The 72,089-nt window shown below is 32.7% G+C and overlaps 7 protein-coding genes across 7 annotated transcripts; 3 read left to right on the top strand and 4 right to left on the bottom strand.

The window, feature by feature from the left end:
- Positions 1-12,799: 12,799 nt before the first annotated feature.
- On the bottom strand, positions 12,800-34,486 carry LOC121115262 (cardioacceleratory peptide receptor). Its single transcript, XM_071887456.1, has 12 exons — positions 34,348-34,486; positions 25,841-26,045; positions 23,305-23,440; positions 22,993-23,096; positions 22,271-22,460; positions 20,157-20,348; positions 18,806-18,919; positions 18,506-18,686; positions 16,499-16,640; positions 13,872-14,198; positions 13,523-13,703; positions 12,800-13,458 (listed from the first exon to the last, which is right to left on the bottom strand). Exons 2-10 carry the CDS (start codon positions 25,928-25,930, stop codon positions 14,172-14,174), a joined length of 1,176 nt encoding a protein of 391 aa, XP_071743557.1. The 5' UTR covers positions 25,931-26,045; positions 34,348-34,486; the 3' UTR covers positions 12,800-13,458; positions 13,523-13,703; positions 13,872-14,171.
- Rox8 (TIA1 cytotoxic granule associated RNA binding protein Rox8) lies at positions 34,154-38,633 on the bottom strand. The gene is made up of 2 exons (XM_040709467.2): positions 36,558-38,633; positions 34,154-36,091 (listed from the first exon to the last, which is right to left on the bottom strand). Exons 1-2 carry the CDS (start codon positions 36,781-36,783, stop codon positions 35,259-35,261), a joined length of 1,059 nt encoding a protein of 352 aa, XP_040565401.1. The 5' UTR covers positions 36,784-38,633; the 3' UTR covers positions 34,154-35,258.
- A 463-nt stretch (positions 38,634-39,096) lies between these two features.
- LOC121115261 (glucose dehydrogenase [FAD, quinone]-like) lies at positions 39,097-43,892 on the top strand. Its single transcript, XM_040709464.2, is given in 9 exon segments — positions 39,097-39,367; positions 39,427-39,635; positions 39,691-39,880; positions 39,942-40,207; positions 40,209-40,361; positions 41,562-41,721; positions 41,774-41,931; positions 42,814-42,991; positions 43,436-43,892. Coding segments are annotated over 9 exon segments (1,827 nt in total). The 5' UTR covers positions 39,097-39,219; the 3' UTR covers positions 43,801-43,892.
- A 3,653-nt stretch (positions 43,893-47,545) lies between these two features.
- fus (epithelial splicing regulatory protein fusilli) lies at positions 47,546-54,496 on the bottom strand. The gene is made up of 9 exons (XM_040709463.2): positions 54,028-54,496; positions 53,595-53,949; positions 53,442-53,531; positions 50,932-51,097; positions 50,440-50,615; positions 49,709-49,803; positions 49,435-49,650; positions 49,095-49,373; positions 47,546-49,034 (listed from the first exon to the last, which is right to left on the bottom strand). Exons 1-9 carry the CDS (start codon positions 54,157-54,159, stop codon positions 48,198-48,200), a joined length of 2,346 nt encoding a protein of 781 aa, XP_040565397.1. The 5' UTR covers positions 54,160-54,496; the 3' UTR covers positions 47,546-48,197.
- Positions 54,497-54,526: 30 nt separating this feature from the next.
- Positions 54,527-57,146, bottom strand: EMC1 (ER membrane protein complex subunit 1). The gene is made up of 3 exons (XM_040709607.2): positions 56,735-57,146; positions 56,428-56,688; positions 54,527-56,348 (listed from the first exon to the last, which is right to left on the bottom strand). The coding sequence occupies exons 1-3, from the start codon at positions 57,144-57,146 to the stop codon at positions 54,640-54,642; spliced, it is 2,382 nt and encodes a 793-aa protein (XP_040565541.1). The 3' UTR covers positions 54,527-54,639.
- A 730-nt stretch (positions 57,147-57,876) lies between these two features.
- On the top strand, positions 57,877-60,555 carry LOC121115258 (ADP-ribosylation factor GTPase-activating protein 1). Its single transcript, XM_040709460.2, has 6 exons — positions 57,877-58,172; positions 58,264-58,545; positions 58,621-58,727; positions 58,871-58,973; positions 59,934-60,139; positions 60,196-60,555. Exons 1-6 carry the CDS (start codon positions 58,113-58,115, stop codon positions 60,428-60,430), a joined length of 993 nt encoding a protein of 330 aa, XP_040565394.1. The 5' UTR covers positions 57,877-58,112; the 3' UTR covers positions 60,431-60,555.
- Positions 60,556-61,521: 966 nt separating this feature from the next.
- Positions 61,522-66,513, top strand: Ubc2 (ubiquitin conjugating enzyme 2). The gene is made up of 3 exons (XM_040709461.2): positions 61,522-61,852; positions 63,004-63,284; positions 65,482-66,513. Exons 1-3 carry the CDS (start codon positions 61,674-61,676, stop codon positions 65,577-65,579), a joined length of 558 nt encoding a protein of 185 aa, XP_040565395.1. The 5' UTR covers positions 61,522-61,673; the 3' UTR covers positions 65,580-66,513.
- Positions 66,514-72,089: the final 5,576 nt, after the last annotated feature.

Below are 72,089 nucleotides of genomic sequence, written 5' to 3'. Positions count from 1 at the left end.
AAATTAATTCATATTTCGATATATTAAAGTATTCAAAATGTATTCAAAAACAAAACTGAGCTCTTAAGCTTACGCAAAAGTCAAGAAAATGGGACTTGAATGTGATCTATAAATTTCCATTCACACAATCCAAGCCGTTGGGCGTCTCTAAGATCACTGTCTACGCCCTCAGCAAGTGCTAAACGTCGGAAAAGAAAAAGTGTTTTGTCAAAAAGGCAAAACTGGACCCAGATGATTTAAAGAACACAGTCCAAGCCAATCCCCAAAGATACATGAGGGCCCATGCAAGAGATCTCGTGGCTATCTAAAAAGTGGGTCAAAAGAGCCTTGTGATGATAGAGAGGTTACTTTTGACACTAGTAATGAAAGAAACCCATCTCCTCCATTCCAAGACCCTTTTTGAACTCTTTTTTGACACTTTTGGCACCCCTACAACCCTGATACTCATCCCCTTGACTACACCCTTTTTGTGGATGCCGAGGGGAAGGCTTGTAGTGTCTATCATCCAAACACCGGCCCATCAAAGCCACTGTCAGCCATCACTGGGACGCCATGACTGAGAACTAAATCTTTAAGGGGTGCATTGCCGCTGGTGTCGCCGGCTGGAAGCTATCATTGCCGTTAAGAGCGGCTACATTAATGGTTAAGAGAGCTATGACACACATCTATTTATAGTGTTCATTTGCTTGAAATTCTATTGTTGATTAATAAATTAAATCTTGTTATGTTTAAAAATCAAAGTGTTCAGATTTTAATGGACCACTCGCTACTTCGGAAAGAATATGATTTTTTTCGAATTATCATACTTTTGTCTTGCCTAATCTGTCATGAAAAACATTAAATTGCTTTGATTATTTTAAAAAATCACTGTTTATCACTGGTATTTAATTCAGCTATCATTTTTTTTAATTCAGCTAATTTTCAGTTAATACCAGCCTTTAAAAGACAGCTGTCAAAATTTCATACCAATCTGTTCATTAGTTTTTGAGTTATTGTCTTAAGTGGCACTTTTGTTATTTGCAAAAATTTAGTTCAAAAACAATATCGTGTTTTTCTTTACACTGATTCTTGATGGGACAAAATGCCGTTCAAGCTAAGTTATGAGGACTAAATAAAAACGTTTTTTCATTGTAAAGGTCGGGCCTTTCACCTCATGTGTTAAATATTCAATATTTAACTTCTTTTTTATTCGTCAAGCCATTTGATGGAGTTTAATCAGGATTTAATGGAAATTTGTTCATTTTATGTAGTAAAAATATAAACAATTAGCCTCCAATATGGGGTCGCCTTCAATTAAGATGCAATTTATGACGTCAATGTAAAGGCTCTGTATATTTTCGATCAATCTGCTACTACGTAATAGAGTTTAAAATACTCTATGATTGATTCAACTATTGTCACAATGATTCACGATATTTACGTCAAGACTTAATAATATTTGTTTTGACTCTATATAGTTTGTCATGCTGAATTACCTTGAAATGATTGTATTTAACTGGAACACAAAAAAAGAGTATTATTAACAATAACACAAATGTACAAGGATTCAAGTTTGATTATTTCATTTTTTTGACAAGTAGAACTGCAAAACTTCAATCATTATCTATAGAGCGTTTTTACTCATCTCATAAATTATATCATAATTGAAGGTAACGACATCTGGAGATCTCATTGTTGATATTATTAGGACACAAACTTTTAATACATCTTGATGAAACTTCATCAATTGGCTTTCAGAATAAAATAAGAGTTAAGACATGTACTAAATATGTACTAATTTATGGCTTATGGACTTCAAAGACAATTCCTAGTTTAGATGGAGTAATTTTAATGCCATAATGTTTACTTATACTTAATCCCTTCATTAGTGCACTCCATCTGCCCAACTAAAGGAACATTATTACTAAATTATAAAAAAATGTGATTTTTATGGAATCAATATAATACAATTCAAAGCTAATTTGTGATATATTTAAGTACAATAATTTATATTCAATATGTTCGCCTTCAAAAGCAATAACAGGATTCACACGCTGTCTAACAGTTTGTCAGTTCTTGACGGCGAAGGCTGTGTCCCTAGCGTGCCATGCTGTCATGATGACAGTTCGGTGCGAATCCAAATTTGGATAATGGTGCGGCATGGTCCAAGACCCCCCCCCCCAAACTGTATAATCCAGGAGGTTGAGGTCAGGACTGGAGACGGGCTACATAGAAGCAGGCCAGATGAGAGTCAGATAAAAGGTGAAAATTAAAGATTGTCGGGTTCCAATTTCCTACTCTTTTTCATTTACTGCTTGATATGTTCTTGTTGATCCAATATGATTGATGCAGTATTGTTTACATTACATTTTTGTCAAAAAATCATTTCAAAAAACTGTGTCAATCGTTACTTACTGCTGAAAAAAGTGAAAATTTCCTGCCATATTTATCTGTGGGGCATCATGAAGGATAAGTGTAACTGTCTCCCCCTTGCACATCAAAGGAGAAGTTAATCGAACAGGTAAAATCTGTATGTGAAACTTTGAATCCTATAGTCCTGGGGAATCTTACTACCAACAAGTTCATGAGGATGAAGGAAGTTATCATGAAGAAAAGAGGATTCATTGGTAGATGTACCGTCTCTCCATACTTTGTTTTCAATGAAACACACTGTTTTTCCAACCTGATAATCTTTAATTGGCATCTTCTACATTGTTGCTAAGGTGAGATAATTATATTCAAAATATTTCTTGGCAATGACACCAGCATATGATATTGCTTTTTTTTGTCGTTCCTCCGACATTTTTACACTTATCTCGTCGTTATGAAGTGCCGGAATTCATTGTAACACCCCGTAGAACCTGAGGTTGTCTCAGGAAACTCTAACCAAATGTATGTTTTGTATTAGATGTAATCCGAAAATGACCGATAATCCGAAGTAATATTGATATTACAAAAAATTAATTCTAATACCCATTAGATTAATGAAACTTTTTTGTATTTATCTCTGAAATAAATATTTACGTTAAAACACTTGATATATTTTGACATATCGTACAACAAATATATGTCTCATATTTTATTCAAAATGAAACCCTTTGGTTCCAATAGCACACTTCAACAGGCCTAAAAGTGACAAGCAGAACTTCATACTTGAGGAATTGAGGTCGGCAATATTGCTGTAGCAAACTCGGGAGACTTTGGTCTCCATTTCCCTTCAGATGCTGTAGTCCAGTGGGTTGAGGTAAAGGCTCAAGGGTGGCAGAAATTAATTATAAAGCCATTAAAAAGACTCCTACAACGCTTGAATTGTTGATGAATTTGAGTCAAGAATGGATTATCTTCAACCCTCTCTGACTCCGCCCTCTTCCAGCAGCCTTGACCACCTTTGACACTGTAGATTTGTTTAGGGGCTTCTTTTTGCTAAATTCAGCCATAGCCATGTTCGGATAGGCTCAAAACAATGTTTGGCGCACCTTTGGGGATTAGCTTGACTGGCCTACCGCTTCAAAGATGATCCTTTAGGCTGGACTTGCCTTACAGAAGCTTGCGAACGCGGTAGATAGTGTGGTGGTTGACTAGGAAATGCTCCACAATGTACGAGGTTTCATGGTCGGCGTAGATCAAAGTTGCAATCTACAACCCTTTTGTTTCTTTCTTTATACAGAAGTGAGATATATTTGTTTGTGACGTAATATTTATTCACAGCCCGGTAATATACATGGTTCAAGTTTTGTAAATTCTTGAGTTATTTGCTCCAATAAGACACTCAAATTTAGTGAATGTTTAGCACAGGGCCTGGCTTCAATATATTTGAAAACATTTTTTTTTTTAAACGTAGAAAATAACAACTGAATCATTATTATCAACAAAACTTTTGGAATACAATTTATGACGCCCTTTTTAAAATATCATTTAGAAAAGTGTGCTATAAATGTATACCGGATATATGTATACGAAATGGGCCCGACGTCAGAGTCATTTTCTAAGGGTGCACTTTATGGAGTGAACTTTGATTCCAATCCACGACATCATCAAAATTGAAAAGGGACATTCATTTTCAGAGTTAGAGAAAATCCCTTACACAAAAATATCTCAATAGAGTCTCTAGTCTTAACTCAAAAGTTCAAGGCTTAAAATATTTTCATCTACCTAGTTCAGTTTGTGTTCAAATCCATAATAATAATATAGGGTCCTGTTCAAGGACAATTTTTCGAAGGACTATTTTATTTTTCTATTTTCTTTTGAAGAAAATGTTTATTATCTTAATTATATTCATTAATGATCATTCTATAATCACAAAACCGTAGTATGTGGTTCGAATCCTTAACATTGTAGTACTTTAAATAAATTTAATAATAAACACACACGACAGCAACTCTAACCAAAGAAATGCTAATCATTTCTCCAATTAATTATTATTCGACATGATGTATAGTTCATATTGAAAAATACTAATGGATTGACGAACAAGGATAGTGTCAGTTCCGCTTAGAAAATTGTCCATCAGCGAAATGTCATTAGACAAAAATATTTCCAACTAATAGTCTGCTCATGAGAGGGTCAATAGTGTTAAGGATTTTTGTAAGTTCGGTATTTACTAGCTTACGAGTTCAAGTCGAGTTACGAGTCTTAGCTATCGAGTCCAAGTCAAGTCGCGAGTCTTTGATTGTCAGATAAAGTCAAATCGTTAGTTTTCAAAATATGGTCTCAAGTCCAAGTCGTTTTCTAAAGTTTTTGAAATATTTTCATTAAGTCTCCATCTCTGCTCATCGTCCAAAAACACTTCAAGATACTATTGCACAAATATGCAAGTTGTTTTTTTGCAAAAATAAACAGGAAGGCTACTCGATAGCGTCCATTGACTGTCTATGTAAATACTTCCTTCATTTCTTCCTCCACAATTAAGCAAATCCATAGATTAAGCCAATTTATTGTTTGTTTGTAAGACAATCTTATGATATGATTGTTGTATGTTTTTTCAAAACAAAGACAAAGTAGATAATGTATAAATAATTAACTAAAGCCATTTGGTAAATAATTATCTCTTTCTGCAAAAGAAAAAAACAAACACTCAAAATGTTAATCAATGAATGCAAGATGTGATTGAGATTATTGTTATTATTATAAATATCATGTGAACAGATCCAAAAACCTTACACAAAGTTATCATTAAATATATAAGTATGTAGATGGTCTTTTAAATTGTTTTTTTTTCATTTCCAGGTCAATATATGCTCAAAGAAAAGTCATGCATTAAATCACACATCATTAGTGGGATTTGAATATTACTCGAACTCAGGGAAAAACTCGAGCTTTTGTAAAATTTGATTTCAATTTTTTTTTAAAATGATCCTTTAATTGGTCAGATGGAGTTGCACTAAAAACCATAAGTAAACATTATAGTACCACAATTACTTCATAGGACCTAGTAACGGTCTTTAAAAATCAGTATACATAATCAAAAATGAAAAAAATAGGATAATGGAAGTCTTTTTGGGTATTCTGAATAAGTTTCCCCACATGTACTACTTTCCCTTTCGATCTCAAAATTGGAGACAGCGACAGAGGCTAGTTGAAATTTAAATCACGCAACCTTTTAATAATAAGGAAATAACTTGTGTACGTGAAGCGAAACGAGGAAAATATTGACTGAGGAGAATACTCTCGATTTTTTCGAGTTTTTAGAGTAATTAACACTTGGATGCGTTACGAAAGTAGATATAATGTCTCACTGTGTGGAAGAAGTTATGAATTTGGTTCATATGGATCATTCGGTGAAGTCCATCCGTTGACTGAGGGATGAGGGTGGAGATGATTTCTAATTATGTAAGGCATTACGACTTTTTCTTATATCTACCATGAATCATGAGAGTAGAATTACTTTCTGGAATACCTTGCTCGGGAGTCATAGTGTGCAAATTCGTACTGGTATTTTTCTTCTTGGTCATCGATGAACTCGGATAAGAGTGAATTCAAAGCCTTATTGGAGTATTTTTACACTTAGTTGAGAGTCCATAATCAGGTTCCTTAATCAAACTTAATTATTTGTTACCAAATAATAAGACTTAATAGTATATTACATTAATTATCAATTAATTTTGTGAGAATTTTATCGATCATAATTGTTGGAATAAGTTTACAGGTAGGTAGGATACTACAATCATAGAAGCATTTACCGTATATTTCTATAGCTAACAGCAATACATTAATAGTATTAATAACTAAATAATAAATAAGTACATTATTAATAATGTAATTTAAATTAAATTTCTTAACTAAGTATATGAACAAATAAAAATTTTATCATATTGACGCTTAGTTTACACTCTATAATTATGTCCCCTGTTCAAACTTAATTATTTGTTTTTTTACCTATATGAAGTCTATATATATATAGACTAATTAAGTATCACTGAATTCTGTTATAATTTTATCGATCACAATTGTTCAAATAAGTATTTACGTTTTACCGGGAACAATTGTCTTTTCTGACGATTGGACAGCCTATGGCAGCCTTCGGAATGAGTTAGATATGACACACTTTACAGTTGTGATTAAGTATAACTTTGTGTATCCATTTATTGGAGATCATAGTCTGACGATTGAGTCTTTGTGGAATCAATTCAAGGGTATGCTCAGAGAACTTTTTCAGACGTATCTCAACGCGTATAAAAGGAGGAAGTGTCTCAAGGATATTTGTCCTTTTTTATAGAAATCTGGATGACATTATGAGCCAATATGGTTCTTTCATATTTTTCATTTATTTTTTTAAAGTTCATTTATACTTTTTTCTGTTTCCTGACTTCATAGATTTGATATGTTCTTTACAATGATACCCATTACTTTCATCTAAGAATAAGAAGAAGTATATCCGAAATATTCTTCCCAAATTGGACTTGGTCTAATGCTTTGCATCAAACATTTTCTTTTGGAAGGATTGCAAATTAAACGAATTAGAAATTTGGAACTACTTAAAGTTTATGTTTTTAATTTATTCTGTTTTTAAGTATGCCCCCTTCCACACAATGAGACCTTCCATCTACTTTTGTATGTTAATTACTCGAATAACTCGAAAAAGTCGAAATCTTTTTCTTTTTCTCCGTCAATATTTTCTTCGTTTCGCTTCGCGTCCCTACGCTTGGCGTGCCACAGATATTTCCTTATTATTAAAAGGTTGCGCAAAGTACTCATACTCTATTTATACTCAACTGCAGAAAAGCTTTAATGCAATGGATCCTATTTTATAGTTATGGTCTTGAAATGAACTCAAAAGAAGTTGGAAGAACATCATCTGGACTCCATAAAATTATTAAAGGACTTGAACTGGACTCGATGAAAATATTTAAGGACTTGGGCGTGATAGCAATGCAGAGGCGTCTGCAAGGGGTGGAACTCAAGCCCCCCTCCCCAAATGAAGGAATTTTTCATTTTTACGAGAAAATTTAATATATTTTTTTTAATTTTTCAATTTTTTGTTAAAAAAATTAGTTTTCTGTGAACAATTATGGATTTGAAAATTTAATTCTAAAAATGCTTTTCCATAAAGATATATATAATCATGCAGACGACCCTGCAATGACTTAAGACTCGAGTTGGACTTGCAGTATGTTGACTTATACAAGAAGGCTCACTTATCACTCAAAAGATGCAGGCAGATGTATAATAAAAAACATTTGATAGAATTATTTAACTTTTTATTTTAATGACTCAACCCTATTATGATATACAACATAAATAAATATGAGAATACTTATAAAAATGACTTATTTGACATTTCAAACTCTTTCTGCAATAGAATAATTTCATGCATAGATCTAAAAGGTTATCGCAAGACCTTACATCTCTAAAAAGTGTATTTTTATTAAACATTTAACTTCATTTTATGCCGTGATGACTCGAACAATTATCGACACGTCTAGACTACAATTGAGTCTATGATTTTTCTACGAGACTCAAATAGTTATTCAATTTTCAAATTTGAAAAAAAAACAAAAAAAAACAAATCGACTACATACATATTTATCTCTGCCAACGAAGTTGAATGTTTGTTTGTAATCATTATTATGGATAGAGTTAGGAATTGATTGTGCGGAAACTTTTAGGAACGTTATATATTGTTACAGTAAGAGGTCATTAAATTTTGAGAGGTTAAGGTCACATAGAATCTTATTATTTTTTCTAAAAGGCAGGATTACGGATAAATTTATTAACCGATTTTGTTGAAACTTATGATATACAACATATATACAATACATATGAGAATACTTATCAAAATGACTTATTTGACATTTCAAACTCTTTCTGCAATGTAGAATAATTTCATGCATAGATCTAAAAGGTCATCGCAAGACCTTACAGCTCTAAAAAGTGTATTTTTATTTTTTTAAATGCAAATCAAACGCAAATCAAACATAATAACCATTGTAACCATAATAAGTATTGTATTACAATTACTCTGTCTGACCTATGAATTTTCTATTAAGTCCATATATCGGGTGGCCCATTGAAATATGAATACTTACTCATTCAAGAATTAATGAAGGTTGAGATATTGAAATTAATTAATATTTCGATATATAAAAGCATTCCCAATTAGTTACAAACAAACCTGAGCTACCTAGCTGACGTGCAAGTCGAAAAAAATGCCACTTGAGAGAGATCAACGAATTTCAATTCGCGCACTCCAAGCAGTTGGGCGTCTCCAGGACCTCCATCTACGCCGTCAACAAGTCCGAAACGTTCGAGAGAGAAAAGGGATCTGTCAAATGGCCAAACTAGACCCGGAAGTGTTAAAGAAAACATACCAGGATAATCCCCTCAAGGCCACCTGGAAGCCATCTTTGTCTCTAAGGACGGCTACATTAATGACTAAGAGAGCTCAAACACACATATATTTATAGTATTAATTTTGTTGAATTTTTATTTTTAATTAGTAAATTATATCTTGTTGAAGTTTAAAATTCAAAGTTTTCAGATTTTAAAGGATCACTCGGTACATAAAGTATATTTCCTTCTCCAGAACAACCAAGACGCAAACTTACGCACATTGAGTACAAGAGAATAATTTATCTCTCCCATTTGATAACTTTTGAACAAATTGTGATACATAACTGAAATTAAATTTTGACAGGTCATGGTCAAAGGTCAAGGTCACAAAAAATTAGATACATCAGTCAAATTAGTGTCATTTGTTGTTAATTTTTAGGGGAAATGATTTGAGGGGAGAATTAAAGTATATAAACTCCATCTGATCTAGGAATTGTCTTTAAAGTTCATAAATATAAAGAATATTTCTGTAACTATTCGACTGAAGTTGATACAAGGCTAATATCTTTATAAAAGAATGATAATACCACTCGTTAAATTAGATTTAGGAAAATTATTACAACACATATCCATACAATTTTTTTAATATAGAATCTAATGTCTAAATACAACTGTTGAACTAAATACATCATTAATATCATTTGATTGATGTTACCTTTGTCTCAAATACATATGCAATTATTCAAATTAGATTCCTTGCTACTTGTTGTTTTTTTTTTGTCATATTTTTACCTAATCAAGTAAAATAAAAGATTGAAGAGGATATTACAAAATTGAATATTCCTTAGATGGGGGATACATTATTAATGGTCTATTTTTTGACTATTTTAATGACTAAAGTATAATTATTATTTGGCACATTATAAAATCTAATTTACTACAGATATATTACACCAATATCTCATTGATAAAACGACGTGTGTCTGTCTGTATGACTGAATGTAAGAAAACCCATAAATATATTTTGATCTAAGAAATGACCATGTAGTTATATTAATGAAATATTGCAAGTGTTTGCATGTTTCTGTTTATTTTTGTTATTGCTCTCTGACGTTGATCATAATCATTTAGATTTAGACAAAAGTACTCATCAGTAAAGAAGGAACCCGTGTAAAGAAAAAAACTAAGTTAAATGATTAGAAAAAGAAACACGGTTGATGCGTGTGCTCTATCTTCTTTTTTGTTCATTATTTAATCAGTCGTGGGCGTGTTAACATCTCCCCTTAAAGAAGAATTCTCACCTATCTTTGTTGTAAATTATTTACAAAAATCATAGTAAAAATAAAAACATATCCACTTAAGTATAATTACAATATTTTCCCTGTACTAATGCAATTTTAAATGTTGAAGGTTTATAAAAGGCAGCTATATATTTACGCAAGTGTTAATTCAGTAATACCATATATCTCACACCTTCCTTCTTTTTGGCCTCCTACACAAATCCCGTCTCTAGTAATCAGGCCCCCTAACTTTTAATATTATTATTTCATTCTTGAGGATCGAACACGTCATATGAATTGAGAAGTTACGTACGTGTGAGTGTGAGAATAACACAGATGATTTCATGGGGAGTTATCTTCTATACTATTAAAACAAAATTTGTATTTTAGCCTAGACCTAATTACTCAGGTAATGCCTTTAGTACATAATGAATGCGTAAATGTAATAGATTAAAATGAAATGATGTCATGAACTAATAGATGTTAATTAGAAAGATTGATGATTTAATTTAATATGTCTAAACGTAATGAGACGTACCGAGTGGTCCATTAAAATCTGAAATCTTTGAATTTTAAACTTTAACAAGATTTAATTTGTTAATTAACTATAAAATTTCAACAAAATTAATACTATAAAAAGATGAGAGTCTGTTCTCTCTTATGTAATCTAATGTAGCCGCTCTTAGTAGAAATTATGGGTTCCAGGTGGCAGCGGAACAACTGGCATCCGCTACAGATGTAGTTATCTGTTATGGCTGGTGGACATGCAACCAAAAGTTGTAGTCGAAGGGGTTGGCATCAGGGCTGTAGGGTGCCAAATTTTTCAAAATAGAGTTCAAAAGAGTTTTGCCACGGAAGAGATGGATTTCTTTCATTTCTGGTTCCAAAAGTGGCTTCTTCTTCCTCATAAGACTCTTTGAACCATTTTTTTTATGGCTACGTGGACAGCCTGGTGTGAACCCCCGAGATCTCTTGTATGGGCTCTCAGGGACTTCAGGGGATTAGCCTGGGCGGGTTTCCTTAACTCCTCCAGGTCCAGTTTGGTCTTCCTGACAGAGTTATCTAACATTTTGGACTTTCTGACCGCGTAGACGGTGGTTCTGGATACATCCAACTGCTTGAAGTGTGGGAATGAGAGTTCGTCGATTACGTGCAAGTGTCATTTTTTTCCATTTGTAAGTAAGATTTTTTTTTTTTGGTGTGTAACTAATTGTTTGTGCTTTAATATATCGAAATATGAATTAATTTCAAACACTCAACCTTCATTTATTATTGAGCAAGTAAGTGTTCAAACTTCAATGGACCACATGTTACAAATTGTAACTTGTACAATCTACTCATACAAGTTGAAATTTGTACGAAAATCACAACTAAGCGTAGAAACTTGAATTTTGATAGATATTTGATTAGCGCTATATATCGAAACCAAAGCAGTGATAGGCAAGTATAATGCATCATTAAAAAGATATTAGTTAAATAAACAAAACTTAAATAAACTTTATTTTTGATTTTTGTTATGAAAAAAAAAAAAACCGTCGTTTATATTATTTAAAAAAAAAAAAAAAGATTTAATCAAATATACCCTTTTATAGGAAAATATTAAATATACAAAAATTCAAGCATATAAATGTAGTTATGATTTTTATCAATCACACAATCAATCCTAATTTCATAGCTTTTCCCACGCTACAATTTAAAAAAAATTAATCTTTACATGGTTAAAAAAAAAAAATATAAGCCCATAAACCTTGAAAAATTTAGGATCAAAAACAAAAGTCAGGGTTTATTTTCATTGTTCATAATAAAAATCAAAATAAGTTCAAACATACATTTTGTTTAACCCTCTATTAGTAAACACATTATTTTTTTAAACACAGGTAGGGAACTGGGGTAAAATATTACCCCAAAAATAAAGCAACTTTTTTAACACAGTCGACTTAGATGTTACACCATACAAGTTTGTAGTTTTTTTTTAAATTATGTCATTAATTTCGTAGTCGTAAAACAAATGAAAATACTACAAATACTATGGACCTTTCCAAATTGCCTATATCGTTTGTCGTTGAGTCTTTAGTTCGATCTTTGTTGGATTATTTGTCAAAGAGTCAAAATAGAACCATAAAAGCATAATCCACAAAAAACAATACGGTGAATAGGGAAGGTTCCTTTGGGCAATGAGACATATAACTACTTTGTCCGTTGCACCACCAAAAATTGACCAAAAGTGTTTTTTTTTTGACAATGTCTGGAGATCATACAAGTGATCCACTAAAAATCGACCTTTTGTTTAAAAAAATAATCTTAATTGTATTAGTTTGGTGTCAAAAAAAGATATTATTTTATTCTTTCAAAGTTAAAATATTATAATTTCATTTTAAATAATAATTTCTATAAAGTACAATGGACTAACGGGAGCATAAGATTGTTAAATGTATTTCTCGTGGTAATCGTGCTCATGCTAAGGATAATTCGTATGAAACTATCACAAAGTGGGTGGATTTTGATCCAATAGGTTTCCTTACGGACAATGGGCGAATAACTTGCAGTCCATGAGGAGACAATCCGCCTTCATGTTACTAATTCTGATTGAAAAAATTCAAAAAGCAGTAGGTGCTTGAGATATATGGCTACCTATACAATTACATACAGTTCTAATTTTCTCACACAGAACCTCTCAAATCAATATAATATAAGTGTGTAAGTTTCAAGTTTTTACCTGGTATATTATCGTAGCTGACGAAATTATCGCTAAGGTTAAAACCTTTGGGCAATTGGACGTGGGATCAATCTTTATTTTATGACTTTTTATATGCATCAGTAATACAAATGATTTTAAACGATTGACATTACTATTAAGAAAACCTTCTATTGCAAAAAAAAACTCTTTTGATCTTTTTTAAAAATAAATGAATTTATGCAACTTTATAAAAAATAATAAAAGTACAAAGGTTTTTAACTACCTATACCAAATAGTCATACCCTCCATATTTTTGAAGGCCCTTTTTTACAAGCAAATGATGTAAGCACACATTATTTAAGAGTGTACATTGTACAATCCATTAAAGGTATTCAATAAATTGGCCAATTGAATTACAGATAACTATATCTAGTCCAAATATTTTATTGAGAGTAAATAAAAATAATTTCAAATCTAATGGACTGGTTTTGCTATTATAAATCAAAACCCAATGAAAAGGTGTGGAAAGGACCTTCAAGTATAAAAGTACCTGCAAAAATGAAGCCAATAAAAGCAAAATTATTTATGAGACTGTTGATGGCATCCGTGTTCTTGATTTGATTTTAGCTGACCAAATAAAAAACTTGTTTGACTATTCATAGACTAGATTGTAGTGTTGTGATCAATATCAACTTATCCGAGAACAAGACTTGTAGAAATTAAGATGATTGATATTGAAGGAACAAATTAATCCTGTTTTTATTGTAAAGAAAACTAAAATTTGAATAGAGTTGCTTTAATAAAGGGTATTAATTACTCAGTCATGACAAATAGACCAAAACATTCAATACCCAAGACGCAGAGCTGTTTATAAGTCATTTTTTGTGGGTTCGGGTCAAGTTTCGAATCTTTGAACTGGAATTCAAGTCAAACAGATAGTTTTCTTAATTCGTGTCAAGTCTGAATTTACAGATGAAGAGTTCAATTCACGATCGCTCCTAGAAAAAGAAATGGGGATTATGTACATGGATTTTATTCCTCGGGAATAAAATCCTTTTCTACTTCATATTTCAAGCTATCATTGATATAGCCGAAACCGGATTGAACATTTGTGGAAGCTCATATAAAACAGAGAGTAACCCTGAAGGTTTATTGTGGAGTTATACCTCATTGTAAGTACTTGTTGAACTCGGCGTAGAATTGAGGATCGACATTGAAGTCATTGTCCCTCTCCCATGTCAAGATGCTTGTAGCTGATTTAATAAACGTCATGAAAGCTAATTTACTCTCATCCAAATCATTCTTCAAATTGTCAGTGTTATCATGTTGATTTTCAGTTTCTTTTAGTTTCACATGCCCAAAATGCTCCGATTACCATCACTGCTTTAAACTCATGTTCAAGTTAATTTCAATGTAATTACGGTTACGTGTTTGTCCCTAGCTCATTCAAGTCATGCACACTTCCTTTACTCTATTTTATATTGCAATCTATCCTTCAGAAAGAAAAAGAAAGAAAAAAGGCACATTATCAGTTGGTAATTTGTAGCAAAGTCAAGAGCGGACAATGATATTCATGGTTAACTTTTATGTTTGTGAGGTAAAACATTGTTAAGTTCAACTCGAGTATGAGTAATTACCAGCTCTCCTCTGCTATGTTCATGTGTCCTAATCCAGTCTCGAGTTTTTGGGCTCAAGTATTAAGTTTGGGTCAAAAGTCGCAGTTTTATTAAACTTAAATGGAACACATTAGTACCTCTTTAAACTCTTTAAGTGCTTCTTCTCATTATCTCATTTTGTGAGCGCATTTTTTCTCATTTTTAAAATCAATGAGAGCGTTACAATCTTGTGGCTCAATTCCAAGTTAAGTCTAAATTTCGAGTCAAAAGTCGCGTTTAATTATAATTAAAATCAACACATAAGTACCAATCAAAAGTTCCACAGTTCCTGCCCATTACCCTTTTTTTGTGAGCGCAATTTCGCTCATTTTTGGAATCAATCAGAGCACTCCCATTCATCCGTTCAATTTGCTGTTCTTTTTATTATGTTCATTTTTTTAACTTTTGTTTTTTGGGAATAAATTTTCCTTCAAATTGCAACAGAGCGATTTTTTATGTGATCTCCCCCCTCCTGTTCATGAATCTGGATCGCTCCTAACTAATACTTTGCTTAAATGCGACTCCCATACAAGATTGTGACAAGACTAAAACTGATCCCGAGAACCACATCACTACTAATTACTTAGCCTATATTTAGCTCTAATGACTTGGCTCACATCCTCGTCATTAACTTACCATGGATAATAAATTTAATATTCAGAATAAGAATCTTTTTTTTATTTTATGATGGGGCCATTGGATTGTAATGGCCATAGATATAATATATTTATTTAATTTATATTTGGTGAGATGAAAATTGTAGTGAGATTCACTAAATGACCATTTACATAACTTCATATGTAAATACAAAATAATATTTATTGTACATTAAAGTGACCACTGTTTTTGTTAGTGAAATAGTATGAAGATCCCCATTGAAACTATAAATTTGGTATGTACCAGAATTACAAAAATAGTTTTTCCTTCACTCTAAGCATTTTATTTTGAATAATTTTAATCAAAAGTTTCGGAGAACTTATTGATTTTAAATACAGCCTAAACAATATTTCATGACATGCTGATTTGAAAAGACAATTCAAATAATCAGAAGTATCTATAAGGTTTGATCACTAATCTGATTTCAATTAGATTTTAACCTTAGCGTAAGAAAAGTATAGAGATGACAAAGTAGTAGGGAAAAATAAAAATACTCTGATCTTGAGAAGTTTAAAACAGCTGTTGTGTGTTTGATATACTATTAGATATGACGTTAAAATCCGGAAGGAAAAATACGCCTATTAAATATATGGCCAAGGGCGAACGCAGGGCTGTATCCCCCCTTCCACCCCAAAAAAGATATTTTTCGTATATGGCAAATTATTTTCCAAGAAATTAAAAAAAAAAAAAAAATCAAAAAAGTTATATTTGAAATATAATTTTTGAATTTTTTTTTTTTTACAAAGCTGAGCCTTAAGAAAATTAACTATTTTTATATTAACTCTCCTGTAGTAGTATTTCAAATACAGAAGATCTTCATTCAGAGAAGCAAAAACACGTCATATTCTATCCTGTAAAAATCATAACTTTATAGGCAGCTTTATATCTCACTCCCACCCTCTCCTCGCGCTCACGCATTTGCCCAGACCTGGTCATCTGTTTATTTTTCTTCATCTATCATTTGATCTGTGAAATGTTTCTTTCTTGAGACATTTTCAAAGTTAATTATTGTTTATTTGTAATTCTTCTGCAAAGATAATTTGTTTGAACATATTTAAAATTAATATATTCACTCAACCTGATGCTAAATTTAGCATACATCTTTAAAATGTATCTGACAAGTTTTGAAAAAACTTGAAGAGTGAAGGTAAGACCATTTCTGTAATCCTGGGACATGCCCCATTTGTACTATTTCATCACAAAAATAGTGAGCAATGTATTAAACATAGTGTATATAAATGGCTTAAGTACGAAATATTGCAAATTTACGAATAATGATAATTTTATACATACTACATACATATACAATACGAATGAAATCCGTACTACTATAATTAATATGATTTAAAAAGTAAAATAAAATAAACGTCTATATCTAAATTTTGAAAATAAATAAAGGGAATTTAATTATAATTAATTTATAATTGGTTAAGTTGTAAGTGGTCAAATAGATAGAAGTATAAGTATTTCTTTCATGATACCTCTGTCGTCGTTGTTGTGGTCAGACCCGTCCATGATGAAAGTGAATTGTTTTTCCCGGCCGCAGGCCGCTTCCCTTCCTTTAGCATGGAAGTTGTATTATAACTCCTGGAATGGGACTGATCCTTTCGTCCCATTAAAGTCCTGCAAAAAAAAATAAGTAGAAAAGGATTGAATCAATCCGTTCAAATAGAGTAAACTCAAAATCCAGGACTTGTAAATAAGATTAACCAATATCCCGGATTTAAAAATCTAAAAAGGAATTAGTATTGTTTTCCTTGCTCATGGTTTTGGGGGACTCTCCGTTCTGTTTTACGTGGATCAAAGCTATAAAAACCAAGTGGCGAAAGAATTATCATTTGATCCTTTTGGTTAAAGTATGTGACCCACGAAAATAATTTTTTGTCCACAAGAGGTTCTAATGAATGTCACTACAACTACCTGCAAAACTTCTATGAATTCACCATTTAATTGCATTAATGAGGTGAATTCTACGAAGAGGTCGAAAAATTGACTACCGTGCAGAAAAAATCATAAAGTGGCGTCGTTTATGATATCTTAAGAGTGACATCTCGAGGGGGAAATGTTTTTTTCATCAAGAAGAGAGTCTCTTTAAGTTAACAGGTGGCGCTTTGACATTCAAAAAATGTTCAGTTTTTATATTAGATCCAAAATTAAAATTTGTCAATAATAAAATCCTATCTCTTCCCACATTCTTGTTGGCGATAACAGAATGGGTTTTTTTTAGATATAAGTATCAAAATATTATCAGCCCAAAGATATAACCCAAGGAGAAAAAAATAAAGATCACGTAATCCATCACAAGTTTCTAAAGCCCTCCAAAAATGTATCATATATATTTAATAAATAAACCTATATAATTAATTATATAAATAGATCTAATAGTTTGTGAAACCTCACCAAAACTTTTATGAATTCACCTTTTTAATTGAATTCTACGAAGACGATATACGATATATTAAAAAAATAAACCTATCTATATAATTAATTTTATAAATAGATCATATACCAAACCTTTTAGCATATACGAGTCTATATCTTATATATTAAAAAAAAAAAAGTTTCAATTGTATGAAAAACAGTCACCGGGTGCGCTGATGTATATAAAGAACAAAAAATGGGTATAATATGCAAGGAGCACTCTATGAAATAAATAATATGTTGCAGGTGTTTAGTTTAACTCATATTGAAGAAGAAAGAAGGGAAGTAATTTATATAAAATTTTAGAAAAATGAAGGTGACTTAAAGCTAAAGTACTCACTGCCACATCAAGTCATATTAATTTTTTTCTCAAGCTGTTATGATTATTTTTTAATTCTTGAGAAGAGAATGTCTAAACATGGAGGAATAGGTACATGTGAGTGGCCCAATTGCTAGGTATGGACTTGGCAACCATGTGGCTTCAACAAAGCGGTGCCACTTGTCACACAGCAAACGTTATAATCGATTTATTGCGAAGCAAATTTGGTACATGCGTTATTTTGAGAAATGGACTCGTAGATCGGCAATTTTGATCCTGCGTCCTTAAATTATTTTCTTATATATCAAGTGAAGTCATTGATCTACAGCAATACGCTGGCGACGTTAGAAAAGCTTAAAACAAAATTCGAACGCAAAATTTTAGCAGTATCGTTCAATTTATTGGAAAAAGTAGTGGAAAATTGGGTTCAGCAGCTATACTTCTGTAAACGTACTCGTGGTGGTTCCACTAGAGAAATCCATTTTCATACATAAATGGGTTTATCATTTTACATAAAAAATAAATTAGGCAAAATCTTTATGCAATATTTATAGAGAAAGTTAGAGTACTTTTAAAGAAAAACCCCTTTATATTACGGGGTGTAAGTTTTTGAGGCTAATTGATAAAATGATTCATAGGTATCAAAAGTGGCATCTTATGGCAGCTGTGCTAACAAGCATGATCTGTCAGTTTGTTTTATAGCTTTGAGTCACCCTAATGTGTGTATAGTACGATCTAAGTAACTTACTGAATACAACTTCCCATATTCGCTGAAAAAAGACAATAAATGATGGGATTTGCAGCAGAGTTGAGTGGAGCCAGACTTTGAATAAAAGTAGCAATAGCTCTATTGGTTGGGCTGTCTGGAATGCATCCATAGACTTGAAGCATATCAAACACAATATACGGGCTCCAACAAAGAATAAAAACTGAAATGATAAAAAAAAAACCTACATATACATATTTATAAGATGGACAATCAAATATCATTTATCAAAAGACATAAATTTTAATTCTAGGTTAGTAGTAAAAATAGGGCTTCAATTACCAAAAATGATAACGAATGTCATTTTTATGGTTTTAACCTTAGCCTTGGGAATGAGTCCACGAGAACTTGCTCTTCTGGTTTCACTTTCAACTCCTCCATCACTCTTGTGACGATCTAAAACATTTAATAGGTACATAAATCAATATAAGATAAACTTGGTTCCTGTATATAGATACATATTTTATATTCTAGGGTGTTTCAATAGAGAGGGACGCTATTAATATCAAAGAATCAAGGTAGACTACCACATCTATCACGCGTGTAGTCGTTCTTACTTATACCCGTATAATTTTGGAACGGTAATGGATAATTAAAAGGGTTGATTTTATCTAGTGGTCCACTTTTTATCATTTTCAATTTTTTTAGCAGTAATTCATTTTTTCCCTCCCCCCCTAAAAAAATCAAATAAAAGGCAGCTGATATTAACAAGGGTTATAATTCAGTAATACCATATGTATCCCTCCTGCCTTCTCCTCGCCCTCATACAAAAATCCAATCTCTATGTATTAGGTCAAGTAAAAAGTTATGAGCGTTATTCTCTGGATATCTTTAGTGAGCTATATCTCACGATTAATACATTGCATCAAAAAAAACTTAAGGTATGCTGAATGGTTAAGCAAGTACTTAAAAAAGCTCATTAACAGTTTTGTCTTTGGTGAAGCCAGTTGTGGGTTACAGGGTTCCAAAATGGAAGTAAAAAAAGAGAAAATTTGATTTTGCTGTTTATGCACCCAATACAGTATCGAATACAGCCGGACATTGGTGGTTTCAACGATTCCGTTCTGGTAATATGGACGTCAACGATTAGACACGTTTTGATAGGCCAATCATCGAACATGTGGATAAAATAATGGAAAGTGTCGAGTTGGACAGGTATGTTAATTTTATTTATTTATTTTATTGTCAAAATAAAGCCAAAGGAACGTGGTCCAGTCCGATCCCATCCAGTTCAGTCCTACTTGTCAGTACTTTAAGAAGGTACAATCGATCAATGTGACTGGGAATTAGAATATCTTCGTATAATAGTGCTCTTAATAGATATCTCATACGGATTAATAAACCATCGACATTTCTAGGAAAAATTCCCAGAACTGACATTTAAGGACCAATAAGACCGGTCCTTAGGCTCAACTGTACCGAATGATTAAGGACCGACACAACACGACTCTGTAAGTCTTGGGTGACAAATTATTTCCCTAAGGAAAGGGTCATTGAGTATCGGTTCCTGTAATGGGGTTTACCAGCAAGATAATTAGCCATATCATAGGTCCTTGGTAATCAAGGAGTGGCTCAAACTTATGAAATTCTCAAGGGATCAGAATATGTAGTGAAATAGAAGTACATTACTCGCCTTGTCTTTTGTAGAGGGATGATGCCGAGGTGATGACTTCTTTGCTTTTCTTCCAAATGGTTCTGACAATGATAAAATAACAACCCGCAATAATAAAAGCTGGAATTACAAATAAGCTCACAGACACTAGCGTCATGTACAATTTCCAATGCCACTTTTGATCAAAATCTATCCAACATTGTGTTCCGTAATCTGAAAAGAAAAAGTGGGAATCATTGTCCAATCATAATAGGTCATGAGCAAACTAAAAAAAAACACATCAAAATCCGCGAGATGGTTTATTGTTTAAGTTTGCTCGCATCTCTTCCTATCTCAAAATTGGAGACACGGACAGAAGATGGTTAAAATTCAATTATAGCAACCTTTAAATAACATGTGAACAATTTCGCAAAGCGAAAAATATATTATCGGTGTAAGAGGGGAGAGATTTCGACTCTATCGATCCCAATTGTTTGAAAAAGTTTCCACATATCATTGGAGTTTTTACGGTATTTATGTATCTTTATAGTAATTTTCTGTGTCAGGAGTTAATGGATATGATGACGTAGAACAAAGAAAAAGGAGAGGTGTTTTATTTAATGAAATGTGATCTCCTCCCTCAGTCCCCGGATCCACTCCGAGTCCCATCCCCTCCCCGGACTACTTCATAAGAGACAAACTCACAATCCCCTCCACATAATGAGACCTTTCATTTATTTTCATGATCCTTCAATGTGCTAATTGTCCAAATATCTCAAAAAAGTTGAGATCCCTATCCTCCTAATCCAATAATATATTCTTCGCTTTGCGAAGTTATTTCCTTATTATTAAAAGGTTGCGAGGATTGAATTTCAACTATCTGTTGTCGTTGTCTCCGATTTTTAGACAGAAAGGGAAAATACATATGACAAACTTATACAATGCACCCCAAATATATAAATATATACTAATAGACAATAATACCCACAAGGCGGCGCCACTTTCCTTGAGTGTGCACGAACACTTTGCCGAACAAAATAATAGATATACTTGATAATGGTTCATGTTACTCTACTATGTAATTATGATTCTCATTTTGTTACACTAATTTTAAAAGGTAATGATTGCAATTCGAGGCAAATAATTAAGGAATTTAAGTGTTCCTTCATTAATAATTGATTCATTTTGAACGCCTTCTCTTCTTTAAATATTATTTCCATTTCTAATTTATATATTTATTAATGTTATATCGGTTCTAATAGCGGTTCAAGCCAACTGTTGAAGTATTCTCATAGTGGAATGAATCAATTATTTATTTATGAACATATAATACTCATTGCAAATCGTGGCAAATAGTTGAACATTTAATCTTTTAAACTTGGAGTAACATGAATTCTGCAATGAGACTTTTTGGCAAAAAGGTGTTTGGTAAAGTGTCCTAGAACCATACAAACTACAAATAAATCATTATAAACGCAAGGTGGCACCACAATACTCGGATATGTGAACAAACTAATAATAAATAAAAGACGCTCATACCCCATCTGGGGGTTCCGCAGGATCATATTTTGAGGGGGGCTTAGTTTTTGGAATTTTTCTGAAAATAAATCCAAAAATGATTTTTTCTAAAAATTTCAAATAAGAAATTTAGTGTATTAATTTTTTTGGAAAAAATAATCAAAAATCAACAGCTACTCGCACATATTCAATTTTTTGGAAAAAAAATACAAAAATCCATAGTTATTTACACAAATTCCATTTTTGAAAAAAATTTCAATAATAAAATTTCGAAAATTCGTAGCTATTCACAAAATATTAAATTTTTTGGAAAAAAACTTAAAATATTAAATATTTTCGAAAAAAAAATTCATAAATTCATAGCTATTCACAAAGATTAAGTTTTTTGTGTAAAATTTACATTACTAAAATTTTTTTTTAAATTTCAAAAATCCCCAGCTATTTAATCAAATTCAAATTTCAATAGCTATTAACAATAAAAATTCAATTTTTTGCTCTGCTGCATAATTTGTCCGAATGACGAAAAAAAAATCGTGTAAAAAGCAAAAATTACTTCATTTGGGGAGGGCTACATCCCTCCCAGCCCACCCCCTGCGGACGCCCCTGCCCATTGAACCATCTCTGAGCAACACACTAACCTTGAGTTTCCTTTGTCGTATAGAAATGAAGGATTGGAGCGGAAAAAATGATACTTAATGCCCAAGCCAGAATGATCAACACCTTTGCTCTCCTCCAACTACCCGAAAAATTCATAGGATGAGTAATGGCATCATAGCGATCTATGCTCAGAGCCACCAACACATATGTTGAAGCATAGGTTACAACGGCCTGTAATCATATTAATATATTTGTTAGAGAATACTTTTATTTTTAATCTTAAAGACGAGGGTCTCAACAGTTTGTAGTTTGGGTTGAATTATATTCATTGTGCAAATGATCCAGTGGGCTAATTAATTATTTTTGGGCCTTTTTTCTATTTCTTTTAGGAGGAAAAGTTGCGATATCCAATATAGGTAATGACGTATCTAGATCTCATACGTCATTTAACTCCAGAGATTTCCTCATACTTTTTTGTATTTTGGGAGCAGTTGTCATTTTTTTCTACATTCAAAAAACCAATGATGTGATCAAGGACATTGACTAAGAAGAATATTGTGTCAAGTCTACATAAAATACGCTACAGTGTTTAAAGAAATAATAAATTATTCATCCTTTGAACTATATAGACTAGACCTAGATATTTTATTCATTTTTTGCCATTTTTTTTGTTCATTTTAATATATATTTTTTATCAAATTAATCCATGGACCGCCTGTTGAGAACCCCTGCCTTAAAGACTAAGGCTTGAAATATGTATTACTTGAGAAAAACGAATGAGTTTACAAGCCAACAATCCTGCTTCCCATGAGATGGTAATCTTCCAGACTATGTCTGTCATTACACTAATCAAACCAACACATAGATCTAAAAAGTATGAATAAATTAAGAGTTCCAATCCTTAACAAGATATGTAATTATTAGTGTTGAGACTCGGCCTGGACCCATTTCTTTTTATTCGGTCTTAAGTAATTTTTTTACTACGAGATCAGTTCAGAACAAAGTTAGACCGAATTAGTTAAAATTACAATTGTCCGAAACTCAACACTACAAGTAAGTATTTTAAATATATAACCTGTAATTGCCAAATGCCGTATAAAAAAATTCATCCGGGACTTTCGACCCTTGGAGACTGCAAGAGCCAACAAAACTGTTGCATTTCCTATCACAATGAGTATTAAAAGAATCCATAGAAATGTAAGTTGTTCGACCTAAAAAAATTAAAACATATGTATATCAAAGACTTTTTCCTTTGAACTGTAAAATAATAGAAGGGATCTCAAGTGTCAGGCAATTAGCGTGAGACTCACCCATTTCCATCCAATGACATTCTCTCGTACCAGACGTAGTATTTCTCACACGTTTGTACTCTTTTATAGTCAACCATGATAATATGTAAAAATGCCTGATTTAGAATCATAATATTTCAAACTGGAGTCACCCAATCCAGCCTGAAACTTAGATATTTAAAAACCTAAGGGCCCGATCGAATCACGTCATACTAATGATGACCTCACGTCGTAAAAATACCACGCTAAACTTCAAGTACAAAACTTGAAAGCCGTGTATAATAGATAATCACTTATTACTCTAATCCAGGGCTCTAAAAGTTTGGAAATCAGTTCGACCTGAGATTTTTAATCTTACTGCGTTTCTCAAATTTTAAAATAAGTTATACGATAAATGAAGAATAATCTATAATACAAACTAAAGTATTTAATCACTTGAGATTAAACACTAAATGGGGCTTGTGGTTTGTTTTGAGGCCTTTAAGGTAAGAATGGAAGGCTTCAACTTACGAGTGTCTCGAGATACGAGCTGGGAAATAAGCCTAATTTTACTTCTAGATAAGAGTAATTATTCGAGATACGAGTATTAAGTTACGACAATGTGATAACGCTCCTGCTTCCAGATAGTAAAGTCTTAGTCAGGGAATTTTTGAGATCTGGATTAATCCCTATGAATTTTTGTTCACGCATGAGGGAATATAAAAGAGATGATTCGTTGCAAAAAAGGAAAATAGTAGTCAACTTCATTTTTTACTCGATTCTTTCATGAGAGGAAAGAAAGAAAAACAAGCTAAGATGCATGCATTATTATTAAATGTGTCTAAAATTACATGGTCTTAGTATACGTGTAGAGATCAAATAATAATAATTGCTCTTACGCTGAGCAAAAGCAAGGGACATTTTTTGAAGCCGAAAGTTAGTTGACCAAAACAATGTGAAATATAGTTATTTGTACATCAACAACTCAAGATCTTGAATGGAAGCATTCTAATCTGTTATAAAAACTGAAGAGTTCCATAAGGAAAATATAATCAGAAGTAAAATACATTGAGGATCGATCATAATAATATTTGAAGCGCCCTCTATGTTGTGAAGATACCTCTATTTATTACTACTAAAATTGGAATATTTTGGTCAACTACGACAGAGTCAAATTCTTCTTCCAATCATAAATTTTATGTTTTTTACTTCTTTGGCGTATCTAAACTCAAGCAAGAACTACATCCGAGAAGGACTGGAGACATATTTTGCTCATTATTATTTGTGACGTCATATAAGTGAAACAACAAATCAATAAAGAAAAATAATGAATGAATTAAATTTGTTGACGTCTCTCTTGTAGTCCATGGCTCGAGATGTGAGTAGTTACGACATATGAATATAGTAAAGGAACCAATTAAAATTGCAAGTAGAGATACACCTATAATTGGATGGATGTGTGGCTTGAGAACGTCAGATTGATTGGAAATGCTTGCCTTACCAGGGGCGTCCGCACGATTATATATATATATATTAAGGTAGTTTATGGATTTAAAATCCATAGCTATTCACAAAAAATTTCAAAAATAAAATTCAAAATATAAAGTTTTTTGAAAAATAATGCTAATATTGAAATTTTTTGGGAAAATTTATTTTAATATTCATAGCTATTTACAAAAAAATCTAAAATTTGAATGTCAATTAATTAAATTTGTGGAAAAAAATTTCAAAAAATCCATAGCCCTTCACAAAAAATTTCAAAAATCCATAGCTATTTACAAAAAATAATTTATTTGGAAAAAAAAATTCCAAAATATATTGCTGTTTACAAAAGCTAATTTATTTGGAAAAAAAATTTCAAAAATCCAAAGCTTTTCAGGAAAAATTATATATTTTCCAAAAAAATTGATAAAAGAAATTTTAAATGTTAAATTTTTAGAGTAAAAATACAAAATCCATAGCTATTCAGAAAAAATTTTTAAATTGAAATGTCAAATAATAAATATTTTTGGGAAAAAAAATGCAAATATCCATAGCTATTCACAAAAAATTAAATTTTTTGAAAAAAAATTTCAAAAATCCTACCTATTCAGAAAAATTTAAATTTTTTTCAAAAAAATTCATAAATGAAATTTTAAATATTAAATTTTTCGTGAAAAAAAATCTTTCATAAATAAAATTTACCCCTATTTTTGCGTAAACATTTTTCACCCTGACTACAAAAATCTTGTTAAAAAAGAAAATTCCTTAATTTGAGGGTGGCCCCTCTAGCCCACCCCCTGCGGACGCCTCTACTTACACCTAATCCCCTCTACTTGCATCTAACATACTTTAAATATTTACCTGAAAGAAATGGCTTGATGAGGGAGCCGTAGAATTTTTCTTATTTGGTAGCTCTTGAATCGTTGTCTCCCCTACTAATGAGTCATTCATCTCGCTTTGGAAAACGAATCATTCGCCCTTCTTATGTGGATGGGGAAGGCAAGTTTATGTTACTAGATAGGTATTTAAAGGAGATTTTTCCCCTTCAAAAATTGCACAATTTGATCTAAACATTGATGAGTTTACAAAAAAAAATTGACGTTTAATTATTAAATATATATATGTTTATGCAATCTAATTAAAATGAGTAGATGATATTATGTTCAGGGCCGTGATCAGTGGGCAGAAGGGTCTATATAGTAGTAATAGTGAGTCACCCATAGTCACTCCAATCAGGGCCCTAAATGAATATTAACAAACTTGGTTTTTTGAACTAAATTTAATATAAATTTTGTGTGAACAAGTTGTATTGATTTGGCCTCTATCAAGAGTAAAATCTGTCCAGGGGCGTCCACAGGATTATTATTATTTATTTTTTTTGTTATAACTTTTTTCCAAAGTTATAATATTTTTGAAAATAAAAAAATTAAATTTTTCGGAAAAAAATTTTTAAATATGATTGTTTTTTAAAACCTATGTTATGTACAAAAAAGTTGATTTTTTTGATAAAGAAATTCAAAAATCCAGAGCTGTTGACAAAATAGATATATTTTTAGGGAAAAAATTTACAAAATCAATTTTCTTTGGGAAAAAAAATTAAAAAATTAATTTTTTTGAAAGAAAAATTTCAAATATAATTTTTTTTTTTCAGAAATCCATAGGTATTAACAAAAGATGGATTTTTTGAGATAATGTATGATTTTTTTAGAAAGAAAAACAAAAATCCACAGCTGTTCACAAAATAAATAAATTTTTTGGAAAAAAAATTTCAAATATGAAATTTTTTTCGAACCAAATATCATAAATTTATAGCTTTTCATAAAAAATACCAAAAATCTACAGCTGTTAACAAAAAAAATTCAAAATATTTACCCTTATTTTCGCGTAAATTTTTTTATCCTGACCCAAAAAAATTCTAGCAAAAATTCCTTCATTAGGGTGGGCGGGCTACAGTCCCTGCGGACGCCCCTCCTGTCACTATCATTCTCTTACTGTGGCGATTAATTTTGGCTACTTCATGTGCAAGTTGCACATACCCCTAAAGGTTAATAAAAATATTTTGTGGATGGAATAATTTGTTGACATATTTGAACTATGTCCTTCCAACATTTCGACATAAAAAAAAGCAATTTAAGAATACCTTTAATTATGTATATATATACATATGTATTGAAGAGTTCATTAGTTGATATCGTCTAGATATTTATAGACCTCATTAGTGAAAGTATGAGAGAAGATTACCATTTCCGTCAAGTTTAATCACATAGCTTGTAAAAATAGTATGCATATATATTCTCGGCTTTGTTATGATGTCAACATATTTCAAAATATGTAAATGTTATACCTATGTACTTCTGCCTAATAGACTAAGAAGTAAACATCTATCTACAGGGTGGGGATTTAAAATATGGAAAATTGAAGGATAATGTATAGTACAATTATTTTCCCAAAATTAAATCAGCAATTCACAAATCTTTTGCTCTAATACAGGTGTGGGAGTCTAAAACTAAACACTCCTTTAAATTTTACGCAATGCACATATTCGTAATTTTATTGAGTAGAAACCGATTTATACTTCGAGGCAAGGGTCTTGACTAGTTATAAACAAAACTCCAGCAAAATCTAAATAGCAACAGTGAAACAACAGCCAATAATACGAGTCGCAATTTTGGAACTTTCTGCGCGGGGAAAAACTCCCACTGAAATTGCCAAGGTTCTGAACTGCAGCCGCACCACCGTTTACAGCGTGGTAGCCAAAGGGACTCCTGAGGCGACCACAAGATCTAAATCAAGGTCTCGAAGGTCGGACGAAATGGTTGCTGCCGTGAAAAATTCTGTCGAGGACAAGAGAGGCAATGTCACCGTCAGCAGCCTCTCCAGCGAGTTCAGTGTCAGCAGAAGGACCATGGACCGGCTAGTTAAAAAAGATCTGGGCCTTAAGTCTACAAGAGAACCCCTCGTCAAAAATTCGGAGCTATAATATAAAAAAATTACATTTTTTGAAAAAAAATGTCAAAAATCCCAAGCAGTTCACAAATAATTTCAAAAATTAAATTGTTTAGAAAAAAAGATGAAATATTAAATTTTTTGGGAAAAAATTTAAAAAATTAATTGCTTTTCTCACGAAATAAATTTTTTTGCAGAAAAATTTAAAAAATTACTTAACTATTAACAAAAAATAAATTTCAAATATACAATTTTTTGGAAAATAATTTCAAAAATCCATAGCTATTTACGAAAATTTAAATTTTTGGAAAAAAAAAAATTAAATTTCAAATATTAAATTTTATATTGAAAAGCAAAAAAATATTAATTTGGGGTGGGGGCTACAGCCCCTTCAGCCAACCACTTATGGACACTCTGAGTACATCACTCAAATCAGCCCCTCCACCTTCAACCATAGCCTCCAACCTGTCGAACCTGACAGAGGCATTGATGAGGAACTCCTTCTCCATATTTGCCACTATCTCGAGAATGGAAGCCCACAAGGAGTCAACAGTGTTATTTGCACGTTTATTGGACTCTCACTCTCCAAGATACCCCACAGATAGTAGTCCAAGGGGTTCAAATCTGGGTAGCTAGTATCCCACAATCATTGTAACTGTACATTCCATTAGTTTATTATGAGTTATTAGCCCTTCCTTGGAGATGCTCCCGACCCATCAGACTCCTTAAAACCCTATGTAATATCGTAAACAATTGATTTTGGAAGCTTCAGAAATTCAATAATCTCCTTGGGCGTGCGCCCAGCACAAAGGCACACAATAATAACTACAGGACATTCGTATTAAGAGAAAATCTTCGGGATTTTGTAAATTTTCTTATAAAGGTTTGTCAACTTAATTTATTTAGCACACTTTCATAAACAAAGATCTAAGGGTTGTTAAGTCTTGAGTTCTAAATTTGTTCCGAATTTTAAATTCCTACCCTTTACCGAGTGTCTGAGCTCTCTTAATCATTAATGTGGCAACCCTTAGTGGCAATGATGGCTTCCAGGCGGCGGCGGAAGTCCTAGTACCCACTGCGGATGTAATCCTCTATCATGGCGTCCACGTGCTGGCTGACAGTGGCTTTGAGTGCCTCAGTGTTTGGATGACGGACATTGCAGGCCTTCCCCTCGACATGCACTCAAAAGATATAGTCAAGGGGTTTTGCATCAGGGCTGTAAGGGAACCAGAAGTGTCAAAAAAGAGTTCGAAAGAACTCAAGAGAATCATTCAAAAGAGTCTTGCAATGTCTTCCAATGCTTGTGTCAAAAGTGATCTCTCTACCCTCACAGCGATGTTTCTATCTGCTTTTTTATAGCTATATGGACAATCTGGTGTGAAATCCCGAGATATCATGCATGGACCCTCATGGACATGAGGAGAATTTCCAGTTTTTCTGTCCCTCATTCGGGTCCAATTTGGCCTTTTTGAAAGAGCCCCTTTTCCTCTACAACGTTTTGCATTTACTGACGGCGTAGACGGTGATCCTGGAGACGCCCAATTGCTTGGAGTGCGGGTTTGGAAGTTTGTCGATCATGATCTTGTGTCATTTTTTCGACTTGTACGTAAGCTAAAGAACTCAGGTTTTTTTTTTGTTTGTTTTTCTGTTACTAATTGCTTATGCTTTAATATATCGAAATATGAATGAATTTCAACCACTCAACCTTCATTAATTATTGAATTAGAAAGGGTTCGTATTTCAATGGACCACCCGTTATGCTGAACTTCATATATATATATATATATATTAGTGTGGATTGTTTCCCAACTTTTTTTCAAATTTTGATTGTTAAAAAAAAATTGAAATATCAAAATTTGTGTTTGTTTAACATAAGTTTTTTAGTGTTTTTTTTCAGGGATTTTTATTATTCATAAAAATATATAACATCATGAAAAAATTAAAGTAAGATGGAATACGAAAAAAAAAATTATAAACGAACATTCTAGTTTTAAATGATCCCCCTCAAATATAGCCCATTACCATCCAATTTGTATTCCTTTGAAGCATATATCATTCAAAAACAATTTTCAGAAACGATTGCTAAAAATACGTAGAAGTTAAAATCATTTCTAAAATAAAAAGGAGATTAATAGTTCAATATTATGCCTTCCAAAAAATTTTAACTCTAAAATTTTTCAAAAAAGATTTTTAACTCTAAAATTTTTCAAAAAAGATTTTTAACTCTAAAATTTTTCAAAAAAGATTTTTCCGGAGCTTCTAAATAAAAGTGTTTTCAAACATTTTATCAAATCCCCCCTCCTTATACCAACAATGTATAATTTAGCCACTCCACTTGTAAATGCATTCTGGCGGCATCCGCAACCAAATGCACCCCCCCATCCACTTTTGCGGAATTTTGACATTGAATACAATAAAAAATAGAACATTTATGTCTCTTCCTAACAGAAGTTATTTGTCAAATTTGGCATTTATAAAATAGAAAAAACCTTTTGTTGAAAATGTCAAAAAAAAAAAAATCACACGACTAAAATAAAAGTTATGTAATTATTTAATTTGCCATTGAACAAATATGATATACTTTTTTCTGTAAAAACTCCTTTTAAAAAATGGATATGAATATTCCTTTGTAAAACAAACTAGTATTAAACTCTAAATATTGTTACACTCCAAAAAAGGGCAACCAAAAAGGTTGGACCTTTTTTTATATATAGCAAGGTCATTAAAAAGAAAAATAAAACATTTTTTTGAAAAAGTCATTCGATGAAAAATGACCTCATATATAATCAAAAAGTGAGATCTCCGTTGGAAAGTTTGAAAAAAATATATTGAGCAGAATGTGGTAAGAAAAGAACCAATGCAAAATGTTATGGTTCTCACATGTATAACTTTATTGTACTACACAACCTTTCCTCTGAAAGAAAATGCGAATAATAAAGGCTCAAAATAAATTTGTAGCTTCAAGATAACCTCGGGGAATAGTCATTTTGTAAAATGAATTCAATCCATAAAAGAATTTATCTTTAAGCGCAAAATCCAAAACTGATTTTAGTTTTTCTCTCAGTCATCTGAATTTTGAAATATCTGGAAATATATTAATTCGGGACTATTACCGTTTAGAGTCATTTTTTACCCTTAAAACAATCCCAAATTACACACGTATGATTAATAAAACTTGTGTAAAGGGTTTGTATTGATTCTGTATCTTATTCTCAACTCGATATATTTCCATTTTTAGGCTGAAAAATGATGAAAAACTACACTCTTCTTAAGACCCTTTCAACTTATTCATGGATGAAGAATATTATACCTTATATTATAGAAAAACATTCAATGTATTATTTTAAAAAAATATCTATTTAAAAAATTTGCGTATCCAAGGACTTTTGTTCAATTCTGTATTTTTTAACTGAGATCAGTTTTGGATTCTGTGCTCAAAGATAAATTCCTTTTTTGGCTAAAATTCATTTGTATGAGTGTTCCCAGTGTAATTTTTTTTAATTATATAATTATTATTTCATAATTATAGGGAATTATTCAATGCTGCTTAACAAAAACCTATTCAGATTTCAATTATCAATGTTCGGAATACTCATAAGGTTGAGGAAAGAAGCAGAAATATCGACAGCAGATAATAAAATACATTGTCAATTTTTTTGTTTGTGAGGTAAGGCCGTGTCCTACGACCTTATAATTTTATAAAGGACAAAAATTATTTATTAAGTCAATATATACTAACATAAGCATAACCCGATATTTTGCATGAAATATTTTTGATAGATATTTTTCTAATGGATAAAAAGTATTAATAAAACTTTGTTCTAAAGTAACTCTATGAAGCAAAAAGAGAAAACTACATAAGTTGATGATCCACGTTTAACGCGCAAGTTTTTTAAAATTTTTTTTTTTTTTTACATTTTCCCATCAACACAAAAGTAAGCTACAATATTTTTTTCTCATAATCGATTGTGGATTACATTTGTATTCTTCGAAGAATGGTGAATAAATTCTATCAACAAATTAATTTTATAAAATCTTTGGCTTTGCCGAAATTGGCACTTAAAGTCGCCAAAATTAATTATCACAATAAAAAAAAAAAGAAATAGATAGGTTTTATTTGAAAAGGGCCATATTGGACCCAATATAAGTCCCTTAATTCAAATGAAGGCTCTAAACTATCGTTAAATTTCTTGAATATCTTAACTCACTCTACAAATTTGAATTCAAAGCCTATAATTGACTCAAATATGTCTATGAAATATTGGCCTTTATATGATGTAAAAAATTAAATGAGATTTTCTCTTTTTCTTGATTTTTGTTCAAGATTGTTTTTATGTTGAGCCACTTCATTTTCAGAAAGGAAAAATCAAAAACCTTTTTTTAATACATAGAAGATTTTAGAAAATAATTTTACAATACTTTTTATAGCTTAGAAATATTTTAATCAAAGCTATTTCATTGATGGTTTTTTTTTTAAATCTTTATTGACAAAATATAAAAACGTTTATATTTTTTTTTCTTCAAACTTACACTCTGATATGCAACCAAAAAAGAACGTTATAGGACAATGAAATTTATCATAGGCTATGTTCTAACCTTATGACAACTTTTCAGGAGTATTTTTAATGAAAATTCGAAAAAAAGATAAATAACGAACCACCCTAATAAGTTACCATTCCTGATTAAAAAAGAAAGAGACTTTATCTAAAGTTTAATCTACCATAAATTGATATAAATAATATGATATATAACATTCAAAGCGTAATATCATAAAGAAAATTGCAAAAGACGAAGAAATGAACTGAGATAATTACATATGTATTCATTTGAGTCAATCACGACATGGTTTGAGTCTACATATAAACTGATGGTACAGGTACGCACATATAAATAGATATACATAAGTTGATGATGGAGCCTCGGAAATGAATACATGATTACATAATATAATGAGCATCATTATTTGTGTGTTAAAAAAATCAAATATCTTTCGCCTTGAAAATAAGATCATTCGTCATAATTTCGTTATGTTGTTTTTTCCTTGAGAGATAAGCAACAATCATGAAAGTGGTACATATATAGATATATACCTATACACACATGTTATTACGTGAACCCTAAAGCAGTTTTTTATCATATTATATAGGTAATCCTATTCTGGTTCTTTTACAAAAAGGAAAATTAACAAATTAAGGATCTATTTTAAAATGTACTCCATCAGTGTCCGTACATACAATTTTGAAGTAGGCCCATTTCCGTATCTACCATTTATGACTCTACAATAACAGAGGACAAAAAAGGTCGCTAAGTACTTGCCTCATATTAATTTAAGAGCTTATACAGAGCCTAAATAATTATACTTGTTATGGAATAACTCCCCCTCCTAATTTTAATCGCAACCTGTGGCCTATGAACAATAATTGATTCCAAGATAGTGGCTATCAGTGCTCTAACTACAGGGGTCACTAGAACCCGAATTTTATTCGACTAATATTCAAATATTGTGATCATTGATCATATCCTTATAGATTTTTGTTTGCTTAACGATGGTTTATTATTAAATGAGGCCCTAAGACCTGTGACTACAAAACAGAGGGGTGTAATATTAATGTTAAATGAATGATTTTAGGCTTTTATATCGATATAATAATAAGGTCATCTTAAGATAGTCGGCCCCTAAGAAAAATATCCCTAGTTACGGCCCTGATCCTCCCTAAAATTTGAAGTACTCCTCGTTGGATGATGAAGTTCTGGTTACAGGACTAGTACCTTTCATCCCCGACAAATGAACATTTAAAAAAAAACTAACTATGATCCCGTTTTTGTTAGAAAAATGGGGACTCGACAAAGATCAGATTACAATGATTACTTCTAGGATAGTGACTGAAGGAGCAGTCATTTTGACCCTTTTAAATGAAGAGGGGGGAGGGGTACATTTTAATGACTAATTGGGACTTGAGAAGGATTAGTATATCCAGGATAGTAGCGACTATGACGAGTCCTCTTAATCCTGGCAAATGAATATAAAAATAACGTACTATTTAAATATTATTTTGAAAAAGGGAGTCTCAAGAAATATCAGACTGCAGTTAATTAATTATTTTCAGTACTGTGACTATGAATAGAATCCTTCATTCCTGACAAATAATGGAGGGTTAAAAATATTAGTATATCCCTTATTTTAAGGATTTGTGAACTTATTAAAGATCAAGAAGATGATATCCAGTATTATTATAATGAATAGGAGTGAGTTGTTATTATATTTCAATAAATAATTACATAATATATACTTAAGTTCACTTCCATGGAAGCACACACACAACAGAATATACAAAATAATTATATGGTGGAATTATGCCCATTACCCAATCAATAATCATTATTAAATGCCGGTAAAATGTAACTTTAATCTCTCTCATTACCTGATTTTGTATCGACGAAGAAACTAAACTATAAGATGAATAAATTTACATCTTAAGTTATTATTACGAAGAAATCACAGAACATGTATTTAAGTTACAAATATTATAACGTCTAATCCCTTGGAACATTGTACTTCCCATGGATATGTTTCCATGCTTCGAATCGTCATCACAGGTTCGCTCTCTTTATTTTTTTTTTCTTTCTATTTTTTTTTCCTACTTCAACGCACCCGACCAAAAATTATGTTTCTTGAAGAAGGGAAAAAAAAAGATAAAATGGTACAATTTATTTGAAGGACAGCCCGTAAAAAATTCCTTAAAATCCTTTTACATACTTTTGGCAAAAAAAATAATAATAATAATAATTAAAAAATGAGTGTGGTCAATGACTTCTTTTTTCTTTATGTGACAATTCTTTAAATATGCAGTATGATTATCATTGATCGAGTAATTAATGTTTCATACATAAATAAAAACATTTTTTACAAGATTAATGAGAAGAATATTTCCCCTATTGAATCATTATTCCCTCTGAGAGACTTTTATAGGAGAGAAACCTTTTTAACAATAGACTGGTACACATGGGCTATGATGTACCCATGTTCTTACGCAAACGCAAAGTTAACTAATATATTTTTTATATAAGTTTATTTATATATTTTATGACTGAAATGGCTTTTAATTTGCGTACAGCCACAACTTTTTTTTTTCTTTATCTTTCTTTTCATAAATACAAATGGAAACAAAAATCAATTCAAAAGCAGCAATACACAACTCAACAATATAACATAATAATAATATTATTATTATGCAAGGAAATTTGATCAGATAGAGGAGTGAATTCATCCAAGTAAAGTTAAATTATTTGATTGTTTCTTTTGGATAATATTTTTTTTATTTCATATTTCTTTTTAATTTTGCTCGCCATTCAAGCAATATCCATATTGTCCATAGTACTGTTGCATTTGAGTAATATAGTGGGGATTATACATATAATACGGTTGATAGTATTGTTGTTGCTGTTGCTGTGGGTTTGCGTTTGGTTGTTGGGGTGCGGGAGGGGTGGCTACTACTCCTCCTCCTCCTCCCCCTCCAAGAGTTTCTGTAGATTCTTTACCCCAGGAACACTTAACACTTTGTCCTTGCACATTTGAGCCATGCAGAGCAACGATTGCATTACATGCGGACTCCTTATTATCAAATCGGACGAAAGCGTAGCCTTTATCTCTAAAGTATCGAATCTCAAGTATACGTCCAAAGGGAGAAAAGGTCTGCCGGATGATATTCTCATCGCTATTAATCAATCCTCCGCAATAAACAGTAAAGTTACGAGGTGAGGCCTGACGGTATACATCTTCAAAATTTAACTTATTCACATTTGACGTATCTTTACTGTAGGGAGCAGGGGGCTTCCGAGCCGCCCAGTTTGTGCGAATTGCACGACTTCCTAACCATTGTCCATTCATCTGCTCAATAGCAGTCTGGGCGTCATTTTTCTCGACAAAGGATACAAAACCATAGCCTTTAGACTTATTTGTTAGCATATCCTTCACTACTTTGCAGTCAGAAATTTCTCCGAATGGAACAAAAGCGTTTTTTAAGGTTTCTGTCGTAATATCGGGACTCAGATCTCCTACAAAGATGTGGTGATGCTGAGAAGTGTCAGGCTTTGGTAGATTATGATGAACTACGGAGTCGGAGCTTCCACCTGGAGATGATGCCCAATTTACTTTCATTTCTTTACCTAAAACATATGAAGAATCTTACATTATAATCACCGCATTTAGGAAAACGAAACGACACATTGTCATATATTAATAAGGAAATAAGAGGGTTTTTTTAACATATGAGGGCACATTGTGTAGTTGTTAATGTAGGAGACCAATATTTTAATCGTATTTGAAATAGACATGATTCTTTGACTAGGGGGGACAGATCTTAATGTAAAGTCAGTAAATGAATTCCTATTTTAAAAAGGAGACAATGTGTTCACCACTGAAGTTGTATATATACATGATATTAAAGGGACTAATGCCTCGTGTCACTTGGAAATGCGATGAGGAGTGTACATGTTTCATCTATCTGTGAAATTGACACAACATCAAAGAAACTTAATAAATATGAAATGAAATCTCGGGAAAGGGGAAGAGAGGGGAAAAAATGTTAAAAAGAGTGAAAGAAAGAAAGAAGAAAGGAAACGAGATGGAGACCTAAACAGATCCTTTTATTCATTGCAGTGAGTGCAGCCGCAGCGGATGCTGGATGAGCGAATTCGACGAAACAATAAGGATCACTTGCTCCTTCCCGTATGATTTTGCAACCCTTGACGGCTCCCAATTGGCCAAAGAGAGCCAGAACCAGGTCTTCCGTAACTGCCACATCCAAATTCCCGACGTACAGGGTCCGAGGACCATCTTCCAAACATTCCAAATTCATTTCCAGGTTGTTTCTTTTCCTCCTTTTCTAACTCAATTTCATAGAAGAGGAAGAACGAACGAAGGAACGGCGACGACGACAGTGCTGAATAGTACCGCTGTTAACACTAATACAATATTACAGCTGCTTCTGCTGTTTCTCTTTTTAATTTTCTTTTATTACATACTGCTGCTAGCTAATAGCTGCAGCTTCATCATATTAATATAAAATAAAAACTGTTTCTTCTCTTGTATTAATACTGCTCCCCCCACAACAAACATTCACAGCTAACTATTAAAAAAAGGAAAGGAATCATCATTCTATACGCTTATAATAATTTTTCCTCTACATGGCCTTACATATTTTAATACCCTTGCCGTCATCGCACACGCACAATCCAATCAGCTAGCTATCCTTTTAATTTCTTCCTCTTTCTCCATTCTTTTTCCCCTTGCTCCAGGGAAATTTTCATCTACACTCTATATAGATTTTTTTTCCATAGAGGAAATCCTACTAATATATAATAAACATTATAATCATGACTTTTCATTTGAATGTAGGATTGAATACGTCATGTTTCAACATATTTTCAGAGCATGACCTGAATTATTATAATTTATATCAATCAGTGTTGGGGGTGATCATATTACTTATAATATATAGTAGATTACTGTTATATAATTACTTTATTTAGTAACGAGTAACTTATTATGATATTACTATGTCAAAAAGTAATATTTTTTACTTAACTACATAAGGCAAATAATAAGATATTTAATTGGAGTGTCTGATAGATGTCATGTGTTGGTGTTACCATAGACAACCATTATCCATCGTTGTTAGTTGTTACTATAAAAAATCAATATCAGCAACTCCTCTAACTAAGCTTTATTTTTTAGGGGTAATTCATAATTATTGTTAAAAATAAAGGATATGAGACAAACACAAATTGAAGAGATGAGACTGAAATTTGTGTTAGATTGAAAATTTAAGTCATCTTGTTATAATTTACTTATAATGTAAGTAATGATGTAACAAACTTACTTTTCAATTAAATAATCCTATGGTATAAGTATTATGTAATATTTCCCAACATTGCCTGCGATTACAATTAAATAATATTTATTTAATGACTAATATGTCCTTTCCCGTTTTGGGGTGGATATTTTTTACCCACTGTACTACTACAGACATGTAAACAAGTGACTTCGATGAAGTTAAAGTGCTCTAAAGCCATTTTAATTTGAGAAAAACGATTTTGGGGCTTAACATCCTCTCGTATCGTCCCAAACATGAAGATATGCGTCAAAAATAGTAAATTGTATATATTTTAGAATTTTATTTATTAATAAAAAAAACCACTGTACTTAATAATTTAAGATTTGCTCAATGATTGGGGGTTTCCCTGTTGTGTTTTATCAAACACAACAGCGCTAAATTCAACCCTAATTGAAATTATTGCTGTTGAACAAAGAGGGTAAACATTGTCTTTCAAATCTTATAAGTACAATTTTTGACTAGTAGCATCATCTTATTAGGGACGATACAAGAGGATAAAAATAGAGATGCACTGATACTAAAATTTCAGCCGACTCTGATTCCGATGCTATTTGTATGGAATACGATACGGATTCCAATACAATATTATATATAAAGACAGTACATAAATAAATAATAAAAGGACTTACTTTTTTATTTTTTATAGATTGGGGTTAAGTCAAGAAAATACATCAATATTTCAGTCATAATTATGATTATAAATATTTATTAATAATTTTTAATAAATACTTACAAATGTCAATTAATTCCTGGTTGTCTAATATATCATAATTCAAATAGTCTTTCACTTATGATAAGTATTTACAAGTAATTTCCCAGCAACTCTTTGTTCTATTTTTATTTAATTTAATTCTGACACCCTTATAGAAGCAGTCTTAGAAAACAAAATCAAGTACATTGAGAGAGGTATTTGCAGGGCTCTCAAGTGTTAATTTCATCTATATTTGAATTATAATCGTCTATTATACATCTTTCAAGTACTTTAATGTTATTGATCAATCGTGGCCTCAAATTTTGACAAAGTGTGCATTTTTTATTGTCCACCCTCCCCCAACCTAAAAAACATATATATATATATATATAAATATTTATATTAACACGTCTACAGTCTAATTGTACTAATTGTCTAATCGGCATTGTAATATTCGATACATAAGGTGTGTGTCAGGACTGCGAACTAACATGACATTATTTTTGCCTGTAAAAGTGTGGATTTTATTAAAAAGATTATAAATGGAAAAAAAAAAAAACTTCTACAAGGAAATTCAGACTGTATTTCTTAAAAATGAATGTTAATTGAAGGGGCTATCAAGTTGCATTAAATGGTGCTACAATTCGAAATTAATTTTCCAGATAAAAGATTAATCATCTCTCTTACCTGTAAATAGTTGCTATTTTATGATCACCATGATCAGTGTACAACATTTCTTTTGGTATATTTTCAAAAATGTATTTGCTTGGACGATTATATATAATACTCATTTTTCATCCACATTCAACAATGTCGTTACGAGGGATTTAAGCAATACTTATGACTTTATTATAGGTATGCGATTAATTATGTTATATATGTATAATCCATATTTTTGTTCTTGATTTCTTTAGTCGGAGGTGGGACTGCAGGATCAACATTGGCTGGAAGGCTATCTGAGAAAAAGGACCTTAGAATTTTACTCGTGGAATCTGGAGGTGAACAATCCATCAAATTGAAAATTCCATGGTTCCATTCTTTACTCTATGGATCACCTCACTCATGGCATTATCTTAGTGAGGATCAAGAACATAATCAAGCTCTTCTGGGATATGATGGAAAAGTTAGTCTGGTGCATATTTTAGCGAATTAATTAATGTTTATTTTCTATTCCCTAGAAGTCAATTTGGTGGCGTGGGAGAGTTATCGGAGGAACAGGAGCAATCAACACCATGATTTATATGCGAGGAAATAGACATGACTATGATCATTGGGCATTATTGGGCAATAAAGGATGGTCATTTTCGGACGTTCTTCCTTTCTTTAGGAAGCTGGAGAACGTTAAGGGAACAGACCTAGAAAAAGATGGTAACTGAACATGATTTATAGTCCTTTTTGAAATATTATATTTTCTTAACTATATTTTCAGTACAATTTCATGGAACTGAAGGTCCAATGAAAATTGAGTATGGTTCTCAAGTAACCCCTCTCCAAAAAGGATTTCTAAATGCAGGAAAGCTATTAGGATATCCCATCTCCGATCCGAACTCTTACAATCAATTTGGATTTTCAAAAATATTATTTACTATAAAGGATGGACAACGTTGGACCTCTTCCGATGCGTATCTGCATCCAGAGAATCCCAATTTAAAAGTGTCTATTAATTCACATGTATTGAAAATCATTATTAAACATAAAAAAAGCTATGGGAATAGACATGATCAAAAATGGAAAGATACATCGGATTTATGCCAAGAAAGAGGTCATTCTATCTGCTGGAGTCCTAGAATCTCCAAGACTACTGATGCTATCCGGAATTGGTCCTCAAAAGCATCTAGAACGTCACAAGGTATGTATATACATATATAGTACACTAGGCTGAATCCTGAGAGGACTCCATTTTCTGGATCATTATGCTTAAAATAAGAACGTTTACTATTACGACTTTTCATTTGGTTGTAAGCATTTACATTCAGTGACTCACCAATACCTTTTATATAGTAAAAGAACATGGGGTTTGCCTGTAGTGAAATACAAAGTTACTCATATTTCCTTTATTTGTTGACTGATTAATAAAGTTTAAAATTGAGCAAAAACTTAAAATCAAACTAAATTATCATTTTATTTTATACGAGAACTTAATCAGACAAACATTTTTAAATCAAAATTTATTTGTATGTTAGTTATTTAAATTGTAAAAATAACTCTCTGACGAAATTATTTTATAAAATAACGACTATTCAACTTGAACTAAGGAGTTTTTACACGATTTAGAATTTTAATTTAGTTAAGAAATAAATAAAACATGAGCACTTCTATATTTCGTATAAAAATTGGCATATATTTTGTTATAAGCTGTCGATTTTTCTCCTTATCAGTATGTTGAGCGTTGATTGGTTGAATTTGAAGGAGCTCTTGTTGAGCTGTGAACATTTATCAACAATCGTTGTATAGTTATTCCACATTTGGGAAGAATTCCCCACCAACTACCAACTGAGTTTGCGTCAATTTTTTTATGTTCTTTTATGGAGGAAAGGTTACGAGATAATTATGACGATGTGTTCGCTCCATACAATCCTCGTTTAGATGAATCATGCTCTGAAAATACAACTAATTTTTAAGTATAATAAATCTTAAAATGGTGTCTTTATCATTTTATTACAATGATGTATTTTGGGAGATAAATTACTCTAATCACCCTTTGGGTGCGTCGCAAATTACACTTTAAATTGTCAAAGTTGAGTGTTACAATAGAAGAAGAATAAATTGATGTATTATATTTAAAAGGAGCCATATCGAGACCAATATAAGTCTCTTAAATTAAATGAAGGTCCTAAACTATAGCCAAAATTCTTGGGTATCTCAACTTCTCCCACAAATTTGAATACAAAGCCTCTATAACTGGCTCAAATATGTTTATGACATATTGAGCTGTATGTATTATGATGTAAAGCAGTAAATAGGGCTCCCTTTCGTGATTTTTGTGCACGGTTGTTTTTATGTTGACGTGATGCATATACAGACATATAAATCTAATCATTTCATATAGATCAAAGTTAATAAGGATTTACCTGGTGTTGGACAAAATCTACAAGATCACATCGCTAGCTATGGTCTGATCTGGCTCACAAAAACTGGGGCTGCCTACAGTCCCTTTCGATACACACTCAGCATGTCAACCTATATAAATTGGAAGCTTTATAGTAGAGGTAATATGATTTTATTTAATCTTATGTACCTACTTATGTAATTCATTTCCAGGACCCCTATCATCCCCTATTGGAGTTGAAGGGAATGCATTTGTTCATACAAAATATGGGAATAGTTCGTGGCCTGATTTACAAATGACTTTTTTGTCTGTGCATCCAGGATATGATGGAGGGACTTTATATAAGAATTTTCTAGGACTATCAGATGAAGTATGTCAGGATTTTATTGCTCGTATCTATATATAATATATAAACTTGTAAATCGTATGCACTTTGGCTATGTAAAGTAACCGAAACTTAACATGGTAACCTTGACAATTTGAAGAATGTTTTGGATGATACCAGCTTAGCTCTCATGACTTTTTATTTAGATCTGCTGCAGGCTCTTGTTAGTGTAGTGTTGTCTAGGTCTTTATTTATTCGGTCCAGTTCAGTCTTAGGACTGGTCCTTAATCTCAGTCCTTGGAATTTTCCCTTAACAATGTCGATGGTTTTTTAAGCCAAATAAGAAATGTATTCAGATCATTGTACATATCTTGTAAGACATATTTATTACTGATTTTACTTAGTCGTATAATTTATTATATTATAAAACAGAATAATAAAAAGGGGAACCCCTCAATGACGTCATGAGGGATCCATTTTACCTTCTTTAAGAACCAACGAGTGAGGCTGGCTGCGGTTCTCAGTCCTAAATAAGGACTGATACAGTGCTAGCTTTGAGAATAAAGAAATAAGCATAAATCCCACTCTGTATCTAGCAAGGACATATAAATGAATTATTCTGATGTCAATCCTCAAATCTACTCTTAGTCCAACAAGGATTTGCACTAATAACTTCGCAATTAATTCTTACTCTTTGTGTCACTATCGTTCATGAGCACACTGCCACGTAGTTACTTCACACTTAGATGTTCTCTCCTAAAGAATTAAAGTAAAATAATTACAGCATCAGAAAATAAGGAAAACAATTTGTTCAGGTTGTCAACTACAGCAAAACTCGCACACTAAAAAATGCTACGGATTTTCAATCCTAATACTATATATTTTGATAAATTAGTTTACCTTTATTCTTCAATACTTTATTTCCAGATATACTCATCCTATTTTGCGGATACTGCCTTCAAGGAAGGATACACCATTTATCCTATATTAAACCGACCAAAATCTCGAGGTTATGTGGAACTCCAATCCTCTAATCCCTTTGATAGTGTAAAAATTCAGCCCAATTATCTATCAAATAAATCAGATTTACAAACTCTTGTTGAAGGTATTAATTAGACTCGGGGACGGTTTTAATGTGAGAAGGGCATGGGGCAAAGATAAATGAGCGTACTCTTTCCCTTCTGTTCTTTTATAAAATTTGATTTTTTTACAAAAATATTTTACTTATTTAGAATACAAATAGAGTCCTTTTTTAAAATTAAATTAGACCTACTGAACTTCCTAACTTATATTTAAAAAATAATATATTATTCTATTTTTAAAATAACCTTTAACAAAAAGGTGAATTCTTTTTATATTTTGATGGTAATGGTTTTATGGTGTGAATATTTAAAGTTTACAAAATTTATCCAGTACGAGATCCCTGTCAAGAGTGGAGCCTAGAATCAGTGCCTTTCCCCTAAAACCACCCCTGAATACACAACATAACTTATAGTTTGTCTTTATCATGTTGGAATGTTTCATCAATTAATTAATTTACTTGTCCTAGGAATGAAAATAGCTCGTAAAATAGGTGATAGTCCAGCATTCAAAAAGTATGGCTCAAAGTTCTATTCGAAGCCTTTTCCACCTTGTTTGAGCTACAAGTATGAATCAGATCCCTACTGGGAATGTTGGATTCGTCACTTGGCTACAACTGATCACCATCCCGTTGGAACCTGCAAAATGGGGGCCTTACACGATCCTTTAGCTGTGGTTGATAATGAACTAAGAGTCTATGGAATAGAAGGACTTCGAGTTGTGGATGGCTCCATTCTACCTACATTGCCAAGTGGAAACATCAATATCCCAATTACCATGGTGGCCGAAAAAATTAGTCAAGCTATTAAATCAGAGTACAAAAAATTAATTTAGTTTCATAATATAATAAAAGTTTTACTTAATGTTAAATAATATTTCATTTCGAAAGAAATAAAATCCTAATTTCTGGAAAAAAAAACATACAATTTTATTAAAGTAAATTTTAAGCAGACTTGAACCCGTTCACACTTTTTCCATTCATCCGTTCATTCCATAAAAATCTTCGTTGATTCAGTATTTTTTTTTTTTTTCCATTTGTTCATTTATGGACGATTTTGGCCAAATTTAGTTGACTACGAAAAAAAATATATATATATCCTAGAGAGATAATCATTTTGAGGACCCACATAATCATTTTTCTTCGTGATGTATATAATTTTTTTCCCACATCATAGAGCTTGAGAAGTTAGCTATAGAGAAAATCATGATATCCTCAGAGTGCCATTAGTCGATAAAAATGTATTCTTTATCCAATTAAATTTTGGCAAAAATTGATCATGTGGTCTTCATTTCGCCACTCGGTTTAATCTTTGGTCGGACTGTAAAATGTATCCTTGAAGAACAAAGTAGCAACGAAATGAATGTTGTTCAAAGGTTTTTTCCGTTATTCGTTTAATTTTTCCTCTTCAGGTGCTCAAAAATGAATAAAAGTATTATATAGTTTATTGTCCGCAGGGTTATATATATACATTGATTTTTTTCTGGAGGGGGGGGGGAGGGGGGTTGCTTGGATTTAGGTTTTTTTTTTTTTCTAAGAAAATTCCTAAATTATTTGTAAAATCCAACATTTTTACAAAAAAACGTATAAACTTTTGCTATAACGTTTTGGACGACGTTATCTTACTAACAAAAAAAAAATACATTGTATTTGTTGTTAGCTGTCGATGTTAATGCTTCTTTTCTCCTAATCAGTGTTCTGAACGTTGATTGGTTGAATTACAAATAACTCTTATTTTGCTGCGAAAAATTCCCAACAATTATTGAAAAATATCGTCAAACGAGATAAAAAATACAAAATGTGTTTACACCTTGACCTTTATGATTTTTTAAAAACCGATATCGATTTTTTAGGGGTCAAAAACTTCATAGCAGATAATTGGCCGATTTGACTCCCTTCAAGAAGCCATAAGGGCTATGTTAGTACAAATTATGTACACAGGGTAAGGGTTGAAAATTGGGAACACAAGCTGTAATGTACGTACTTTATTGGGAGATGCAGTTAAATAGCTACCAAATGCTAAGTACAGTTGAGTGGGATAAAGAATCCCAAAAAAATTGCTTAATACATACCTGAATACAGCCATTTCAGCTAGTCCATAATTTTTATCATTCCTATAACAAAGCAGTCCCCCTGTCAAGATTTTGATAAGTTATATCCTAGAATTTTTCTTTTCTGAGAATGTTTAAATTGTGGGCTCAACAGTTATGAGTAAATTAAAAAAAGACGGTGTAACAGTCTGAAGCTTGGGGAAGTAACATAGATTTTTACAGCGCCCTCTATTGCTGGATCACCCTAAAAAAAACTAAAAAGACTGCAGTTCTCTCAGTCCGGTTCTAATAAAATTTGTCAGCCGTAGCACAGGTCGTTATTGGTCTTTTATGGAAACTACAACATAACGTGATCGGGCTTGCTAGAATTTTCAATTTGTGTAACGTACAGACTGCTGCACAAGAAAGACAGATTTTGACAAACTGGCAAGTAATCATAGTCTATGACGTAACTATTGCTATAATTTTCAATTTGATATTTGGGCAAGAAAGATAGATTTTGACAAAACACACAACCACTCATCTACTATGACGTCAATTTTAAAAAGCGTGGTGGTAGTCAAACATCAGTTGTATACGTGTTATGGTATAACCTTGTATTTCTATTAACTTTGCAATATCCTGTGATTTGCTGAAGTTTAATCATAATTCAAAACCTCTTTCAATGAGACAAGATACCTGTATGAGATGTGTGACTATAACGTACTATTATACGTTATAGATATCATTCATTATTTTCTTAGTTCTTATATTCTTCAATCCTAGCTAGGGGTGAAGAACATAAAAGATAGCTAGGATTGTAATACTGAAAGACCGATGTAAAGATCGGACCGATTAACAAAAAGACTGAAAAGGAATGGAAAAGACTGATTTGGAAATCCAATCCAACATTACCACCTTCTATGAAAGTAACATACCTATATTTTATATTAAATAATATTATCATTGAGTGATTTGTATTATTTTGCCACAAGAGGACGCCACTCTCTGCCGCTTAGTTTGCAAAACAACGATCATACTCTATTCTATTTTAATGATAGCCGAAATCCGTTTACTACAACAAAGCAGAAGCGGCTGTGTTATCGAATTGCAACACCGTCTCTATTGACAAACAAGTCTCAAAACTGAAGGAAGAAGCCAAACCTGCTCCTTCTGCCAAAGTAGCGCTGAAACTTCAACACACATACTGTATCGTTGCCCTAACGTAACCTAAGTAATAACTGATAATCAACAGGATTACGCCAAAAGTCACATATCGATTTTGATCTAACTTGGTATGAAGATTATATATGGTCGCAGGGGCATCTGCATGATTATCCTTAAAAAAATCCTTGTTTTTTTATACAAAACGGTAATTTTTGAAAAATCCTTTACTGCGAACGCCCATGGGTCACAGAAAGATGCCATTAAATTTTGAGTAGCACAAAACGTTAAAAATAAATAATTGACCATAACTTTGGAATATGTTGATGTTCAGAACTCAAATTGGTATCTTTATGTCAGTTTAATAAAGATGCTTCATATAGAAAAAAATAACATTCATGAAAAATGACCATAGGTGGAGGTTTTTTCTATACCGTGTGTCTATTCTTGTTTATAAATGTTATGAGTTATGACGAGGAGAAATAAGCTACAGAAATGAAATTTGAAGAAAAAAGGCCATATTTTTAGAAGAGGCAAGATTAATAAAAATACAAGTTTATACCATAACGCTTTTCCGACTGATGTTTGACTTCCACCACACTTTTTAATAGTGACGTCCAAGAGTATAACTAATGATTAAAATCCATTCTGGAATAGGTATATTAAAAAAAAAGAAACCGAAAATCAACATGGTAACCCTGACGATTTGTATAATGCTACGAAGGAGAGAAAGAATAATGTTTATGACGTTTAATTAGATCAGCTACAATCAGCTCGAGAACGGAGGAGGGAGAGAAGGAAAAAAAGAAGGACATTTGCTGTAATTACTCCGATGTCGATCCTCAATTCTACTCTGAGTCCAACAAGGACTTACAATTTTAACTCCGCAACAAATCCTCAAGTTAACGGAGCGTATGCTTACACACCAATGTTCAATCATGCGCTGAATATAATTGAATCTATTTAGGAAAGGATGTTCACTACTCAGGAATTAAATAATAATGACAACTGCTAAGGAAAACAAAATTCCTATTGTATATATTATCAATAACAAAAAACGTCAAGCTGAAAATACACCGGTTTTACATCATTGAGTATAAATGTTACCAACAGAGATATATATCGCCTTCCATGGCTGCTGTAACTGTTAGAGTAACGCTGTTATACTATATGACGTCAAAATCTGCCTGTCTTGCCCAGCAATCGGTATTGTGCATGAAATTGAAAATTCTGGCATAATCTTGTATTTATTAACCTTGAGAAAAGAAAATTTTGTGTAATTTTGGTCCAAGCTTTGAATTGAATTTGAAAAAATCCTTCTGACCCAATCTAAACACTACTTAAACCTAATGTTATCAAAAATGAATGTAGAAGGCAGTAGGTATTATTTAATTGTACGTATCTATGTAAGTTAGATTTTTATTTATTCAAATCATGACATTTTATATATTATAATTTATGTAATCTAACAAAATAGAAAACTAGATGATTATTTATTAATTTTTCATTTTTAAAAAATAACAAGGATAACATAATATTATGATCTAAATCTTTTTTTTTTAAATAAAATAATACTAAAATAAAATGTCAAAACAAATTAACAAACTTTAAATATTTAAGGATTGAAATGGGTCAACCTAAAAATTGAGCTTAATGAAAAGGAAGCTGTCCTCAACAATCTAAAAAACTAAAATAATTTTAGTCTAAAGTAATAATCTATATATGATTATGATACAAATTTATGCTAAAGTTAAAAACCGGGGGGATACAAAGAATAAATCAAAAACTGAATTACATAAAATACCTATGAAAAAGTTGCATTGGTATTGATACATTTATGACTATTATTAATACGATTGGAAGGAAATTCTTCATTCTCCATCGGAGTAATAGAAATTACAAACATTCAACTGAGATCCCTACCATTATTATATAATATCGAGTATACTAGTATTAATTATAACAATATCTTTCATCATATTCAACATGATCACAGATTCATACGTAGAGACGTGTAAGTAATATACGTATTTAATTAATTATTGGTTAAACTGAGGTTGAGGGGGGATGTTTGGATTACTTAATCTAGATCCAGAATCACCAATGGGATTTGCATACATAGTCGCATTGGCAGTAATACTTGGAAAGGATACGTTATTTCTTTTATTGGAAGCCGTGGATGGAACTGATGGGGAATTGAAAGCCTGATGAAAGGACCTTTTACCACAGGAACTCACTGAGGGATGTGGGAGTGCCATGCTTTGTTGTGGAGCAGGCATCAATTGTGGATTAAAAGAAAAAATAGGAAAGCGAGGGACTACATTAGGGTTTAAATGTGGATGAGGAAGGATTTGCTGCTGTAGGCCGAGACGGAGTGGAGCTAAATTTGCTTGAAGAGCTGCTGAATTATTCAAGGAATGCTGGGTTGGTTGTTGTGGGGGTTGATGTTGAGGAAGATAGAGAGGATGAATGAGTTGCTGGGGGTTCCATGGGAGTTGAGCACTCTGATAATTTTGAAGTTCAGCAGTGTTTGGGAAAAGTAGGGGATTAGGCTGTGGTGCTACATGAAGAGAGTTGATTAAAGCAGGCGAATCCATTCCGATTTGTGATGCAAAAGGTAAGTTTATCCCTGAGGAGTTGATTCCAGTTTGTAGTAGTCCCAAGTGGTTTGGATGCTTTAAAGGAAGAGAGCTTTGAATAGGTTGTTGATTTGCACCGGTTAAAAAAAAGTTCATGTCCATTCCCGAGCATTGGAATACTTCAATGTATCTCTGCTTTTTGCCAAAGTTCATGAATTTGTGATGCTTAAACAAGGCTGCCTGAGAAGCTGACTGCTCGCTATTCATCTGTATGAATGCTTCACCCGATGGTTGCCCCTAAGAGAAAAAAAAACTGTGAGTACCTTAAAGAAAAAGAAAAGTAGAAATGATTTTTACTTGGGAATTGTAGACCATGTGAATTCCTTGATAAACAATACATTTGCCATGCTCCTCCAAGAATTCCAAAATAGCTTCAACTTGGGCTTCATATGGTAGACCTCTCAATCTAATGCAATCTCTCTTTGTACCAGATGTGATCAACTGTTGGGGAAGGACAGAGAGCTGACCATTCCCTGGTAAGAGAGGCATTTGTTGTCCCTGCAACAAAGGAGCGGGTGTGTTGGACTTTGAATTATTAGAATTGTTGGATTTATTCTCAGCAGATCGATTCAAAACCTAAGCATTAAAGCCAGGCGTACATTAGGAATACAAAAATAAGGAATATTATAATAGGTACCTGTTGAACTTCTGCGGTAGTTGAGCGAAAAAGCTCTATGTATCTAGAACCAATGACTTCCTTATGCTTTTGTAAGGCTTTTTGTGCATCATTCTCGGATTTAAAGAGAACAAAAGCATCTCCGGTGGCCTTTCCGTCATGCTTTCTTACGAATAAGATTCCGTTTTCCTGCTCAAAAACATCACTTGAGACATCCCCTTGTTTGAAAAAGTCGATCTGGTAAAACAATTTGATAGATTACTCAAGAAAAAAACATACAAAAAACATAATTTACCACTTGAATGGACGTTGCATCGTATGGAAGACCTCTCATACGAATTATCACTTGACCGCCGCGCGAAAGGAACTCTTGAGCCTCTGCATTGCTACCTGAAATATGATGTTTGACATTACTAGGATTTGGAAATCGTATAGGAGTGGATGTTTGTGGGATTCTTAGAGTAGAATTCACTTTGTTTCGATTCGTGGATTCTCCCAACATATTTTTGTATGTGTAAAGAAAGAAATGGAATAGAAATGCAGCTCAAAAAAACAAAATCTTAAGACCCAGATTGTGTTTTTTTTTATTTTATTAGCTAGGTTCCTTATCACTTGGAACTTGAAGAATAGAGATAAAAATATACAAGTGTTTCTTTATCATACATGGAAAATACAACACATACGATGGCCGATGGGAGAAATGATAAGGGTATATTTTTATTTTTCATTTTACATTAACACCTGAAGGATAGTCCTTTATAAAAAGCAAATGCATAATATCTTCACACTGTTTGAAATACCCTACAACTAGCAAATATACATACTCGTATATGTGATATATAAAATAACAGTTTCGAGATGAATAGTCAAATTGAAGAAGGGTTAAAGTTCAGATTTAACAAACTAGAAATTGAATATTCTACTGCCCAAAATATTTATCATGCAAGATGAAGAAGGGGGAGAGGAAGCGAAAAACGAGGAAGGTCAATCAAGGCACAAGAACAATATAAATATTATGACACTTACCTCCAGCGACATTTAAAAAGTCATCTCCAGATGCCTTGTAGACCTCAATATATCTTGAGCCTAAATGATGTTTGTGACGCTTGAGAGCCATATCCCTATGATCCTCTGTTTCAAAGAGAAGAAGAGCCTCTCCATTCCGTCTTCCCTGAGAGCTTAAACATAAGGCAACCCCACCTCTATAAATAGATAAATTACAATCAAGGCGTTTGATAATAATCTGATACAATAAATATATAGACAGGAGCGTAGGAAGCGTTTTAATAATGAGGGAGAGGTGCAGATTATTAGAACCCATAGACGCCGTTAGGGATGAATACATGTGTGACATGTCCCTTCATCCATATTTTCTGTAATACCAAAAAGCCCTCATAATCCCAAGAGTTTACTCCAGTGAAAAAATTCCAACTGTGCCACACTTAGAACCCGTGTATTTTAATATTGGAGGGTCTTTATCCCGCTGTTCCTACGCCACTGATAAAAGTATGAACTAACTTTGCGATATTTAGACCGATGAAGAAATCTGCTATATCCTGATCAGATGCCTGCCAAGGAAGACCTCTTGCTCGAACTGAGCAGTTTGGATTTATTTCGTCATGTTTGGATATAATCCCTTGTTCTAGTTGGGATTGTACGACTTCAGGCTCGTGGAATTTATGTCCTATGCGAAATAAGATAGTATTTGAAACGTAGTTTAGAGTGAGTAGGCATTAAGAGTTATGAAAGGGAACAATACAAAATCAAAAATCAAAAGATAAAATAATATTTAAATGAGTTTATAATTATGAATGATTATAAATACATAGTATTAAGTAGCAATCCTCTCGTCCCATCACTGACCAGAAATTAAAATATAAGTAACTCTCACCACCACAATAGTTGATATATTTCTAAAAGAATATAGTTAAAATTATCCACCATAATGTGTGGTTAGACGCATATCCGTATGGTCTCTTTTTTTATTTGGTTTTGTTTCAATCATAGGTAGCTATTATTAGGTTGACTATATATTCAGGGTTATGCCATTGAGTTCTTATACTATTATAGTATACTATGCTATACTTATAGCATAAGAACTCAATGATTATGCGTTTATTTATTGAAAATATAAATATAAATATTATAGGTAAATCAGGAAACATTTAAGCAAGTTCCTGCCAGGAAAACCAAGATTACACAGGCTATAAGTAGCATTATAACACTATGTGCGTACACGTCAATGATTAATCATCATATAATCAATATCACATAATATTCCCATGGAGAGATCTATAAACAAGCTATATCATGTACTTCCTCATAATTATCAATAGAGTTTCCCACATTATCAAACACAAATGTGTATATTGAATAACTACATATTAATCAATGCGAAAGTCTACGATATCCGTAATATTTTGGATTCCTTCCACTTTCAAAAATAGAAAGTTTATCAGCTAATTATTGCATTATTATGAATGTGTGAAACGTATTTTTTTTTCTCTAACGCGTAAAGGTATTCATAAAATGTATAAATGCAACCGTTTGACCGTTTTAAAATCTTCTTCGGAAAATTAGAAATTAACATGATTTGTCTACACGTACGTACAAAACATCAACATGACAATTACATTATAATTAAAAGAGAAAATAATCCAATTATAATTGTACATAATGTTATGTACGTGATTCCCTTAATTCCATTCCTAATTTTTCTAAAATCAAGAACTTCATGTCACATGTTCTTAATTTTGTACCTAATAAAAGACCACATTTCAAACCTAGTAGCGTCGTTTATGGCTAGCTCTCCGGCCAGATATATATGTGCTTATATGCGTACTCTACGTCTGCAATCATGGCTTAACTTTTTATTCAATTAGAATTAATTATACTCTGATAGAGAGTCATTAACGTCTATGTAATTGAGCTCACATCCTACTTTTTAACAGTTATCATTCAAACAAATAGTTAGTGGGAATCTACGCCTAGCTAATTCGTCATCTGTATTTTAGAAACAGATGGCATTGGTAGCCACCTGTGATAATGTACTCATCTCATGATGATTAGGTAGATACTTTGTTTCTTGTGGAAAACAAACAAATGTTTGATATACTTTGTGTGAGTATGGATATATAATAATGTATGTACTATATTGTACATAGATAGATCAGAAAGAAGAATCGCATGGGGGTTGTTTGATTGATAATTAAATAGTGTGTTGATCTATTTAGATGACTAGAATTACTTTGTGGTTGGGATTTGTATTTTTTTTATGCAGATTCTTTGTGACTGTTGGTGGGATGTGGGGGGTGGGGGGGGGATGTAACAACACCAATAACAAAATATATATTATTAAAAAAATAATGAGAAAAAACCACCATAGTCCATAACCCATCACATGTTTGTAACCATTTAATTGAGGATATGAGTGCAGAATCACCAAATAGGATTAGTGCCCCTTTCATAATAAAAAAAAAAGGAAATATAAGATGCCTTCACCTACATTCAATTTCAATTATATATTCAATTAGGAGAAGAGTCCTAAAAATAGAGTTTTCCATCTAGTATACGCAAATTCATACGATTACTGTTTTACAACATAATATGTAATCATGTATGGATAATTCCCCTTATTTTATGAAAATATAATTGAAATCTGCACCTTTCTGAAGAGCAAATTGACTGTCAATTATGAATATATTCTACTGCTTAAAACTATTATTTTTACAATAATATTGAACAATCCAAGTGTTATGCGAAGCAATGCCCATGTAGGAGACCCCAAACTCTGAACCCAGTTTATCTTTTTCCCGTAAAATTTTGCTTACCAATTATATTATTTTTCCTTGGGCCTATTTATTCTATTATCCAAGACCTGGATAACAAAAAAGAAGAGCCTAACTGAATTGATTTATTCTACCCCTATAATTATATCATTTATGAAGATATATTTTTATGGTTCAAAAAAGTATTTAAATATGTATTCGTTTTTTTCTTCAAAATATGATTCCAAATTTCAAACTTACCCTGTTGAAGGAGTCGAATAATGATGTTTCTCATGTCATAGACTTCTCGTATTCCAACATCTTGAGCCTCATTCAACTTGAGTCCAAGATCTATTCAAAAGAGGATATATGAATAAAAAAATACATATCCGATAGCAATACTAAAGTTCTTACGATTTATCATGTCCTCAATGGAATTGACAATCACATTTGGATACATGGATGAGAATTCTTTTCTCAAGTCGTGAAATCTATACATGTACTCTGGAAGGATAATATTTTTTCTCCATGCCTCAGGGAAAATACACTGCCGAATAGGGAGCTGACCATCCGTCAGAAGGGTGAACTTTCCTTCCAACTTGGATGCAACCTCTTTATCAAATTTGTGGATGGCGTCCTTTAGTATATTTCCTTCTATCACTTTTTCATGACTGATACTGCTATAGCAATTATTGATAATATCAGAGAGCAAATTTTCATTAGTGTCAATGCCATCTGGTTTGACAAAGTATTGATGAAGGGATAAGGCCTACATTGAGATGTGAGGTTGTTATTATTATGCCATACCAATATTATAAAGCTCAACGGGTACTATTTTTAAACATACCTCCAATGACGTTATATTTGTAACTAAAAAATTGATACAGACAATTTCAGTCTCATCTGAGCCAAGGGAAAGTCCATTGAGGCCTAGGGTTACGGGATTAACGATAACAATATAATTGTTAGCACTTTCCATCACTTATTATTAATATTTTTGTGGACTAATTTAAGAGACTTAGTTATGGACGACACATAAGAAGGGAATTAACTTTCTACATCCGCCATTTGAGAAGAAATGACAAATACTTGAGTATTCTTTTACTATTATATGTAATGCACCTGATGAATGTATTAGTTACCTACTACCACTAACTGTTCCTGTAGGACGAAACAGGTAGGCACCATGCCACGTCGCTTCCATGACTGACACAGGTAAGAAAAAATGTGTGTACTACTATCATGATTCTCTTTGCTCTTAAAAAACATAGGTAAATGAGGTACATAGAATAACTATTTGTTATAATAATAATATGTTATAGAATTAAGAGAGAATGACTACGTAATTTTGGGAAAATGATGGAATTTATTACTGGATCTAATAATAATTCTTATAATAAATAAGGATGATAGATAGTAAATACTAATAATGATAATTGCAACGAAATTGACTAGATAATTATTTCCATGCTTGCTTCACATTCTTGTTCTGCGCCAACTTTTTGGTTGCATAGGCCGCAATAACTAATCCCATTAAGACACTGGCGATAACATAATAGTCAAAGTCATCCTTTAATAAATCAAAGCCTTTGGAAGGATGCACTTGTGTACAATATAAATCTGCTCCATACACGAAAACAATGGAAGTTGATTCTAGGCCAGTATGCGCTGTGATGATTTTTTTTGGCCCGATAATAGTCCTATTATAATTGAGAACGCTCTCAGAACTTAAATGAAGTTCAGGTATATAAGGTAATAGTCCTGGTTCCCTCATATCCATGGGAGTATTCATATTGGGTCTTCTAGGATCTAATAAACTACGAGGAATGTTGTAGACGATTCCTTGACTCGTAGCCATTAATAAATATTTACTTGTTATGCCCTTTTCAGTAGTCGTGTCCGCCATAGTCATTATGTGAGCATTACCAAGAATGTAGGATTGTCTCTCGATGAAAGGTGCAAGAGTGTTTTGAAAAGATGAAAAAACAGTACTATTAACTTGAGTATTCCCTTCAAACAACTCCAAACTTCCAACTTCCGTTCTTCGTGATTTCTCATTATAGTACGAATAAACGATCCAGTTCTCTGAGTGAACTAAAGTAAAGGGTCCACTAACTCGTTTATGTGATAAAGAGAACAAAATACGACCAGTGACCATATCCACCAAGAGTAGAGTGATGGAACCCAAATCAACGGATTCAGCAAGAACAGCCACTAAATTCGGGTTCACATATTTAAAAAGAACAGAACGATCCGCCATCACTCTTCCAAGGGAATGTACTCTATCATCTATATGCTTAGAAACTATTTTTGTTATGATTGAGCCTGTTAGAGCAATGTCCCATGTTTTGACCATACGGATCTCCCCGTTCCTCTTCAGCTCAACTCTACTTCCGATTAAATTGTTCTTATTCTTTAGACTAAGAATGTAAGTCTGCTTCTTCTGTATTTCTTGAAGAATCTTCTTATCATTCGAAACGGGTTCGATCTCTACATCCCCGTTTTCCATGACGATCATAATCGGTCTAATATCATCGTGTATATGAAAATGTAAAGAAAATGCTTGGGTTACAACTCCCTCTAGTACACGCTCAGAGTGTACTTTCCCCAACATGGAATTAAAAATTGTGACATGATGACCATTCGAATTTTTAAAAATGACGGCACAAAGAGGTTTTCCTTCAGATCTTAAAACAAACAAGGAGGGATCTTCAAAGCCATGAAGCCCAAGCATTAATTGCCAAAGGATTTTACCATTTTTTGAATCAAGCCCATATACCTTTCCATAGTCTGTTATTGAGACAATGACCTTACGTATCCCGAAATCATTGACTTCTCTATGAAAAATGTTCTCTAGTCTGTGTTTCAAAAACAAGGCATGACGCGTGAGTCTATCTCCAAATCGTTTAAATACATTTAATATACCAAAGGATACACTCCCCTCTTCACTCGAGTTTGAAGATTGATTGTCATCCGTCCAATAAGGCAAAATATGAGCAGCCACAATACTGGCCATTCCCTCATTTCTTATCCATCTATTTCCAAGTAAAGAACCATCTTGAAACAAAAAAATGACATTTTTCATTCCATTTTTGTCACAGGTCATCCAAAAATTTTCAACAAGACCTCTATTATGTTTAAAAAAAAATAGTTTCCGTATCCAGAGTCACACTGCACTTGTCTCCTTGACATTGTAAAAAAAGCTCAATAAATATCTCAGGAGAGCAAGGATGAATCACTGACACACTGTCCCCATTTCGATATTCTAAATATCCATGATTCATAACTAGGGGACCCTCAGCATCCCGGAAAGTAGTCATTAAATGAACATCATCTTCAATAGCATGCTCTCTCATACCGGCATTTATTCTTTGAATATCAAAGTAACCCGCAAATTCCTTATTTTGGTTTTCACAGTAGATAATAAGCTCCTTGATCCTTTTACATGTCCGACCTACTACACTTGGAATGGGGATTTCCTTGAGGCTTTGCTCCGTTTCACCCGTGTCTAATATTTTGAGAAGGCTTTCATCCAGGATAAGTAGTTTGCTTTTATAAAAAAAAGGCCTGTTGTAACGGGCCAACCTCATACATTTCCTCTTTCAAGAGATGCCCCTCGTCGGGACTCCACGTTCGCAAGTCCACCACTCCAGGGCTCTTGGATGTCAGGGATCGAATGTCACCATTCCGTTCATCCAAATCGAACACTTTTCCCTCTGGCTCCAAACTGTGTCGCCATTGGATTTTACCTCGAGGATTGATACGACCCAGAAGCCCTGAGCGCGATAGAAGGACAAAGCCTCCATCCTTCATTGAAACTCCCTCCAGGGGTTTGTCCATATTCTCAATGATCCAATCCATTTTAAAAGCCTGATCTTCATAGAGGCCGAGGCAGGAGGATAAACAGAATAGCACAAAGACGGATATGGATTTGCGTGACGATACTCTCATCACTGTCTTCTTCATCTTCTTCTTGTCAACTCCAGGAGGCGAGATGCCGATTATAATGTGCGGAGCTATCAGCTATCCTCTCTTAGGGATGGAAATTCTTCTCTTTAACTTCGTACAGCAGCTAGCTTATCACTTATCGGCTCGCATATCCAGAAACAGAGGCACCCTTTTAACGTAAAGTAGACACTTCTTTAAATTAACAACTCAACCTCTTATATATATAATATAACCCCACCAAAGTCCCCCTTAATATTATTATGTAGCATAAAGTTGTGCCTTTTAAAAAGATGGTATATCAACATGATTGGAGGATCAAATATCCACTCCAACTCCCTATTTTGACAGTCTTGATAATGCTTGGCAGAGGCAGAAAAAAATCCAAGTCCAGTCTTTGCTTACTAGTCCAAGTCCGTATTTTTTTTTTGTCCAGTGCAAGTCCACAGAAAATAAAATATACTTAAAATACTTAATATCCGCGTGAACAAGTTGAAATGACTTTTGAGTGCAAGACGAGTCGCGAGTCTTAGCCTTCGAGAGCAAGTCAAGTCCTGAGTCTATGATTGTGCGATAAAGTCGAGTCACAAGTCTTCAAATTCTAGACACAATTCTGTGTCTAGAATGCCATGCACTAGGGCATAATTTATGAGATAAAAAAGAGGTTTGTTGAATACTAATAAAAGAGTCATTATAAGGAGGAGCAATCTAGACTGACAAAAAATGACGTAAGAGTGAAAGTTTCTCTTCAGATTTTATGACGTCCAATACCTCAACATGGACTCAACTCATCATCATCACATCATCACTTGAGAATATTATTACCACCACGACTGAATAAACTGAGACGTCCATATCTTTTCTGTCATCTGGCATATTTTGACGTCTTCATTCCAATTCCATGGAAAATATTATCTAAGTCCTAGTCTCAAATATTCGACTCCAGAAGTTTGAGGTTAATAAAAACGGAATTGAAATAATACGAACATGGCGAGTCCACGAACCCGACGCATTCTCTCGGATCTCCGTCATGAAAACAATAACAACGTTAGTCCATCTGAAGCGGATTACTTAAATCCATTTATTTAATTTATTCAACCACTCTCTTCAAAAATCCTTCTTTTTATTTAAATTATAGACTTGTTTTGAATGCGGAGCTCCAAATCCTCAATGGGTCTCCGTTTCTTATGGAATATGGATTTGTTTAGAGTGTTCTGGAAAGCACAGAGGTCTTGGCGTGCATATATCTTTTGTACGCTCTGTAACAATGGATAAATGGAAGGACTCTGAGTTGGAGAAAATGAAAATCGGGGGTAATTCTAGAGCTAAAAACTTTCTTAATAAAAAAACAGATTGGAAAATGTCTGAGCCCGTTTCTATTCGATACAAGTGTAACTCCGCTGCTCTTTATAGAGATAAAGTATGTAATACATTTTGAGAAATGAATAAAATGGGGATCTTTATATTAAAAAAAATAAATAAATCCTTTTTTCAGATACTTACTGAATATCAAGGAGAATCATGGTCTGAAGAAACGGCTACTGTTCCTTCACACTATAAAAATCGTGCAGGCGACGTTCAACAAAGTAAAAAATCATCTAGGTAAGTAATTTGTCATCCTTACAATAACGTCTTTTGTGTGTAATGATTTATGTTTTAATAATTAATACATAGAGCTATGCTCTTTCTATGTACTCCGAAGTCATATTTTGTAGTATTAATATTTCATTCTTAATTGTAATTAGTGATGAGAATAAGTATGTTGGATTCGGTAATCAAGTTACGACTACGAATGAAGCTCCTTCTACGGGAATATTAGGAGAAGACCCATTGGGCTCGCTGCAAAATGTAAGGATTAAATCAATGTTGTATTAAATTATGAACACATTAAAACTGTGTACAAATTAAGAAACAAGTGTTTCTCATATTCAAAAGTAATTTTTAATTTTTTTGAATATTATGCATGTTTATAGTAAGTCCGATTTGAAAGTTTTTGAGCCATTAATTCAGAGAAAAATCAGAAAATTGAGAAGTTTAAAAAAATCATCTAGACTTTTTCACGCCCTTACTACTAATTTCCAGAGGTGGGCATTCCGTATATATCTTCAGCTAATTAGTGGACTAATAAAAATTAGCGGATTTATTAATACCAAAATTGTTAGAACGCTAATCCCATCATTACTTCTTACTTAATTAGAGATCTACTGGTTTTTGAAGATTTGAGAGTATATATAATATGGTAGTTTCAGTTACGCTTTGAATTGGTTGTTAATGGCCTCGCCAAAATTCAATTTTCAAATGGAGGGATTTATAAACCCGTTGCCTCGGTCATGTCGCTCTGTTAGCGCCACTTCCACGTGGTCAAGTGCGAAAGAAGTCTCTAGGACTAACATTCTTAGTCCGGGAAGCAGCCCACCCGACCAAGACAATCTGCCCCCGACACTTTACCATATAAAACTTACTTTGGCCCTGCCAAAACGAATGGGAAGGTCATTTGACAGACCTTTGCATTAAAATAATTTAATTAGCGGATCCATGAACTTACAAAATTAGTGGAATTAGGGTTAGCGGAACGGCCAAGAAAATAAGCTGATTATCGCTAATTTCAATTATACAACTGGGCCATAATTTCTCAAAATTTATTGTTATGACATATACATATGTTAATTAAGATTTTTTTTTTTTTTTTTGAGTGAGAATCCACTCATCGGGTCTGAAGGAGTTAAGACAATCTACCAATGTGTTCATACTGTTTTGTTTTGAAATTAACAAATTAACTAAAAATGATGACTCCTCTTTGAAACATAGGGTTTATCCGCATTTTCTTTTGGAGCCTCCGCATTGACAGGACGAGTTGCAGAAGTGGGGTTGAAATTTTCTAAATTGGCCTCTCAAAAAGTGTATGATGTGACGGACGTTGTCACAGAAAAGTTGGATGAAGTAAAGAAGAAAGGATGGGGGGAAATGTCGACCCTATGGAATCAACAACAGACGCAACAGCAAATTCAAACGAAGTAATTACATTTTTTATATTATATTTAAATATTTTAAATCATTGTCCATTCCTCAGTGATCATGATGACGCCCGTTGGAAGGACAACGATGATGGAGAAGGTTGGGGCTCTGAGGATTGGGATGATCCATCTTCCAATCATTTAAAAGACCCATCAGCCATTCCTCCTCCGACCCACAGTTCTTCAAAAGCAAAAACGACGACCAAGAACGAATCTAAAAGCAAAGATGAGTTCAATGAATGGAAAGAATTGGAAAATTCTGCCTGGGAAGTCTTGTCAAAGGATAAATAAATAATCATACTATATAGTAAAAATGTTGTTGTATAATAACCAATTTTACACAATTTTTTTTTATATTCCATTATTTTATGTTATTGTTACTATTTTAATTGCATTTAATATATATAATTAATTAATATGCGGCAATGTTTCTTTCCCGCCCATTGTTTCAAATTGTAACTTGTTGCTTTACTATTGATGTAAAATGCACATAACAATTTCTATCTCTTTATTATGATCAAACTAGTGAATATGCATCGACGCAACATTTTTATAATAGAATGTACGTAGTTACGCCGCCAGATAAATCTCCGGTTATTTTGGTTATTAATATTAAAAGGACTCGACTATTACAATATTATAACATTTTAGGGGTAGATTACCAAGAAAAGCCACCTGCCAAAGGGCTTTCCTAGATTATATTAAAATATTGAAGGAATAATGTACATATTAGGAAATATTTCATACACATAGTAGTGGTAGTAGAGCTTACAAAGCAATGTTTGTATAATGCGTTGCTGTAAATCTGCTACTGTCTGAATAATGGGGAAAGAAAGAAATATTGGAAGAAGAATGGGAGAACAAGAGAGGGAAAGAAAGAAAGAATTGGTGGTTATTTTTTTGTATGTACAAAGTTATTATAACAATGTTAGTCAGCAACGATTTTCAGTTCTCACTGGAAAATGTTCTGGCAATACGGATGACCTCATTGGGACCCTAAATACAGGAGTAATCCGATGAAGAATAATTGGGGAAAAACTAAATATAGCGCGCATAATTGAGGCATCAATGGAAAAAAGACATGTAATTGAATACATTTTCTTTACTTTTTGTATAACATTTACTCAAACAAAGGTTCCCAATGACGTCACTATAAAGAGAAAGAGTGAGTTCATAAATCTAGCTGTGTTTGTCCTAGGATTTTCTTGTTGCCTAACTTTGTTACAATAATAACATTGTATTGTATGTACTGTAGTTACTATGTTCTTCTTCTATGATTTAAGCTGAATGATTTTCCTCGTACTGGGTGCATATGTTGTGGGGTAGAGAGAGAGAGAGGAGAGTAGAAAGAGACGGTTAAAAGAGAGCGTGTAGAAAAAGAAGGAAAGAAAGAAAGAAGGAGTGAGTGAGTGAGAGGTGAAGCAGCTTGGTTCGTTCATCTTTTCCGCGTCGATTTAGAATCCTGTAGTGGTAATAACTGGAACAACTAATAATATTAAGTAATAAATAACAAGCGTACATAACTCTCCATAAGATGTCTGCCAGTGGATCCTCTTCAGGATCATCAGGTCGGAATAACACAACAGAAACACCCGAGAAAACTCGTAAAGAAACTAAGTCAGGGGCGAAACCCTCAAAGGCGCTCACCACTTCTACCAAAAGGATTCAAAAAGAGTTGGCAGAAATTACGCTGGATCCTCCACCCAATTGCAGGTACATCCTTGATATTCTATCCATTAACTAATACACTCACAGGGTTCACCTACGTTCCTTAACCACCGGCTTCCTTTAGGGATTGTCCAAATACTGGTCGAGAAAGGAGAGTTTTTGGAGTACTTCGTAAATCAATTAAGACCTTTTTTTAATTGCTCACTTATAAATGTCCCCATTAAGGGACGCCAGGGACTGCATCTATCCCTGTCTATGCGAATATTCTTTCCCCGCATATTACATCGGTGGGATTTGTGCATGTTGTCAAAGCCGGACTTTTCATGTTGCAATCTATACTCCTTTCAACTCAATAGTTAGGAGTTCCCCTTTTATTACGAATTCCTTACGCTTCATTTTTTTTGTAAGGGATTCTTTTAAAAAATGCGTCACGCAATCATTTTAATTCAGGAATATAGTCTCCTATATTACGCAATTTTCATAGAGGTTTGTCATGTAAAATGGCAATTAACCCTCCCTCTAACCTTTGCGTACTTATTGTACGACTTCATTAAGTTATTACGAGCAAGGCTGGTTGTAGAGAGGAGACATTGAAGTCGTTTGTCTCGGCCTTGCACTGAATCTTAAAAAATTGAGGCCTCGCAAAGAGTAGATTTTTCTTATATTAATAAATATTTCCTAAAAAAAGATAATCTAATAAAATTCTAAATGACTTTTCTAAAAAAAGGTCATTGAATAAAGTAGTAAATGTGTTAAGTAAAAAAAAAAAAGGTCAATTAATGAAATAAGAAATGTCTTTTCTAAAAAGGTCATTTAATAGAATAAAAAATGTCATTCGTAAAAATAAATATATAAAGTATCGAGCACTTCATTCTTTATAAAAAACAAATGAAAAAATTCGTAATTAAATTTTTCAAAAAAGGGCTCTCTTATTTATTTTTCCCCGAGGCCCCTCTCACTTCAATACCAACCCTGGTAATGGATACTTCAATTTACTCTTTTTTCAGTTGTTCGCTGCAAGATATATGTGATCTATAAATAAACCAGGCCATTTGCTCAATGGTACGCCCCATGGGTTTACTTACCTCGATTAGCGTTTGCGAAGCACTGTTCCATTATTGTATTAATACTTATTTTGAACCTTTCTATATTCACTCAAATAATAACTAATCTCTTCTCTTTTGCCAAATCTTTAGTGCGGGTCCCAAAGGCGACAATATATATGAATGGGTATCCACCATTTTGGGACCACCAGGATCTGTGTATGAAGGAGGAGTATTCTTCCTGGATATCCACTTCTCTCCAGAATATCCGTTTAGACCACCCAAAGTCACATTCAGAACGCGGATCTACCATTGTAATATTAATAGCCAGGGAGTTATTTGTTTGGATATACTCAAAGATAATTGGAGTCCTGCTCTAACCGTCTCCAAGGTCCTTTTATCTGTATGCTCACTCTTAACCGACTGCAACCCAGGTTTGTTTTTGTTCATTTTAGTCATATATTCTTGAGACATATTCTTTGTCGTGAGTTCAGGGCTAAAGGGTTGTCAAAAATGATATATTTGGTTGACATTAATATCAGAATTATCTATAATTGACAAAATATTCAATATTTTAATTTGTAAAATCTTCGATAAAAATGTATCATACATACTTATGAATGTTATAATCCACCGTTACTTCCCTGGGGGGTTATCAACCCTTAAAGGTTGAAATATCCCTTTAATATCTAGTGCATATCACATTTTTGCTCAAACTTATAGGTTAGTTCATTATTTGTCATATACTCCCTGCATCCAATTTTTTTGGGAGTTGGGAGGTTGGTTACTAAGTTATTAACTAATTCTATAGTTAATTACTATCGAGGTTTTAAAGAATGTGTTCTAAGCGTTCTCATTATATATCTACCGCCTCAACGATGAATATGAAAATGAGGAGATCATAGAAAAAAAGTGGGGTATATATTATTCTGTATACTTAGAACATGTTTTATTTGTGACCAATTTAGAATTTATCTATTCTCTACAGCAGTGGTCCCCAACCTTTTTTAACTGTGGACGGGTCAACTCTTGACAATTTTACTGATGACGGGAGGGGGAAATTATAATAATAAACGTGAATCCACGGTGTCTTTGTCTATAAGTGGCTAAGTAGTTTTGAAGGCTTAATTGTCTCATTTGGGTGCTGTTCGCCGCATATTATGTAGAGCGAACCTGCTGTTTAGGAATCACCTGTCGTGATAAATCCATACTTAAAGAATAAATATACACAAATATAATTGTAAAACATTTTTCAACTTGTTCACGGATACTTATAGTTAATGTTGTGTCAGTCCAGTCTTATAACCGGTCCATTAGACCGTTAGTCCTTCGAAATGTCAGTGCTAGAATGGATTAAAAAAGAATAAATATACTTGAGCGACGTCATTAAGGGCCGAACTAAGGAACTTAAGGGCTCCTCTGTAGGACTGAACTAGAACAGACCGAGACTATAGTCTTCAGTCCTAAATAAGGACCGATACAACACTAATTATAGTAGGTATCATATGTAACATCTACTAATGGTTTATAAAATTTTATATTAAAAAAATATCTATTCTAATGTTGGAGTGGCTTAACATCTCAGTAGTGTTAATTCCGACTTGTTTAATTATATTTCGTCTCTTCTTTGTTACATTTAGTCACGTTTTTATTTTGTCAGGAAAATAAAAGATTTGTGTTAGTTAGTCAGACGAAACATTCGAAAATATTATTTTTTATCGTCTCTAAATTTTCATGCAAAAAACAACAACAAAAAAAAACATTTATTGACGAGTATATTTCGCATAGTCATAGCTAGCAAAAATTTACATTGCGCCCCAGGGAAAGAAAGAAACGGAGAGTTAATATTCATAAGTTTAATCTTTGATACATCGTTGACCCAGAGAGAAAACATGCTATTTGGACAAAACCTTGAACGAAGATATTTAACTTTGAATCTTTGGCTAACAATATCGTCGCCAATATTGAAGCTAGTAGATTCAAATTTTGCTATCATCATTGGCATTATCTAGTGACTAAATTTTAGTCACTCGACTGTAAGTTTTTTAATTATTAATACTTCTTAAAAATGCATTTATCAAATACTGATATTTTGCTGGGAAAAAATCTTAATATTAGCGATAAACCATGTTTGGATGAAATGTAATCAGTTTATATTTCAGGCATATATAACTATTTTATTAAATTAAGAGATGATATAGTTGAATAAAAATGTTTTTGTCTACTAGTACATGTAGCTATTAAAGTAAAATATTGTTTAATTATATTTGCTAAAACCTAACAGTCAGTGTAAAATATTCAAAGTTTCTCTGAAGAAATGTACCACTGCATTATAGATAGGATTTTAAAACTACATAGCATGGTTTTGCACTGAGAAGACTCGTAACACTTTGCAGTTAGTATATTGTCGCTTCTGATAGGGAAAATATTGACTTTTGGTAAAAGAAAAGATTCAGAATCAAAATCTCCAAAGAGTTATAAAACTCATTTTTTTAATGCTTTGCCAATTAGTATGTGTTCGTCAACGATGTATACCAAACCATCAATCACATTACACTGGTTACATTTGTACTCTGAGTCCATAATATATTGTTTAGTGGAAGATATTTAATAATATTTTGTATTTTGTAGCGGATCCCTTGGTCGGAAATATTGCGACTCAATACTTACAAAATCGAGAGGAACATGATCGGATAGCTAGGCTGTGGACAAAACGATACGCAACATAATAATTTAGTATTCCTCGATTTCTTTGAAGCTGAATCGGCATGTGTATAATATTCTAATGTTTGTAATAAATTAAATTTCTCCTATAGATCTCCGAATGATAATGAATGATATACTGAATGAAAAAAATGTATCATTGATTAATCTGAGAAAATTAAAAAAAAAAAAAAGAAATTGTTTTTAATAAATTGAATATTAAATTTTTTATCTCTCTAACAAAGTTTTTTTTTGGGTAGCCGCCAATGCCGTTACCACATAATATGGCCAAACTTCGTTATACTATATTGTATTATAAAATTTGAGTAAACTCATAGTACTACATATTTGAGTTTTCATTCATTTTGAGCAGCTGATAAGGGAATAATAAAATTGAGTGGTGTTGTTGTATATTGACCATGATAATATATATAAAATGAAAAGGAATAAAAATGATAATTATATTGAATTTAGAGAGCTTTTTTTTTTTTTTGTTATTATTAATTTATTGACGTTCTTGTAAGCCCTTTAAAACTAATTTTGAAGTTCTAATGAGTAGTTCAGCTGGTCCACACACTATTAAATTTGAGATTGATCTTTAATCCTGAAATTAATATATTTATATATTTTTTTAATTTGTCAAATTCCATTATTTCTTTCTTCAATATTACTTTTCTTATAATGTCTCACACTTATTTCCTTACTACTTATTAAATGTTTAAGAGTCGGTTTTTTTTTCATGTGGATTATTGAAAAGCTGTAAAAATAACAATAATAACATTCTCTAATAACGCAGTTTAAATTTACTTAAAGTGAGTATTATTAATGAACGGATCTACTCCAAATTTTGTTTACCCAACATTGTCAATTGAATAATTAATGCATTATTATTATTATATTTATTATTATATCAATGAATTTTGTAATAAAGTTTATAAAATATATTTTTCTTTTTTGGAATATTCGGATCAAATTAATTTTATTACTGATTATACATAATTTTCTTAGTTCAAGGCAGCGGTTTCTAGGGGAGAAATTTGGGATATTCTGGGGGCTTTAGAGGAAGAAAAACTCATACATTGCCTTCAAGTGTTAACTTTGGTGTGCTTAATGTATGGTATTCTGCCGAAACGGCCATAATCTTAATAGGATTATTTTTTTTCCTCTGGATTTTACCGTAGCATAATATCTAAAAGTATTTTCAAGATTAAAATATTCATTCTCTGCCTTAAAAAACCAAGAAATTGAATTTATTTTGAAATTTAAAAAAGGAAAGCTAAGGGCCACAAATTAACCCTTGATCCAAGGTGGTAAAAACTGCCTTGCTATGAGTACCATTCAAGTATGGAGGAATTGATTCAAAAATTTTATGTAAAGGACATTGATGAGTAAAGATTCAAATAATATTAATAATGTTAAAAAACTTAAAAACTAAAATGGTACCCTTGACAATTTAAAGAATATTTGGGAGAAAAACAGCTTTGTCAGTGAGGAAAATCCCTTGTATAATGGGTATGTTAAAAAGAAGAAATCTAAAATCAAAATGGTAACCCTAAAAATTTGAGAAATGTTTTGGAGGAGGTCATGACGTTTAAATAGATCAGCTACAATCAGTTGTGACAAGGGAGGTAAACAAGAACCTTGGCAAGAATTACTCCTATATCGATCCCCAATTATAATAAGGAGTATTTTATAAAGTTTTTAATATAATTGAGTCCATATAGGAAAGGATTTTCAATAATCGGGCTTGCAAGAATTTTTAATTAGATTAGATCACGCTTTTTGATATTGACGTCATAGTCTATATGTGGTTGCGTTGCGTGTTTTGTCAAAATTTGTGTGTCCTGCCCAGCAGTCTGTACGATACATCAGGATGAAATTTCTAGCAAGCCCGATTACATGATGGTCTAACCTTGTATTCTATTAACCTTGGTAGTAACTACGTAATTTTAGCTGTTTTAGTTTCCATTAAAGACCGATATGGACCCATGACAAATTTTATTCGGACAGGGCTGATAGGATTGCAGTCTTTTTAGTTTTTTTTTAGACTGATAAAAAACTACTTATAGATAGTTTAAAAATTAAAATATGAGAGACTCACATAGCTCTTAAATGTACATTATAACTTTAGAAGATCTGTAGGTTACCAATGACAACATTCCTATTGCATTGAAAAAGGAAGAAAAGGGAATCATGGATTTGGTAATACATATATCAAGCTAATCCAGTGTAATGATTAGCTAAGATATCGTCGTCATTGGATTATAGCATTAAGCTGGTCCATTTGTCTTTTTTGGAATCGGTAATCTAATGAATACATTTTCTTTTCTTCAGCTGTTGTCGTTGTTATTAAATTTCTGAGGAGTGAACCTCCTTTTCTACTACATTCAAGTATATTCAAAACCTGATTGTACATTTTTGAGTTTTCATAAAAGACGGAGAGTAACCTTGAGGGTTTGTTGTAGAGTTATAATTATATGTCCTTGTTGGACTCGGAGAAGAATTGAGATCAACATCGGAGTAATTCTTGCTAATGTCCTTATTTCTGTCCTTTTCCCCCCTCATCCATTGTCAAAGCTGATTGTAGCTGCTCTACTCCAAAACATTCTTCAAATTATCCGGGTTACCATGTTGATTTTCAGTTTCTTTTTTTTAACATGCCCAAAAAACAAACGAGTCTAATCACTATTCATGATACACTAAACGATGGCTATGTAAGCCTAAAAATATTGTAGCCTTGGGACAGTATATGTAATTGTAAGGAGGGCATGTATGGTGTTCTTATGTTGAAAGTATTTTTAAGCAAGTTAGCTCTATATTCGGAGAGGATGCCTCTCTAATTCGCCAAGATTGGGATCACATAGTATGAGGTGGAGTCAGGCAGGAAATCTTGTTTAAAGATGATGTTTGTAATTTTTCTATTTTTTTTATTTGAAGAAAAAAGTCCCCGGAAAGTATGTATTAAGAGGATATGTCCGGACAAAAATTGGTTATTAGAAAAAAAAAAAAAATAAAATAAACTCTCCATGACCAAGTGTGGCAAAGTTTCAACTTACAATTAGTGGACATTGAAGCGCCTGGAATTTTTTAAGAAGGGTGACTTTGGAGACATAAGTGTCTCTTTCCCCGATAGTCTAAAAAAATCCCTAAAATGTAAATAAAAGTGTATAAATCATATAAGTTTTATCAGAAAAAAAATATTTCAAGTCCCAAAAGCTTGTGGTCCAAAAGTGCAATTTCATGGAAGTATCACTGGGTTAAATCTTAGGTAGAATCATTGTCATTTGAAATATACATATGTATATGAAAAAGGGACATACTCCACCAGACCTTTTATTCCCGGACAACCATCCCCAACATTCTATATCCTAGTACATTCACCCCTGTCCTATTTACACACAAGATATTTTACCCCTTAGAACAGTGATTCCCAATCTTTTCTTCGCTGTGAAGGGGCATATAATTTTGGCCAACTACATGGGACGTAGATTTATTCTTTTAACCTTTTTTCTGACCTTTTTTGAAAATAAATTTCTTGATAACCTCAGACTTACAGAGCCCAGTTTGGGAATCACTGTCCTAGAACCAATAGCGTGGAAAGTCCCCTTTTTTTTATTTTTTTAGGGTAAGGGGATGTAGTTTTGGCAGAATATTTGGGCCTAGGATTTTAATTATACCTTTTTTTCTGACCTTTTTTTGAAAATAATTTTCTTGATGACCTAGATAATCTCACAGAGCTCTAGACAGTGCCCTTCAGAGATCCGTATGGGAATCACTGACGTAGAATCAGTAGCGTCGCAAGGCCCCTTTTTTTTTGGGGGAGGGCATGTAATTTTGTCCGGTCTATAATTTTTTATTTTTACCTTTTTTTGAAAATACATTTCTTGATAATCTCCGGATATGTCCTGGCATCTCACAAAGCTCTCGACGATGCACTTCAGAGATCCGTATGGGAGTCAGTAGCGTCGTAAGTCCCTTTTTTTGGGGAGAAGGGGCATGTAATTTTGGCTGTTTTTTTTATTTTTTCTGGATGACCTTGATAACCTAAATGATGCACTTGGAGACCCATTTACCCTAGAACCAGTGGCAACACAAGTCCCTTTTTTTGTGTGGGGAGGCTTGATGCCCCAAAAGTTTCTGAAGACCTCCCCCCCCCCCCCGAAAAAAAGAAGAAGATATGCCCCTCCCTAGAACCATGAAAAAGGGATGAAAATCTGCCCCTACTTGGACTTGACAATTTTTAAATCTTTGATTTAGGACAATGCCTACTTATCTTCTATATTAATGAAGCAAAATTTGTCTGTCTGTCTGTCTTAATATATGAAAACTAGTCACAGGGTGCACCGTATATAGTGCTCCATGATCTAAATCGTATAAACATATTTTGATATAAGAGATAGTATTGAGTCGTATTAATTAAATATTGCGGGCGTGCGCATGCATAAAAAGAGCGCCGTTTATATTTGTTTTTGTTATTGGTCTCTTATGTATATCATAATTCATGTGCATTTTCAGTATATGTTAAGATTTGAATTAAATATAAACGTTGGTGTGTTAAAATGAATTTTGTTTGTTTCTATTCATGAGCGCTCTTAAGACTAAAGTATTCATCAGCAATCCAAATATATACATATATTTTCTTAAACTCTTATTATTATTCTGTCATACTTGAGGAGAGAACACGTCATATGGATTGATAAAAGTATTGTGCAGTTAACTGTGAGTCTGCTTATCAAAAACGGAAAGTAACATAGATGATTTCTCGGAGGAGTTGTTATCTTCTAACGATACTATTATAACAAAATTTGTTTTTTAGGAGACGTCTAATAACTCCTAAGAATTTCAGGCACTACCACTAGTAGTTTGTTGATTGATAATGTTTGTGTTATTCTTCAAATTCTTTAATTTGGTTATAAAACGAAAAAATGTACAAATCTGCCCCCGTCTCCCCTACTTGGACTTGACAATTTTCAAATCTTCCATAGCTTCTAATAGTTGGATAATTGATAATTTTACCACCTCGTGTTATTCTTTAAAACCTACATAAAATAAAATAAGAATGTAGTTAGCTGGAAGGAAAATGTTCACTCCTTACTCAAGTCATTAGTTACTTCACATTGACTTTTCCCCCTTCTCTCTAAGCAAGTGCTTATTTAAATACTTTCTCTCTATTGAATTATTTTAATTAAAGTAGTACTTCTTAAACTGTCTTTTCTTTGATTTTGTACAACCCTACAATAGAGAAAGAGAGAGAACTGAACAAAGTCTTTTCTAGTTAACATTCTTTTTCTTGAATTACTGACGCAATGGCCTCGTACGATATATATAATTAACACTTTTTTATTATTCTTTTGTTTAATAATGCATCTATGTACGTGAAGTACATGATATATTTAATATATGAAGTGCATATATATAGTACTGCATAAAAATCTACAATTTCATCTTCATACTTAAGAGCGTGAACGAATTGTCCCAGGCTCAACATTATCAAGATTCTCAAAAAGTACGAGTATTCAGACAATTAGACTTTTTATATTTATTTTACTTCATATGCAGAATTAAATTTCAAAGTGACCACCCTTGACCTCGCCCATGGCCTCAATCATAGGCCTTGCAGGTCTTCTTCACGTATTCTTTCGACATGTCAGCCCACGTGGAGCCTTTAGGGAATCCACATTAACATGAGAGGTGGCATTCTTCCACATTAATCAGAACCAAAGATTCGACAAGTTGTATTCAAACCACTTTTGAGTTATTTTTGGCCTTGTGGCCAAGGTGGAGCTTAAAAAAATAATTGCCCTTAATCCACTGTCTTCATGACCTCTAGGTTCACGTCTACGCTGATCTGGAGGTCCTTTGAAAACCAATAAGTTGGCATCCTTTTACCGTCAGATGCAACGGGCCACATATTCCAGGCTTTCTCTCAGGGCTCTTATTGTCGTCCGTCAGCTTTTTAGTCTTATTAATGAGACCCTTGGGGTAGGGGACGATGCAGAAGATCTCATCATCACTCATTCCTACGTCAAGAAGCCCTGATAAATGATTTATTTGGCCTCCATCTCAGTTCTGCTTGGTCTGATATTGAAATTTGTATGACAAGAATTACCAAAAATAATCTGTTAATTATTTATTAATTCAATAAAATCCTTCCAAAGTTTCATTCACGATTTCGTGAAATCAATTTCAATAATTGGTAGAAATTGTTCACAGCTTAACAGGAGATAATTGATTTTCAACCAATCAACGTTAAGAACACTGATTAGGAGAAAATGAGTAGAAAAATCGACAGGTGATAACAAAATACACTGTATATTACAGTGCCTCAGCTACCCCCCTTTGCACTGGAGCCAAATAGGTTTCCCATGCGTTAGTTTTTCCTTTATCAGCCCTTTAAATCATAGTTAATAAAGTAAGAAAAAATATAAACTTTGATTTCTTGAATTTGTTTAAGTACTTTTGGAACGGAACGCTGAAATCTCATTTTTAGCGTTCATCAAAAAACAAAAAACCCGTTCAATTTTGCCTTCTGTTCA

This window comes from Lepeophtheirus salmonis, chromosome 3 (assembly GCF_016086655.4).
Source record: "Lepeophtheirus salmonis chromosome 3, UVic_Lsal_1.4, whole genome shotgun sequence".
NCBI lineage: Eukaryota > Metazoa > Arthropoda > Copepoda > Siphonostomatoida > Caligidae > Lepeophtheirus > Lepeophtheirus salmonis.
The sequence above is the reverse complement of the archived record's forward strand: the minus strand, read 5'-3'. Positions and strand labels throughout refer to the sequence as shown.

Bases quoted from the DNA above. Each gene is read 5' to 3' on its own strand.
- LOC121115262 (XM_071887456.1), bottom strand. From the start codon at position 25,930: ATGAATGACTCATTAGTAGGGGAGACAACGATTCAAGAGCTACCAAAT. The intron at 23,441-25,840 runs GTAAATATTTAA...TAATTTTTTTAG, and splicing joins CATCAAGCCATTTCTTTCAG to GTCGAACAACTTACATTTCT. The intron at 14,199-16,498 runs GTATCATGAAAG...TTCTTTCTGAAG, and splicing joins CCACAACAACGACGACAGAG to GATAGATTGCAATATAAAAT.
- Rox8 (XM_040709467.2), bottom strand. From the start codon at position 36,783: ATGAATTTGGAATGTTTGGAAGATGGTCCTCGGACCCTGTACGTCGGG. The intron at 36,092-36,557 runs GTCTCCATCTCG...CATATGTTTTAG, and splicing joins GAATAAAAGGATCTGTTTAG to GTAAAGAAATGAAAGTAAAT.
- fus (XM_040709463.2), bottom strand. From the start codon at position 54,159: ATGGAAAGTGCTAACAATTATATTGTTATCGTTAATCCCGTAACCCTA. The intron at 51,098-53,441 runs GTAAGTTTGAAA...TATTTCGCATAG, and splicing joins TATTCGACTCCTTCAACAGG to GACATAAATTCCACGAGCCT. The intron at 49,374-49,434 runs GTACCTATTATA...TTTAATGCTTAG, and splicing joins CTACCGCAGAAGTTCAACAG to GTTTTGAATCGATCTGCTGA.
- EMC1 (XM_040709607.2), bottom strand. From the start codon at position 57,146: ATGAAGAAGACAGTGATGAGAGTATCGTCACGCAAATCCATATCCGTC. The intron at 56,689-56,734 runs AAAAGCAAACTA...TCAAAATATTAG, and splicing joins ACAACAGGCCTTTTTTTTAT to ACACGGGTGAAACGGAGCAA. The intron at 56,349-56,427 runs GTGTGTCAGTGA...CAAGTGCAGTGT, and splicing joins AGAATATCGAAATGGGGACA to GACTCTGGATACGGAAACTA.
- LOC121115258 (XM_040709460.2), top strand. From the start codon at position 58,113: ATGGCGAGTCCACGAACCCGACGCATTCTCTCGGATCTCCGTCATGAA. The intron at 58,173-58,263 runs GTTAGTCCATCT...TTTAAATTATAG, and splicing joins GTCATGAAAACAATAACAAC to ACTTGTTTTGAATGCGGAGC. The intron at 60,140-60,195 runs GTAATTACATTT...TCCATTCCTCAG, and splicing joins CAACAGCAAATTCAAACGAA to TGATCATGATGACGCCCGTT.
- Ubc2 (XM_040709461.2), top strand. From the start codon at position 61,674: ATGTCTGCCAGTGGATCCTCTTCAGGATCATCAGGTCGGAATAACACA. The intron at 61,853-63,003 runs GTACATCCTTGA...CCAAATCTTTAG, and splicing joins GATCCTCCACCCAATTGCAG to TGCGGGTCCCAAAGGCGACA. The intron at 63,285-65,481 runs GTTTGTTTTTGT...TGTATTTTGTAG, and splicing joins CTTAACCGACTGCAACCCAG to CGGATCCCTTGGTCGGAAAT.